Source organism: Tachyglossus aculeatus, chromosome 15 (genome assembly GCF_015852505.1).
Source record: "Tachyglossus aculeatus isolate mTacAcu1 chromosome 15, mTacAcu1.pri, whole genome shotgun sequence".
NCBI lineage: Eukaryota > Metazoa > Chordata > Mammalia > Monotremata > Tachyglossidae > Tachyglossus > Tachyglossus aculeatus.
In genome coordinates, this window is record NC_052080.1 from 19,142,004 (window position 1) to 19,214,092 (window position 72,089).

Genomic DNA, 72,089 nt, shown 5'->3' on the forward strand with positions numbered 1-72,089 from the left:
TATATATATATATATATATATATATATATATATATACATATATGTTGCTGTTTTTTCCTTTTCATGCCAGACACTCCTTGTCCATGCAGGACTACGAGGTAACCGTTTGGTCCTCTGTCATCACTTACAATTCCTCCAAAAATTGCTTGGCAAACTTTAATTAGGTCTCTACCTTTTTCTTTCAGCTTCTGTTATCTTTTGAACTCCTCTGAGAGGGTGGGGGGCGGGCAGTGCTTTTGGGGATGGGCCTCTCTGAAGCTTCAGGTTCTCCAAAGGTTCCTTTGTTCCCTGGCTCAGGTTTGAAGTTGATGGCACAACAATCTCAGGTATATTTGGTTCGCTTTTCTCCCTCTCTTTTCCCCCCTGGTCTGAATGTGGGCCTTGTGCTCTCTCCTGTCCACCAGGCTCAGCCCTGCGCAAGGGAACCAGAAGAGAATGGCCGCAGGAATGTGCCTAGAACAGAGCCAAATTGTTCAAGCTGCCTGAAGAAGGAGGGCGGGGGGAAAAAAGGAAGAAGAAGAAGAAAAACGTTCCTTGTCGGTTCAATTTCTCCAGAGATATTTGGAGGATAGTACAGTTATTTTTTTTTAATTGGGGGGGAGGTGGGTGAAGAGAGAGAGAGAGAGAGAACAGAGTTTTGTCGGCACAGTGGCCCATACAGAAAGGTGACATTTGAGAGAACAATTGCTAGGTTGTTTGACCACGTTTGCAGCTATGAATGAGGCTTAAGAAAAGGTGTCCTTGGACTCCTAATAGTCATCTTCATCATTCTTGCACACTCTCTCTCTCTCTCTCTCTCTCTCTCTCTAAAGTTGCCTTATGAAATAGGGGCACCCAGGTAATAAACAAAGCACTATAAAAGATCAGATTGTGCTACACTCTAGGCTCATTTCATTCCGCTCACCATCACCACTACCGTCGCTGGGAGGACCCTTTCAAGACCCCAAGGCCTTGTGTAAGGGTGACCTCCGCCAGAGGAGCAGGTGGAATCTGGGAACATGGTCTTTCGGAGTTTTGGATTGTTTTGAAGGTTTTGCCATTTCCAGCGACAGGCTGCTCCAGAGAAGGGGACTTGTTCTGGGCACTTCTTCAGGCTGCTGGCCACCTCTGCTGCATCACTAGCCTGCTTTTTATCCGTTCTTGGCCACCCGGGGTTTGAGAAAGATGGCTTCATAAGGAGTGTGGAGTAACAGTCTGCTGAAAAGAAAGAATGCTGGTTTTCAGGGCATTGTGACAGATTCCAAGGCACTGGGCAGTTTCACCTGCCTTCCCTCAGGTCACTGATGAGAAGAGGTGTCCATGACTCTTCCTTCACTCCCCCACAGGGGGTTACCCTGGTGTAAATTACTTCACTTCTGGCCTGTCTCTCCTGCCACCTGCTCTCACCTCGATCCCACCCGCTTCAGGAAAAGTGAAATGAAGAGAGCCTCGGGTCTCTTAGGAGCGCCTGCAGGGAGCTGCTCTGAGGTAAGGAAAATGAATGACAGTCAACACGGAGGCTACAGTTTTGCCTGTCAGATGATGGACTCCCCGTGTCCCTGGCAGGCAATTGTATTTATTGAGCACTTACTGTGTGCAGAGCACTGTAATAAGTGCTTGGGAGGATATGGTACAACAATAAACAGATACATTCCCTGCCCACAACGAGCTTGGAGTCTAGTAGGCTGTGGCACCTTCGGGAAGGCTGAAGGGAGACCCAAGTGTTAGGTGACTCGAGGCTTTCCAACTTTCTGGATGCTTTTGATTCCTCTGCGCTCCCCTGTTGGACTGACATTTACCACCGGGTCACTTCATCTCAGGGAGCTGAAAGAAATTTTATTGGTTTGGTTGGGAGTAGTGCTGAGTGGGTGTGTGGGGACAAATGCCTGTATGGGCAAGCACTGGTGCAGTGTATCATTCGGGGAAACGACGCAGGCCTTAATCAGGCATTATATTTAGTGAGTTCTCATTGTGTCCAGAGCACTGTACTAAGCACATAGGAGAGTATGATAGAACAATATAATAGACACATTTGCTGCCTACAATGAGGTTGCATTCCAGGTTGAGCTCTTCTCCAATACTTTCTCTTCCTGCAGACCCAGGGTTTCTGCGCTTGGTATTTAATGCCCCACTCTATGAATTGAATTGCTATTCAATCCCTGTTTTCCCTCTTATTTAGAGTGTGAACTCCACGCTCTAGAGTATGGGACAGGGACTGTGTCCGACCTGATGAGCTTGTATCTACCCCAGCGTTTAGTACAGTGGTTAGCACACAATGAGTGCTTTACACACACTACTCTTCTTATTATTACTATTATCATTATTATTACTACGCTTGCTGCAGAGCACATGCCTCACTTTCCTGTCATAGGGTCTTTTCGAATAACAATAGAAATGCTCACCCAATCCTCCTAAGATAGAACCTTTTGTATTTTTCTGATACCGTTTTTAATGCTGCTTTCAACTTTGGCTCCATTTATAGAGGAGGAGAAATTGAGGCATAGAGCAGTGATACTTTTTAACAAAAGCCCCGAAGGGAACCTTTTTCAGTGCTCCAAACTGAAATTTCAGCATTCCATGGTAAAAAGTGCATACTGTTTCCCTTCCATTCCAGTGATGAAGTGAATTTATATGTATATATCTGAAATATGCTGCATTAGGGTTACCTGTGTGTGTAAATATATACTCTATGAATGATGTCTGCATATATATACACCCACGGAATACAGTATATACTATGTAATACATAGTAACCGTCTGTAAATTCAATGTGTGAGGTATACAGTATATACCACATACTATATATTACATATTCCACATGAGTATATACATGGCATATTACATAAATAATGAAGGCACTATTCATAAATGTGTATAAAAACACATGAATACATATCTGCATCTAGTGAACTATGGAATTATTGTTTATAAATATTCTCCAAAGAGAATCAAAGATATCTTAGAGCGGTCTCTTCTCCCTCATGTTTTTGTGTTTATTTATTCGGGGTTGGAAGTTTATTCTTCTCCAGTTCCCCACCCCCTGGACCTCTTATTCTGATTCCTACAGAAATAGCAGAAATATCCAGAAGCTTCAGTCAGGGAAGGCTCAGAGGGTTTGTGGCTACCATCATTTAGGATTTGAGTTGTTTTTCATAAGATGTCTATGCAGAGTGGTTTAGTGAATAAGGCAAGATGCTGGGCGTCAGAAGGACCTGGGTTCTAATTCTGGTTCAGCCACATGTCTGCTGTGTGACCTTGGGCAAGTCACTTTCTCTGTGCCTCAGTTACCTCACCTTTCTTTCAATACTTTCTCTTCCTGCAGACCCAGGGTTTCTATGCTTGGTATTTAATGCCCCACTCTGTGAATTGAATTGCTATTCAATCCCTGTTTTCCCTCTTATTTGGAGTGTGAACTCCATGCTCTAGAGTATGGGACAGGGACTGTGTCCGGCCTGATGAGCTTATATCTACCCCAGCATTTACTAAGTGCTTTACACACACTATTCTTCTTATTATTACTATTATCATTATTATTACTACGCTTGCTGTGGAGCACATGCCTGTAAAATGGGGATTAAGACTGTGAGCCCCATGTGGGACAGGGACTGTGTCCAGCCTAATTTGTATGTACCCCAGGGCTTAGAACAAGGCTCGGCACATAGTAAGAGCTTAACAACTACCGTGATTATTATTATCAAATACTGGTCAGAGGCCTTCTGGCATTTGTAACCCTTCTTAACTGTTAGAACTCTTTAAACTCAGTGCTTAGTACAGTGCCTGGCACACAGTCAGTGCGTAACAAATATCAGAATTTAAACTCACTCTTAGTAGATGTACTTGCAGAGAGGTCGCGAGGAGGCGGCATTTTATATGTATTGAAGTGTTCCCCGTCTTACTTAAACTGTGACCCTCGAAGTGGAACAGAGACTCTATCAAACCTGCTGTACCCCATTGTTTAGGATAGTAAGTGCTCACCTATTACTATTATTGCTGCTATTATTCTTAGCATGTGCTCACATGTGATGTCATAGTCCAAGAAGCATTTTATTCCTGGGCAAAATTAATTCCCGTGCCCCGACTTATGGAAACAGTACCATAGTGGATACATACTTGTTACTGAACTAAGACTAAGGAGTTCTAAAATGTACATGATTCTATGTGATTCTCCAATTAGAACCAGCCCGTGGATCAATCCTGAGGGGCAGCTGGGGAAGGGAATCACCCACATTTATTAATCACTGCTGTTTGCTCTACTTACTGTTCTTGAGGGTAATGGGAGCATTAAACCACTAACACGGCAGCTTCACAGGGAGCAGTCTCATCGAATGTCGCAGGACACACTCTGTCTTGTGTGTTCCCCTTTAAGAAACTCCATGGTGACTTGGGCTGCTCAGAAGGATTGGAGAACAGATTGGCTTATAGCCATTTACTGTTGGCTAATAATCGCACTAATCTTTTCTAGTGAGGTTTTTTTTTTTTCCCCTCATCTAAGAACAGTGGGGGGATTGTGTGTCTGGACTATTCTATAAGATAGGTCAGGGAATTGCAACTGAGAGGATAAAGTCTCAATGAAACCCACTGGGCATTAGCTTGAGGCTATCATGATGGAATCCGAGACCAAGAGTGTAAAGGTTTTTGCCAAATTAGAGCGAAACGTTTTACTGTCCGAGAAGGCAGGAGGGCAGTCTGGTTGATCAGAGCGGCATCCTTTGGGGAAGTGTTAGGAAGCACTGAAGCAATGGAGCTGGTGTGTTTTGTTTTTTGTGTGTGTGTTTGTGTGTTTTGTATGTACACATGTGTGTGTTTAGGTGTGCCTATCGTTCCATTCTTGTCAATTCCCAGAACTGTTAGACTCAACAGAGCAAAAAAGACAAGGAAAACGTGTGTTGAGAACGAATAGAGGAGTGTTGAAAATGGTGGTGTTCTTCACACTACCATGGTTAAAGGTTGCCTGAGGCCAGGATCTGGGGGTCCTGCCTAAATAGCTCTTGAAGTTTCTTTCATTGGAAATTAAAATGCATCCTCAGAGTTAGTTTATGCCAGCCAGTATGGCTTGGTCCTTCAAGGGTTGAGATAAGGTATCACAGGTGCAATATTGCAGAGGGGATGAGAGTCACAATTGAATAAGAATGTGGAAAAGGCATGCATGACCATCCCCCTTAACTCTCAGTGCTGGATTCTTTCCTAGAATTCCCCCTCAATCAATCGATCAGTGGTATTTATTGAGCACTGACTATATACTGAGCACTGTAACAAATGCTTGGGTGAGCACGATATAACAGAGTTGGTAGACACGTTCCCTGCCCACACGAGTTTACAGTCTAGAGGGAGAGACGGGCATTAATATAAAGAAATCAGTCATTTATAATATATAATTTAAAGATATGTACATATGTGCTGTTGTACTGGGGATGAGGAGAATATCAAATGACCAAAAACACAGATGCAAGCATCTAGATGACTCAGAAGGGAGAGAGAGCTGGGATAAAGAGGGCTTTGTTGGGGAAGATGTCTTGGAGAAGATGGGACCTTAGTAATGCTTTGAAGGAAGAGAGAGTGGTGATGCGGTGTATATCGAGGGGGAGGATGTTGGAAAGGGGTCGGCGGCAAGGTAGACGAGATGGGGCACAGTCAATAAGCTGGCATTTGAGGAACAGAGTGTGCTGGCTGGGCTGGAGTAGGAGATTGGTAAGGTGAGGCAGGATGGAGTGTTTTAAAGAGCACCGTACTAAGTGCTTGGGAAGGTGCAGTTGGTAGACATGTTCCCCTCCCACAATGGGCTTATAGTTTAGATGAAATCTGGTCCCCTTAAATCCATCTCCATGTCCCATGAGAGAATGACCAGCTGGGACTTCTATTCCTCGATCTAGTTCTATTATGTCTACCCCAGTGCTTAGCACAGTGCTTGGAAAAGAAAAGGGGCTTAATAAACACCACAGTTTCACATTACTTTGAATGCTCGAGAAGCATAGCCCTAGATATGTGGCTGAGTGCAGTAGTTTTTTGTTTTTAATGGTATTTGTTAAGTGCTTACTGTGTGTCATACACTGCTGTAAGTGCTGGGGTAGGTACAAGTTAATTAAATCAGACCCAATTTCTGTCCCACATGGGGCTCACAGCTGAAGTAGGAGGGAGAACAGGTATTTCATCTCCCATTTTACAGTTGAGGATACTGAGGCCCAGAGAAGTGAAATGACTTGCCCAAGGTCGCGCTGCAAGGAATTGGCAGAGCCAGGACAAGAAGCCAGGCCTGTGCTCTCTCTTTTAGGCTATGCTGTTTCTATTCTACCTTTCCAAAGTCCTTCTCCCAAGGACCCTGTCCACCTCCCTCTTCTCCGTAATGTTGTGTGATCTAGGTAAAATGGGAATGAAGACCATGAGCCTCATGATGAACTGTATCCAACCTGATGAGCTTGCATCTATCCCACAGCACTCAATACTGTGCCTGGCACATAATAATAATAATAATTGTGGTATTTGTTAAGCACTTACTAGGTGCCAGGCACTGAACTAAGCGCTGGGTGGATATAAGCAAATCAAGTTGGACCCAGTCCCTGTCCCATGTGGGGTTCACAGTCTCAATCTCCATTTTACAGATAAAGTAACTGAGGCTCAGAGAAGTGAAGTGATTTGCCCAAAATCATGCAGCAGACAAGTGGTAGAGTCAGGATTATAACTCATGACCTTCTAACGCCCAGGCCCATGCTCTATAAACTATACCAACTTGTTGCCAACTTGTACTTCCCGAGTGCTTAGTACAGTGCTCTGCACACAGTAAGAGCTCAATAAATACAATTGAATGATTGAATGAATACCATGCTGCTTCTTGAAGTAAGTGCTTACCAAAGACCATTAAAGCAAAAATTACCAGTAGCCTGGGTAGCTACTGGGTGACACCTAAGGTGGGCAACTTGCCAATGAATGTGGTGTCCCTTGGGTCCACGTTGTCAGAGGCCAGTGGCCTGAAGGTTGTTGCCTCAGCCCAACCCTTCACCAGCCAGCGATCCCTTCAGACCGTTTCTAGGCTGTAAGCTCATTGTGGGTAGAGAGCGTATCTGTTATATTCTTCTATTATACTCTTCCCAGTTCTTAGCTCTGGGCTCTTTATAGAGTCTAGAGGGAGATATGGCCATTATATAAATAGATCAATAATTCGTAATATATATATATATATTAAAGATATGTACATAAATGCTGAGGGTTGCAGCTGGGGAGAATATCAAACGCCCCAAAGTCACAGATCCAGGCATTTAGATAATGCAGAAGTGCAAATAGGGCAGGGAATGTGCTTAGTACAGCGCTCTGTTCCTAATAAGTGCTCAATAAATTTGACTGACTGGACTGAATTCAAAACTGAGGAAAAAGAGGCTGATCCCCTTGTCCCTCCCCAGAGCAGTGCATTCCTGGTTTTCTCGCTTCCCCCGTTAAGATTTCCAAATTAAAAAATTGAAGAAAAAAAATGACGCGTGGAAAAACCAGTAAAAGTGTCGGAGCCTTCACAGTTTCCGACGGGGTCCTGTTTTGACTAACAACCAGCCGACGTGCACCATCGTGTAGCCAGTTTAATTTGTCACCTGGAGTTGTTAACTGTTTCCCTTCCAGGATCGGAGGGTGTCCGTCTCCTTGTGTTGGGTGGCCTGGGGTCACGGGTGGGGAGATTTCCCGTCTCTGCTTGTGGGGTCTGTGAAAGGTACCTCCCGGGAAGACTTCTCACAGTCATGTGGAGAATTTACTGCGTGCGGAGCCCTCTTAAACTGGGGGGCTTTAAGGGATCAGGGGCAGCGTCTGACCTGATTGTGGTGAATCTAACACAGTGCTTAGCATAAAGCAAGCAGTGAGGTCTAATCCTGGATCTGCCACTTGCCTGCTGTATGACCTTAGGCAGATCACTCAACTTCATTCTCTCACCCTAGACTGTAAGCTCATTGTGGGCAGGGAATGTGTCTCTTTACTGTTGTGTTGCACCCTCCCAAACACTTAATACAGTGCCCTGCACACAGTGAGCACTCAATAAATCTGATGGAGTTCCGCCTGACCACTTGTCTGCTGGGTGACCTTCAGGCTGGTCATTTGGCTTCTCTGGGCCTCATATAACCATCATTGTTATTATTTATTACAATACAACAATAAACAGACATGTTCCCTGCCCAAAATGAGCTTTCTCTTCTCAGTGCTTCAGTTTTCTTGTTCTCCCTTCTACTTGGACTGGAGGCCCATGCAGAACAGGGACTGTATCCTACCATGTAAGCGTTTATCTAAAGCAGCACGTAGAGCAGTGTTTGACACATAGGAAACGCTTAACAAATATAAAAAAGGAGTTTACAGTCTACAGGAAAGGCTGCTTAGAAGAACTCTCCTGGTAATACTTTCTCACCCTACCTTGGGCTACTTTGGAGACTAAGGAGATGTCTCTTGTGACAGTCACCAATCATACTAATGATGGTATTTATTGAGCCCTTTTGGTTTTTTTTTGTTATGGAATTTGTTAAGTGCTTACTATGTTATTAGAGAAGCAGCATGGTGCAGTGGATAAAGCCTGGGCCTAGGAATCAGAAGGTCATGAGTTCTGATCCCACTCCCCCACTTGTCTGCTGTGTGATCTTAGTCAAGTCACTCCACTTCTTTGGGCCTCAGTTACTTCATTTGTCAAATGGGGATTGAGACTGTGAGCCCCACATGGGACGGGGACTGTGTCCAACTTGATTTGCTTGTATCCCCTGGAGCACTTAGAACAGAGTCTGGCACACAGAAAGTGCTTAATGAATACCATCATTTATTATGTTTATTCAATTCATTCAGTCATAGTGTGTGCAGAGCACTACATCAATCAATCAATCAATTGTATTTATTGAGCACTTACTGTGTGCAGAGCACTGTACTAAGCGCTTGGGAAATACAAGTTGGCAACATATAGAGATGGTCCCTACCCAACAGTGAGCTCACAGTCTAGAAGGGGGAGACAGAGAACAAAACAAAACATATTAACAAAATAAAATGAATAGATATGTACAAGTAAAATAAATAAATAAATAGAGTAATAAATTAAGCACTTAGCACTTATGTGACAGGCACTGTTCTAAGCCCTGCTAGCTATGCATTTCAAGATTGAATTCTGGATTCAAGGGTTGACAAAAGGGTGGAATCAATCAAGCTAGCAGGTTGGACACAGTCCATATCCCACATGGGAGTCACAGTCTTAATGCCCAGTTTACAGATGAGGTAATTGAGGCACAGAGAAGTGAAGTGACTTGCCCAAGGTCACCCAGCAGACAAGTGGCAGAGCAGGGATTAGAACCCAAGTCCTTCTGACCCCCAGGCCAGTCAGTGCTCTATCCACTAGGAAACACTGCTTCCTTTGTGCCAATTGGCAGGTAGATCTCCAAGACAATTGAGGGCAATGAGGATTAGCTGGGGATGGTGGTTAGGGTTGCTATGCAACTCCACCTTACTGGATAAGTGGCTTTTCTGGTCTGGAGCTCTTCATGTCTCATTTGAATGAGGTACAGGGGCATAAATGAGCTAGGCGTAAAGAGGAATCTGCTTGGCCGCTTTGCTGGTCTGGGACTCAGGCTGATGGATTTATTTAAAAGGAAACTGAACAGCTTAGAATACTATACCTGTTCAACTACCCCGAGTGCCTCACAAGGTCTCTTTGCCCCAAAGTCTGGGCCCCTAAAGCTCAGAGTTTGTGTTCGTTGAGCATTTGTTGGGACAAAGACTGTACTAAACACTGGGGTTGATGCAGTCCCCATCCCATATGGGACTCACGGTTCAAGTAGTAGGAAGAACCAGCATTGAACCCCCATTTTACAGATGAGTAAGCGGAGGCACTGAGGGGTTAGGTGATTTGCCTGAGATCTCACCACAAGCAAGTGGTGAAGCAGGGATTTGAACTCAGGTGCTCTGACTCTCAGGCCCGCACTCTTGACAGGAGGGCATTTTAATCTACTTTAGTGGAGATAATTTCAATCAATCTGTGGAATTTATTGAGCACTTACTGTGTGCAGAGACCTGTACTAAGCACTTGAGAAAGTACAATACAATAATAATATGATAATGATAATGGTGGCATTAAGTGAATACTGTGTGCCTGGTATTGTACTGAGCTCCGGGGTAGATACAAACTAATTGTTTTGTGCATAGTTCTGTCCCACACAGGACTCAGTCTTACTTCCCATTTTGCAGATGAATAATAATAATAATGATGATGGTATTTGTATATTACTATATTCTACTATATTACTTACTATATTCTTACTATATATTCTATATATTCTTCCTATATTCCAAGCACTGTTCTAAGTGCTGGGGTAGATACAAGGTAATCAGGTTGTCCCACGCGAGGCTCACCATCTTAATCCCTAATTTACAGAAGAAGTCAAGTTATTTCATTTTACAGCTGAAGTAACTGAGTCCCAGAGAAGTGAAGTGACTTGCCCAGGGTCACAGATCAGACAAGTGGAGGAACTGGGATTAGACCCCAGGTCCTCTGACTCCCAAGCCCTTGCTCTTTCCACTAGATCACGCTGCTTTTCTCTGAGTCGGTAGACATGTTCCCTGCCCTCAAGGGACCTTCCAGTCTGGAGGACTCATTTAATTCATTTGAAAGCCAACGTATCTATTAAAATGAAAGCATCCAGTCAACTCCCAAAAGCTGAGCGACCCTCCACTTCTGGGACTTTTATGACCTCAGCCCATTGTCCCCTTGCTTCTGTGGCTGGGTTAGGTTTCCTCGGATCCCTGTTGCTGGGAAATAAGTCTGAGGATTCCAGAACTTGTATTTTCCAAGTCCCTTGGTTGGGAAGCAGAGATTAGGAGCAGCTCAGTATTGCAAGTGCTTATTGAGCACCCACTGAGAGCGGTGCACTGTACTAAGCACTTAGTACAAAACTGAGATATGACACTTATTTCATTCAGTTGTATTGATTGAGCACTTAACTGTGTGCAAAGCGGAGAAGCAGCGTTGCTCAGTGGAAAGAGCTTGGGCTTGGGAGTCAGAGGTCATGGGTTCTAATCCCGGTTCTGCCACTAATCGGCTATGTGACTTTGGGCAAGTCACTTAACTTCTCTGTGCCTGTTTCCCTCATCTGTAAAACGGGGATTAAGATTGTGAGCCCCACATGGGACAATCTGATCACCTTGTATCCCCCAGCACTTAGAACAGTGCTTTGCATATAGCAAGTGCTTAACAAATACTAGCATCATCATCACTGTAATAAGCACTTGGGAGACTACAATAGAACAATAAACAGACATATTCCTGGCCCACAATGAGCTTTCTTGCCCACCAGGAGCTTAATAACATTAATATCTAATATACCTAATATCTAATATTAATTATGGTATAAGTGCATACTATGTGCCAGGCAGTTTACTGAATGCTGAACTAAAAGAGGGACAGACTTACATTTACAAAGTAAGTAATTGCATATCAATCAATCAGTGGTATTGATTAAACATGTGTTGTATGCAGAGCATTGTACTAAGCACTCTGGGGATTACAACAGAGTTGTGAGACAAGTTCGTTGCCCACAAGGAGCTTACAGTGTACAGCATAAACACATGTACCAATGGATTGAAGATGGTAATGGAATGTACAATAATGGGCAATGAGGGGGAATGTCTAGGATGTAGCAATTGATTGTTATCGAGTGCTGACTGTGTGAAGAGCATTGTACTGTGAGAAGCCACTTGTCTACTGTGTGACCTTGGGCATGATATTTAAATTCTTGGTGCCTCAGTTCCCTCATCTGTAAACTGAGAATTAAGACCGTGAGCCCCATGTAGGACAGGGACTTTCCAATTTGATTAACACTTATCTTCCCCAGCACTTAGAACAGTGCCTGGCACATACTAAGCCCTTAAGAAATACCATAAAATAATGCAGTGCATGTGGGAGGGGTTGATATTAAGAACCATCCCTGCCCTTGAGGAGCTTGCAACCTTGTGGGAGATGACATTAAAATAAATTGTAGGTAGGAGGAAGCAACTGACTTGAAAGAAATGTTCGTAAGTGGTGTTTGCAGGGGATGGATTTTAGGGCTTGAGTGCCCAAGGACAGGGGTGATGCAGTGGGTCTGGGGTGGAAAATAGCCGCACCTGGGAACCTCACAGCAGCTGTGCTGGATTAAGTTCCACTGGTCCAGGTGCTTTTGATAGTCAGTTGCCTGGTTCCAGCAGGAATGTGGATTCCTTAGCCACAGCCAGGATAAGTTGCTTCCATAGCTGATGTCAAAATGATCCCTAGGTGGCGTGGAGGTTAGTAGTAATAGTATTTAATAGTAGTTTACTTCGTGCAGAGTATTGCACTAAACAGTGGAAAAAATGCACAAAGGGGAAATTAGACACAGTAATAACCTGTGGAGGGGCTTATAATTTCAGTAACACTGATAATTATGGTATTTGTTAAGTGTTACTTTGTGTCGAGCACTGGTATAAACATTGAGGTAGATACAAGTTGTTAATCAGGTCAGACACAATCCGTGTCAAATCCTTGTCACACATGGGGCTCACCAGTTTAAGCAGGAGGGAGAACAGGTTTTGCATCCTCATTTTGCAGATTCATTCAATCGTATTTATTGAGCGCTTACTGTGTGCAGAGCACTGTACTAAGCGCTTAGTGCTAAGCAGATGAGGCACAGGGAAGTGAAGCGACTTGTCCAAGGTCACACAGCAGGGAAGTGGCAGGGCTGGGTTTAGAATTCGGGTCTCTTAACTCTCAGGCCTATGCTCCATCACCGAGGCCACACTGCTCCTCAATGTTAGTTGGAATTGAATGAGTCTCCTATCAATCCTGATGAGCATTACCATTCCTAATTCAGTAGTCCATAAACTCAATATCAGCAGGGAATTTGTCCTCTACTTTTTTTTTATGGTATTTGTTAAGGGCTCTAACAAAACCCTTATCTAAGTCTGTCCCTATTTTAGTTCAGCACTTAGTACACTGCCTGGCACATAGTAATAATAATACTAATTATGCATTTGTTAAGTGCTTACTATGTGCAAAGCACTGTTCTAAGTGCTGGGGAGGATACAAGGTGATCAGATTGCCCCATGTGGGGCTCACATTCTTAATCCCCATTTTACAGATGAGGTCACTGAGGCACAGAGAAGCTAAGTGACTTGCCCAAGGTCACACAGCTGACAATTGGCAGTAGCACTTGTACCATAATTAATATCAGACTGTAAGTTTCTGGTGGGCGGGAAAGCTCACTGTGGGCCAGGAATATGTCTGTTTATTGTTCTATTGTACTCTCCCAAGCGTTTATTACAGTGATGATGATGATAGCATTTGTTAAGCACTTACTATGTGCCAGGCACTGTTCTAAGCATGGGGGAAGATAGAAAGTAATTAGGTTGGATACAGTCCCTGTCGCACTTGGGTTTAACAGTCTTAATCCCCATTTTACAGATGAGGTAACTGAAGCCAAGAGAAGTGAAGTGACTGCCCCAAAGTCACATGGCAGATAACTGGGGGAGCTGGGATTAGTCCCTTTGGACTCCCAAGCCCATGCTGTAACCATTAGGCAACGTTGCATCTCTTATTTTCTAATAATGTTGTATTTTCCCAAATGCTTAGTATAGTGTTCTCCACACAGTAAGGGCTCAGTAAATAGTATAGATTGATTAATAGAGAGTCCAATTTGTTCGATATTCAAGCTTGCTTTGAGTAGAAGATTAGGCATTTTGGGTGGAGCATTAACTCCTTCAGACCATGAGGAGACCATTAAATTTTCTGCAGTCTAAATCTCACTTTGCAAGGGGCCCTTCTAGTAACCGAAAATGGTTAATGTTCTTCCCAAATCTATCAGTGCTTTTTATTAATAATAATAATGGTAGTATTTAAGTGCTTACTATGTGCTAGGCACTATATTAAGTGCTGGGGTGGATATAAGCAAATTAATTTGGATACAATCCCTATCCCATGTGGAACTGAGTCTCAATCTCCATCTTTCTGTCTCCCCCTCTGGACTGTGAGCTCGCTGTGGCCAGGGAGTGTGTCTGTTTGTTATTGTATTGTACTCTCCCAAGCACTTAGTACAGTGCTCTGCACACAGTAAGTGCTCAAAAATGTGATTGAATGAATGAATGAGGTACCTGAGGCTCAGAAAAGTGACTTGCCCACGGTCTCACAGCAGAGAAGTGGCAGAGCTGGGATTAGAGCCCATGGCATTCTGATTTCCAGGCCCATGCTCTTTTCACTAGGCCACAATGTTGTCAGTTAAATCAATCAGTGGTATTTGCTGACTACTTATTTATTATTATTATTGTATTTTTTAAATTAGCATTTGTTAAGCACTTCTCATACACTGTAGTACTGTAGTAAGAGTTAGGGTAAATGCAAGCTAATCAGGCAGGCACAGCCTATGTCCCACGTGCGGCTCACAATCTTAATCCCCATTTTACAGATGAGGTAACTGAGACACAGAGAAGTGAAGTGACTTAATGACTTACCCAAGGTGGCCGAGTCACTTCACTTTTCTGTACTTCAGTTACCTCATCTGAAAAATGGGGATTGAGACTATGAGTTCTATGTGGGATATGGACTGTGTCCAACCTGATTAGCCTGTCTCTACCCCAGCACTTAGAACAGTGCTTGGTACATAGCGTTAAACAGACACCATTAAAAAACAAAAATCAGATATGGTCTCTGGGGTTCACAGTCTGAGGGGGAGAGGACAGATGTTTCACCCCCAATTTACAGATGAGAAAACTGAGGCTCAGAGAAGTTAAGTGATCTGCCCAAGGGCATACTGAAGGCAAGCGGCAGAGCTGAGATTAGAACCCAGGTCCTCCGACTCTCAGGCCCATGGGGCAGGGGAAGAAGTCAGGGTGAATTTTCCTGCTGTTCCTCACTTCTCTGGAAAAGCAGCTCTAGGAAATGTGCAGTGAATCGATGTAGAATAAGTTCCCTGCTGAGTGTCCTAAAGCTTTTGGATTTTCTAGGACCTCCTCTACCTAGGATCCAATGGAAAAAGGGGGACATGATAGGGTATTCTGGAGTATATCTGCAGTGCTCCCAAAACCCACCCTATTCAAGAAAATGCTTAGCCTGCTGAATGGAAATGTAATTTTTCCCCAAGTGAGATTTACTGATTTTTGATGTTGTTGTTGTTTTTGTTATACAGGGTCCTATCCTAACCTCCTCATGCAAATCTACTGGCTATATGATTTTCCAAAAAAAATGTATGGATTCTTATGCTCCAAAGCATTTCCTCTTCTAACCTGATATTTCTGCCTTTCTGGGGTTAAGATCACATTTGAATATTCAATTTTATTTTAAATTCCTTAACTGTGGTTCCTGGCTTGTCTTCATTTGGAGTTTTCAGATAGCATCTCTCCTTCTCAGACACAAGGCCCCAAGCAGTTGGCCCGAATCCATTTTCATTATTAGTAATAATAATATGGGTTATTATTTTTAATTAAAGTTTTGACATCCCAGAAGGATACACCTTCCTCACTAGTGGCCGATCTTCCCACTGCCGAGCCAATCAGATTCGATCCTGGCTGCCTCCCAAATTGCACACGGACAAGGTCCCTTAAAATTAATAATAATGATGATGATAACAATGGTATTTAAGTGCTTACTATGTGTCAAACACTGTTCTAAGCACTGGGGTAGATACAAGCTAAACAGATCGGATACAGTCCCTGTCCCACAGGGGGCTCACAGTCTTAATCCCCATTTTATAAGTGAGGTAAATGAAGCACAGAAAAGTGAAGTGACTTGCCAAGGTCAAACAGCAGACAAGTGACAGAGACGGGATTAGAACCCAGGTTCTTCTGACTCTCAGGCCCGTACGCTGTCAACTAGGCTACGCTGCTTCAATCTGAAAAAGCAGATGGAGATAGAGCACCCTAGGGAGAAGGGCCTATTATCATACTCCCATTTTGCAGGTGGAGATCTTAATGCTCAGGCACTGAATAGCATTGTTTTTTAATTATGATATTTGTTAAGCGCTATGTGCCAGACACTGTTCTAAGCTCTGGGGTAGATACAAGGTAATCGGGTTGGACACAGTCCATGTCCCACATGGGGCTCACAATCTAAATCCACACTGTACACATGAGGGACCTCTCAGGGTCACACCTGGAGAATTTCCAGTACTCTACCAGGCTCGACTGCAGGAGGGAGAGTCAAGCAGAGGCATAGCCATTCCATTCCTAGCATGGCCAGTGGCTAGCGAGTGGAAGGCAAATCTGCTACAAGTCAAAACTCACCTGTCCTGGGCAGCAGTGTCATGGGAGACAGTCGAGGGCAGAGTCTTGTTTACCATGCGGAAGGCGGCAATGGTAAACCACTTCCGTATTTTTACCAAGAAAATCTATGGATACATTATCAGAATGATCACAGATGGAAGTGAGGCGCTCTGGGAGAGACATGTCTATGGCGTCGCTATGGATTGGACATGACTCAACAGCATAAGACAACAGAAGAGGAAACGGAGGCATAGAAAAGTTAGGTGACTTGCCCAAAGTCACACAGCAGGCAAGTGGTGGAGTCAGGATTAGAACTCAGGTCCTGACACCCAGGCCCACCCTGTAGCCACTAAGCCACACTTCTTCTTAGTAGTAGAGACAGAGAGAGGCCCTGCTTCCCTGAACATTTAGCATCTAGTCTGTTGGATTACCGTGCCTCCTACCCTTGTTAGCTGAACTGAGCTTTGCATAAAAGGAAGATGTTGGAACCTAGTGAAAAGAAATTTGACTGGAAGCAGCTCGGCCCATTGGAAAGAGCATGGGCCTGGGTGTCAGAAGGACCTGGATTCTAATCCTGTCTCTTCCTTGTGTCTACTACGTAACCTTGGGCAAGTCACGTCCCTACTCTGTGCCTCAATTACCTCATGGGTGAAATGGAGATTCAATTACACTCCCTCCTACTCAGACTATGAACCCCATGTGGGACAGGAGCTGTATCCAACCTGATTAACTTGTAATTAACTGATTTACACCAGTGCTTAGAACTGTGCTCGGCACATAGGAGGTGCTTCTATTTTGTTTTATTAAAGATGTGTATATATCTAGCATTCTTTTTATTTGTAATGATGCTGCTGATGCCTGTTTGTTTTGATGTCTGTGTCCTCTCTTCTATACTGTGAGCCCCTTGTGGGCAGGGATTGTCTCTGTTGCTGAACTGTACTTCCCAAGCACTTAGTACAGTGCCCTGTACACAGTAAGCACTCAATAAATACGACTGAATGAATGAATGAAATGCCATTATTAATATTATTGTTATTATTAAGTTAGGATATACCAAGCACCTATCATGCACAGAGCACTGTACTGAGTGTCTAGGAAGGAAAACCAGAAGTACTAGAAAGGATCCCAGCCTCCAAGGAGACTTCAGTCTAGGGGGGGAGATGGGCACAAAAGTGAATTAAAAATAGGAGGACATAATCGAGTATATAAAATATGAACACAGGTGCTATGGGGGGGATTATCAGTACTTAAATCAGGAAATAGCATGTCCTAATGGAAAGAGCACAGCACTAGAAAACAGGAGATTTGGGTTTGAATGCCTGCTCTATCCTTTGCTTGCTGTTTGATCTAAGACAAATCATTTAACTTCTCTGGGCCCCTGTTTCCTCATCTGTAAAATGGGGATTAAATACCTGTTCCCTTCCCTCTTAGACAGCAAGGCCCACGTGGGACAGGAACTGTGCCTGATCTGTTAGTATTGTATCTACCAGAGTGCTTGACACATGGGATATAATTAGCACATACCGTGACCATTATTATCTGGATTTTGATCCCAGCTCTGCCTCTGGCCAGTTGGGCTACCTCGGGCAAGTCACGTATCCTCTCTGTGTTTCAGTTTTCTTATCCGTATTATGGGGATAGGGTCCCAGGTCTATCTCTAAGATTGTCTTAGAACAGTGCTTTGCACATAGTAAGCGCTTAATAAATGCCATCATTATTATTATTGTCAGCTCTACTTGTTGTGGACAGGGAATGTGCCTGTTTATTTGTATTGTACTCTCCCAAGTGCTTAGTACAGTGCTCTGCACACAGTAAACACTCAATAAGTAAAATTGACTGAGTGACTATTTATGGAGCACTTACTATGTGCCCAACACTGTATTAAGCTCTTGAGAGTACAATAGAATTGGTAGACATATAAGGGCTAGGGGATTATATTCCAATTAGATTGTCATATCATTGTATAGTACAGTGTTTTTTGCACACAGAACATTCACACTCATTGTGGGCAGGGACTATATCTGCCAACTCTGTTATACGGTTAATATTGTCCTCTCCCTAGCACTTAATATAATGCTTTGGGCATAGTAAGTGCTGAATAAATACAATTGATTGATTAATGAATGCCATATTTACAAAGCTAATGAAAATTTCCCTGCTCAGCATTGATTTTGCCAGTCTCTAGGAAAACCTTCTCCCCCTCTCTCCAAAGAGGGTAAAAATAATACAGTAAAATCAGTGTGTTTTTTTTTACCACAGACCTGCTATGAATTAATACTGGCCCCACGCACCTGGATCGGTGATTTCAAGTGAGGCTGTTTTCAGTGGGGTTTGGAACTCATTATAAGTGATTAGGGCATGCATTGGGATGTCTCCTCCAGAATGCTTAAATATGGATATTTGCCTAATGAATCAATCAATTGATCACATTTATCGAATGCAGAGCACTATAGTAAGTGCTTGGGACAGTATAATATAACAATAAACAGATGCATTCCCTGCCCACAATGATCTTATAGCCTGTAAACCCGCTGTGGGCATGGATTTTCTCTCTCTAGTGCTGTATTGTAATTTCCAAGTGCTTAGTACAGTGCTCTGCACACAGTAAACGCACAATAAATACGACTGAATGAAAGAATTGGACAGTCGATCACTCTCCCTATCTTCAAAGCCTTAATGAAGGCACATCTCCTCCAAGAGGCCTTCCCTGAGTAAGCTCCCATTTCCTTTTCTCCCACTCCCTTCTGCATCATCCTGATTTGCTCCTTTTATTCATCTTCCACTAAACATCCTCCCACTTACGTACACATCTGTAATTTATGTATTTGATGTCTGTCTCACCATAATTATTATTATTATTATTATTAACTCGGGTTAATTAAGGAGCCGAAACTGTGAGTTACCCAAGACAATGACCAACTGGAAACTTCAGTATCTCCTAACTAATATCAGTCTTTGTTGATTCCAAATCCATCGATTTCAGAAACATGGCCCTGTGTTGATCTCGCAACCCATCTATCAATGGTATTGAAAGTGCTTACTGTGTTCAGAGAGCTGTACTAAGCACTTCCTTTCAAGAGACTTCCTTTTAGAGGAAGACTTTTTTCTTTTTTTCAATCAGCGTTCTGGCCATGACCCAGAACACAAGCCTCCCCAACCGAGGAGTCTCGGAGCAACTTGTCAAGGAGGAGAGCGAGCCCAGTTGGGGCCCGGGTTGAACGTGGGGACGGAGAGGCAGGGGGGCGGGATGGAGGAGAGGGGAAGGAAGACGGGGTAATGGTTTCCACCAAGTTCCTTTTCTATTTTATTTAGATTAGGTTCTACTCAGCAGGGTGATTTCTTAATTAGACCAGCTCAGTCAAGCAGGTCTGCAGTTTGAGGCTCCTGCTCAGGCTTCTAAGGTTTCAATGAAGGACGTTGTCCTGCCTTATTTCCTGACTTCTAATATTTGAACAGTGTGCGGTGATTTCAATGGGAGGAAAGGACATGTAATTCAATCATCTTTATTAGATTTTGAAGGGAGGGGGCTGGAAAGGAGAAAGAAGGATGGGTATCCCCTTGTACGTTGACTTTTTTTTATTTTCACCTCAGTCCTTAGTAGTCAAAGATGGAGATCCAGGGATTCTTGGACTAGAAAGCCCAAGTTAAGAAAAAATATGGTCTGGAATGGTTAGATTTATAGCAGGACCCTCAAGAGCCAAAGAAAAAAAAGATTCGACCTTCTTTAGCACTGAATCTTTCAGTGCATCTAAAAAGTATGGAACCACAGCAAGCAGGGACCTAGTGGAAATGCCATGGGCCTGATAGTCACAGGGCCTGGATTTTAATCCCAGATCTTGCATATACCTGCTGTGTGGTCTTGGGCAAGTCACTTCACTTCTCTGTACCTCAGTTCCCTCAGCTGCAAAACGTGGATTCAATACCTGTTCTCCTACCTACTTAGGCCATGAATCCCACGTGGAACCTGATTATCTTGCATTTTCCCCAGCATTGGGTATAGTGCTTGGAATATAATAAACACTTAACAGATACCACAGTTATTATTATCATTGTTAATAATTTATCCCTTTGCTTTTTTATTTTTTCCCTAGCGAAGACACTGCCTCTGCCATCAGAAACCTGCATAAATGCTTTAGGATGAAGGAGGAGGATGTAGCTGTGATGCAGAGGCCCCTTTAACTAATAACAATAATTGTTGGAAAATTTGTTAAGCACTTACTGTGTTCCAAGCACTGTGTTAAGCAGTGGTGTAGATAGAATGCAATCAGATTAGACAGAGTTCTTTGTCCCATATGAGATTCTCACCCTAAGGGGGAGAGAGACCAGGTTTTGACTCTACCTTTTACAGATGAGGAAACTGAAGGAGAGAGAAGTTAAGTGATTGTCCAAGGTCACACAGCAGGTTGTAGAGCGGGGATTGGAACCCAGGACCTCCAATTGCCCAGGCCTTTGCTCTTTCCACTAGGCCACACTGCTCAGTCACAGATTGGGCCCTTGCAAATTATGGCAGCTTGTGAGAAAAGAAAATCAGCACCTACCTTAGAGAGGACGAGGAAGCGACCACCATCCTGGAGATAGATCTGTTCACCTCAGAGTACCTTAGGAAAAGGGAACATAAAGGAATGAGAAATGAAGGCTGTTCAGCTGTTAGAGGAATGAATGTACTGACAGACAGAGACAGAAAAGGAGACAAAATTTCAAAATAGCTCATCAAAAGTTTGAATCACGTACAGATTTGTCTTGATTGTCCTCCAAATATATACACAAACACCCACGCATGCACACATCTACACAAACCTCTACCCCTCCTGTTTGACAAAAATGGGCGCATCTGATGGGGCTTGTTGGTCTCCTAGAGCCCAGACAACACACACACACCAAACACTCCACACACACACACACACACACACACACACACACACACACTCTCTCTCTCTCTCTCTCTCTCTCTCACAGGCAGACAATCCTCTAGCCCCACTCACTCCTATCCTGTTGATCTTTCTTCACTTTAGAATTATCGGCAAAAGAATTTGGGTTATTTGGGAGAATTCCAGATGCTGCATTTATGTTCAATCCACATGAAATCGGATCCAGACTTTTAAAAACTTAACCATTGTACAGATAAAACAAGAAACACGGTCTCAGGATCTGGAAATGCTGCCTTTAAGTGTTTCTTTTCCTTTTTGTCTCTTTTTTTTTCCATCAAGCTTTTTGTTTCTAGTAATTTCAAGCTTATTTGCCCAGGTTCACAATAGGGACCAAATATACTTCACCATAGCTATTTTAGGTGCTTTTCCCATTGAGAACAATAAAATAATTTCTGACCAGATGGCAGCGTTTCTCTCAGCTAGATGGACATTTTGATTTAATATTCTTTACTTCCTGATGTTTTTAATCCTTCTCACATTATTGGAGACATCAAACCTAATTTTTGGTTATGGAAGAAGTGTATGTATTTACTGCACGTTAATTTCTACATAAATATTGCATCATCATGTCTTCTTTTAGCTGAAATCTCACAGTGTGGATTTTTAACTTTTTCCTTCCCACTCATTCACTCTCTACAGATGTCACTTCAAAACCGTGTCCCCTTTCACAGGAGCATGAGTGTCTGGGTATTGGCTGGGGTGAATTTATCAACACATAAAGGGCATTTTTATGGTATTTGTAAAGCTCTTACTAACTGTACTAAGTGCTGGGGTAGACATAAGATAATTAGGTTGGACAAAGCCCATGCACTACATGGGTCTCACAGTCTAAATCCCCATTTTACAGATGAGGTAACTGAGGAGTAGGGAAGTGAGTTACTCAAGGTCAGACATGGCAGACAAGTGGTGGAACTGGGATTATTAATAATAATAATAATCATTGTGGTATTGGTAATAGTAATAATAATGGTATTTGTTAAGCACTTAGGTTTTGCTTGGAACTGAGTGCTGGAAGGAAAATGCAAGCCAGTCAGCTTGGACAAAGTCCCTGTCCCACATGAGGCTCACATTCTTCATTACCATTTTACAGATGAGGTAACTGAGGCACAGTGAAGTGAACTGACGTGCCCAGGGTCACACAGCAGACAGAGCTGGGACTAGAACGCAGGTCCTTCTGATTCCCTGGACTGGGCTCTTTCCACTAGGCCATGCTGCTTCTTGTCATTTGTAGTTTGTGGACTGGTCAGGTTTGAAGCCAACACCCCAGGACTGGCTAAGACTGCACAGAGTAATGAAAATATCACTCATGGAGATGGAATTCAGGATTACCTTGTTTTTGAGAAGCAACATGCCTAGTGGATAGAGCACAGGCCTGGGCATCAGAGGATCTGGCTTCTAATCCCAGCTCTGTCTCTTGTCAGCTGTGTGACTTGGGGAAAGTCACTTCACATCTCTATGCTCCAGTTTCCTCATCTACAAAATGGGTATCCAAAATCTGTTCTCCCTCCTACTTACTATGTGAATTCTGGTTGGGACGAGGACTGCGTCAGATCTGATTACCTTGCATCTACCCCAGTGCTTACTATAGTGGTTGGCACATAGTAAGCACTTAAATGCCACTATTAATTTTTATTTATTCATGTACTTCAAGTAGTCTTTTCTGATAGGAACAGTAGCCGATGGAGGGGTTGTTTTGGCAGTCAATTTAATTTCGGGGATCAGGCCTTCTAAATCTTCGCAGGGTTACAAATCTGACGGTGTTGTGTTTCTCCTGAAAACGAGGACTAATGCTTGCACAACAGTGTTCTGATGCTCTATTTTCCATTTCTCATCTGTCTAATGGCGTAGAGCTTCGTCGTCAATTTTTTCATTGTTGTTACTCTTTATATTTTTGGTTTCTGTTGTTTCTTTGTGCTTTTATCCTGGTTTCTGCAAGAAAGTGGGGAAAGATCCCCCCCTTCTTAATAATAAGCCACTTTAAATATAATATTAATAATAATTCTGGCGTTGTTCATTACCAAGTACCGATGTCTTATCCTGTCAAGTCGTTTCCAACCCATCGCTACTCCATGGACACATCTCTCCCACAGTGCCCTTACCTCTACCTGCAATCTTTCTGGTAGTGAACCATAGAATTTTCTTGGTAAAAATCTGGAAGTAATTTACCGTTTCCTTCTTCTGTGCGGTCAATTGTACTGAACATTTACTGTGTACAGAACACTGTACTAAGCACTTGGGAGAGTACAGTGTAACACACTTGGTCAAAAAATTTCTTGCCCACAAGGAGTTTACAGTCTAGAGGAGGAGACAGACATAAATAAGTTATAAAGAAAAAAATAGGGTCATCTCTGCGATTTAGAGACTATTAAGACCTGTTGCATTAGGTAACAAGATTGTCACCAGGCAACTGGATCCATAGCTGGGATATGTGCACCAGGTGAACAGAGAGAACAATTTATCTTTCAACTCGTCTACTTTTACAAAGGTGGGGGCAGGGATAATAAGCTGAATCATTTAGCGCTGGTGAAATATCTTACTCCATAATTATAAACAGCATCTTTGTGTGTGTGAAGAAACAGCCAAAGTTCCAAGGTGGAGATTTGAATTGCAGTTTGACTCCACTGAGTAAGAAAGAGAATAAAAATTAATAACAGAAAGTCTTGATCCTTTGGGAGATACCAGGTACACACAATAATTATTTATTAACAGCAGAAGGATTAACTACGTTATCTCTGTAATGATTTTCATACCTTTGGCTCCTAAACTGACTCGAAAGGAAACTCATTCCGTGTTTGGGGACGAGGGAGGAGTGGATGAAATTCCCCTGAGTTTAGGGAACGCTACCCCTTTTCCTGAGTTGCTGGGTCACCACAGGAGTGTCAGGGAAAAGGAGGAAGTGAGGGAAGGAAAGATGCTTAGGGGGAGAGTAAGCAATCCCGTCCTGAAACTGTAGGTTGAAGTCACTGGAGGATCAATGGACCGGCCTGTGAAAGGTTAGGGAGGAAAGACGTTTTTGGAATTCTCCCTCTCTTCCGCACCCCTCCTTGCCTTCCCTTCCTTTCCCACTCTGCTTACCCCCTGTAGAAGTTGATTGCAAAGGGCGAAAGGAAGGATGTATCAAACAGAAAGGAAAATGAACCCCTACCATTAGCAGCTCCCCCTCGACCCATCACTATAATTCACAATATGAGGATCTGGCCACGTGCTGTAGATTAGCTTCACTGAGGGTGAGGGGGAAATCAGATTCCACAAGGACTGTTTTCTTAGCTTTGAGAACAGAATTGGGAAGGCAAGTTCCTTTTCAAAGGTAACGGGGTCAGTTCCTCTTGCAGTCTTGGAAAGTGAAAAAATCAAAATCAAACCCCCACAGCAAAAGCATCACAGGCCAGAAAGGTTCTAGACCCCTAGAATGTTGTTTTCTCAAGGATAAGGTATCCTATTGTATTGTACGCTCCCAAATGCTTAATATAGTGTTCTGCAAACAGGTAAGTGCTCAATAAATATCACTGATTGACAAATTGAAATCAAAATTTTTATGGTATTTGTTAAGCCGCTTACTATGTGGAGGTACTGTGCTAAATGCTGGGGTAGATAGAAGATAATCAGGTTTGACACAGTTTCTGTCCCAGATGGGGCTCACTTTCTTAATCCACCATTTTACAGATGAGGTAACTGAGGCTCAGGGAAGTGAATTGACTTGCCCAAAGTCACCCGTGTGACCAGAATCCAGGTCCTCTGACTCCCAGTCCCGTACTCTTTCCACTATGCCCACTGCTTCTCCCTCCCTCAATTTTTTTTTTCCACTTAGGGGAGGGATAACTTCCATCAACTCTATTGTATCCTCCCAAGTACTTGGTACAGTGCTCAGCAGACAGTAAGCCCTCAACAAATACCACTGATTGACTGACTCTGATCCTAATGCTGAGGTAAATCCAAGTTTATCAGTTCAGACCCAATCTCTGGCCCGCACAGGGCTCATAATCTGAGACCTATGTTAATGACTACTGTTTACACAATGCTTTTCTGCAAAGATTGAAATCTATTAGCCAATCATCAATCTGTTTAGCCCCTAGAGTCTGACCTGATTGACTTTCTGGAGGCTTAGTACAGTAATTGGCGAACAGTAAGTACTTAGCAAATACCACTATTTATTATTTTGGTTACAAATAATTTTGGTTACAAAACTTTGTCAGTGGTATCCTCTTAAATATTATTTTTGGTTACAAAATAATATTAAGAGGATACCACTGACAAAATTTTACCCATTGACCAGGCCAATGTGGAACCATCAGATCATACCACACCTGAAATATGCAAAGATTGTTACTTGTTCACCTGCCTTGTTTGCTATTCCCAGTTCCTGGAACCCTTGCTTTTTTTCCTTCTCAATTGAAGCAGCATGGACTAGTGGATACAGCACGGGCCTTGGAGTCAGAAGGACCTTGGTTTTAGTCCCAGCTCCGCCGCTTATCTGCTGTGTGTCCCTGAGCAACTCACTTAACTTCTCTGAGCCTGTTACCTCATCTGTAAAATGGGGATTAAGACTGTGAGCCCAGGGACTGTGCCCGACTTGATTATCTTTTATCTCCCCCAGTGCTTAGTAGAGTGCCTGGCACAAACTGCTTAACAAATATCATTTTTTAAAAAAGGCATTCCATTCTTGTTTGTAGTGTACCAGGCTAGTGTCTACTAATGTTGACTGCCATGGCCTGAGTTTGAATTTTCATGCTAAACTGCGAGTTCCTTTAGTGAGCTGTTTGTGTCTGTTTACTCCCTGAAACATTTAGTTCAGTGCAAGAACTCGATTAATAGTATTGATTGATAGAATTTTTCACTTTTTTTAGGGGCTTTTGTTAAGTGCTTACTATGGGCCAGGCACTGTACTAATCACTAGGGTAGATAATAATAATGTCATTTGCATATCATGTAATTAATAATATATAATAATATAATAAGGAGCATGGCTCGATGGAAAGAGCATGGGCTTGGGAGTCAGAGGTTGTGGGTTCTAATCCCAGCTCCACCACTTATCAGCTGTGTGACTTTGGGCAAGTCACTTAACTTCTCTGTGCCTCAGTTATCTCATCTGGAAAATGGGGATTAGGACTGTGAGCCCCTTGTGGGACAACCTGATTACCTTGTATCTACCCAGTGCTTAGAACAGTGCTTTGCACATAGTGAGCATTGCCAGTTTGTACTTCCCAAGTGCTTAGTACAATGCTCTGCACACAGAAAGTGCTCAATAAATGCAATTTAATGAATGAATAAATAATAAATGCTATCATTGTTATTATTATTACCCAGTGCTTAGAACAGTGCTTGGCACATAGTAAGTGCTTAACAAATACCATCATTATTATTCTTTGCAAGTGCTTACTGTGTGTCAAGCACTGTTCTAAACCCTGGGATAGAATCAAGATAATTAGGTTGGACACGGTCCAAGCTCCTCATAGGGTTTACAGTCATGACCCCCATTTTGCAGATGACACAATTGAGGCACAGAGAAGTGAAATGACTTGCCCAAGGTCACACAGCCGACAAGTGGCCCGGCTGGGACCAGAATCCAGGTCCTCTGAATCCCAGGCCTTGTTCTCTATCGGCTAGGGCACGCTGATCCTGTTGAGTTTTGTTCACGCTGAGGCTCTTCCTCCTCCAGAAGTTCAGAGAGCATCTGACCCTTGTCATCTGGCTGAGTTCCTTCAAGCAGCTCTGCATGTGGGTGTCGAGGACCAGATCCAAGTCTTCAGCCGCTCAACTCAAGATGAAATGGGTGGCTCTGGGTTCATGTCTGTGGAAAACCTAAATCAATTTGTCGATGATTTAAGATCTTCAATGGTGGTTATTTATTTTTTCCTTCTCTCAAAGGTTTTACATTTCACCTTTAAGCATCTCAAATGGGCAGGGCACTTCAGAAAGATTATATGCTACACTTTGGCTGACAGCAAGACCCCAGAGTCAAAGCCAAGTGATGTTTAATAAGCTGAGAGGGGCAAAAACCAGGCTGGAAAAGTCTCTTGACTTTTAACTGTTGTAACTGTGGGAGCTGCTTGGGTGGGGGAGCAGGGATGGTGTGGGGAGGGGAAAGGGGCCCAAGTATTCCTTCGCATATCTCGGGTCTGAGAAAAAACAAAACATATTCAGCCTCAAGCACTCTTTCTGTTAATTTTTTTTTAATAAAAATGATGCGTATTTTAAGGAAAATTTAATCCTTATGTTTCTGATTCATTTACACTTAACTCATCAAAGTATTGTTTCGAAAGAGCTATGGGATGTCCAAGAAATCTTAAGAGCCTTTTTATAAGCTTTTAAACTTCTTTTTTTTAAACATTAAGAAACTAGTTGTGTTTTCTCCAACATTAATAGGATGTAATAGTTTCCTAGGCGCTTAAAACAGTGTTTGGCAAATTCAATTGATTTATTGATTGTCTCCCCAGAGACCTCCAGTTCCAAGTGACCCTGGGATCCTCCAAGAGGTTCACCCTTTATTTTCTAGTTGGAAAAATCCATCTCCTCATCCTCTCTGCTCCCAATCTGTCCCGGCGATGTCTCCCTGCATCGGACGGCCAAGCTGACGTCACCCAGGCCTATGGTTGTCAGAAACGGATCCAGAATGTTTTGCAAGGAAGGAGGAGTGAGAGAACTCCAAAGTTCGACTCCCCAGGCAAGCCTATTCCCCCCTGCCCCAAAAAAGGGCTTATAATGTGTTCTTTCATTTATATTTTATATGGCGGTTTCAATTTGACGGGTAATGAAAGTGGAAAAATTTAACGTTGCCATGGATTTTGGCATCTTTCCCAATATACTAATTTTTTTTTTCCTGAGCAAAATGGGTTTGAGAGAACCTTATGAAAAGGGGAGGGGTTTATAGAAAATCATTTTTAATAGATTCCCTCTTTTTCGGTTGGCAGTATTTGGAGGAGCAGAGATGGGATGTTCAAAAGGCTAAACGTCTAGCAAGTCGAGATAATCAATCGTATTTATTATTTATTGAGTGTTTACTGTGTGCAGAGCACTGTACTAAGCGCTTGGGAAGTACAAGTTGGCAACATGTAGAGACAGTCCCTACCCAACAGTGGGCTCACAGTCTAGAAGGGGGAGACAGAGAACAAAATCAAGCATATTAACAAAATAAAATAAATAGAATAGATATGTACAAGTAAAATAAATAGAGTAATAAATATGTACAAACATATATACATATATACAGATACAGAGATAAGTAATCTAGAGTCTAGAGGAAGGAGATGGAAAGTGGGGTCAGGCTATGTTATCTATCTACTGCTCAACCTTCGGCAAGTCACTTAACCTCACTGGGCTTTAGGTCCCCCCCATCTATAAGAGAGGGAAGAAATCACCCTGCTCTTTTCCAAGGCACAAAGTATTAGCTATCAGTCAGCGAATCATTCTATTTACAAGGAAACATCAGTGAGATCCCTCCTGGCCTTGCCTGAATGTGTGACCTTGAGCAAGTCACTTAACCTCTCAGGGACTCAGTTTCATCATCTGTAAAATGGGAATTGAAATACCCATTCATTCATCCATTCAATCATATTTATTGAGCACTTACGGTGTGCAGAGCACTGTACTAAGCACTTGGGAAGTACAAGTCGGCAACATATAGAGCTGGACCCTACCCAACAATGGGCTCGCAGTCTAGAAACGGACCCATTCTTCCTCTCTCTTTGTGAGCCTCAAAAATTGTGGTACTTTTTAAGCTCTTACTATGTGTTAAGCATTGTAATAAACACTGGGGTAGATACAAGATAATCAGGTCCCACATGGGGCTCAGAGTCTAAGTAGGAGGGAGAACTGGGATTGAATCCACATTTGCGATGGAGGAAATTAAGGCTCAGAAATCTCACCCAGCAGAGAAGTGGTAGAGTGGGGATTAGAAGCCAGGCCCTCTGGCTCCCAGGCTCATCCTTTATCCACTAGGCCATGCTGCTTTCTTTGTCTCATGTGAACAAGGACTGGAAAATGTACAGATTAAAAAGAAAGTCAGAAACCACGATAGGTTAAGTTATATGGGTATTTGAAGTCTGATAGTACATTTTAGCTTCACTTTCCAGGTATTTTTAAGCCCCCGCCCTGCCAAAATAATGGATAAATGGGTCAGCAATACATTTCTGGCCTAAAGACAACCTCTCTCCCCACCTTCAAAGCCCTAGTAAGATTACACCTTCTCCAAGAGACTTTTTCTAAGCCCTCAGCTTTCCAATTTGCCTTCCCTTCTCTATTGCCTAAGCACTTGGATCTGTGCCCCAAAGGACATTGATTTTCACCCCAGCCCCACAATACTTGGGTGTGTATCAGTCAGTCAGTGGTATTTTTTGAGCACTCACTGTGTTCAGAGGATTATACTAAGTGTTTGGGAGTAGAAACAGCGTGGCTCAGTGGAAGGAACCTGGGCTTGAGAGTCAGTGGTTATGGGTTCTAATCCCGACTCTGCCACTAGTTAGCTGTGTGACTTTGGGCAAGTCACTTAACTTCTCTGATCCTCAGTTACCTCATCTGTAAAATGGGGATTAAGACTTTGAGCCCCACAAGGGACAACCTGATCACCTTGTAACTCCCCAGCGCTTAGAACAGTGCTTTGCACATAGTAAGTGCTCAAAGGTCTTACAAATCAATGATCTGATCCTCACAACAGCCCTGTGAGACAAGAAGAGGCAGGGAGAGTTATTTTACAGAGGAGGAAACTAAAGCACAGAGAGGTTAAGTGATTTGTCCGAGTTCACCCACTAGCCCAGTGACAGATCTGGGATTGGAATTCAGGTCTCCTTAATTCCGAACCCCTTGCTGTTTACGCTAGGTTATGCTGCCTGCCACTATAAATTCTGAGTGCCAGGTTATCAGCGTTATGCAAACAAAAGGGCATCTGAAATACGTTGGTGGAAATTGGTGAAGGTGTGTGGAGACGCGGGAATAAAGGTAGAAAAATGGGAAGAGTCATAGGTCCATCACATCTGTGAGGAAATGGGTCCATCACGTCTGTGAATGAGCTCGGGGTCTGTCATCTATGCAAGGGCCTGGGGGGCTGCAACTTTTGTGGACATGCCGGTGTCCGCTATCTTTGTGAGGCCCCATGTGGCCCTCACTTTGTTGAGCTTTGTGGAGGCCCAGGTGGCTGCCATTTTTGTGAGCATGCCCGTGTCTGCCATCTTTGTGAGGGCCCAAGTAGCCACCATTTTTGGTAACCACTATTGCTGTAAGGGCCTGGAGACTACCATTGCTGTGAGAGGTTGCACTTTTGTCTCCACTGCCCAGTACCCTGTCATGATTGTTTACCTGTGTGAAGCCAGCCCTGCTAAAAATGCAGGGATCTGGAGGAGGTTACTAAAATCCTCTTCCTATCCAGCAGACAATCATTCTCTCTATCTTCAAAGCCTTTTTGAAGGCACATCTCCTCCAAGAGGACTTCCCTGACTAAGCCCTCATTTCCTCTTCTCCGACTACCTTCGGCTTCCCCCTCGCACTTGGATTTGCTCCCTTTATTCACCCTTTCTTCAGCCCCACAGCATGACATTTATATTAATGTCTTTCTTTCTCTCTAGACTGTTAGCTTGTTGTGGCCAGGGAATGTGTCTACCAACTGTATTACATTGTGTCAGTTGTATTTATCTAGTGCTTATTATAAACAGAGCACCCTAATAAGTGTGTTGGAGAGTACAATGCAATAGAATTAGCAGAAATGTTTCCTGCCCATAAGGAGTTTACAGTCTAGAGACAAACTTAGTCTCATATACTCTCCCACGTGTTCAATCCAGTGCTCTGCACACATGGAAGCAGCGTGGCTCAGTGGAAAGAGCACGGGCTTTGGAGTCAGAGGTCAGGGGTTCAAATCCCAGCTCCGCCAGTTGTCAGCTGTGTGACATTGGGCAAGTAACTTCTCTGTGCCTGTTACCTCATCTGTAAAATGGGGATTAAGACTGTGAGTCCCCCATGGGACAACATGATCACCTTGTAACCTCCCCAGCACTTAGAACAGTGCTTTGCACATAGTAAGCTCTTAATAAATGCCATCATTATTATTAGTAGTAGTAGTAACTGCTCAGTAAATACCATTGATAGATTTTCATCTAGGAATTGGCATTTTTTTTCATTCTCCTGTCAGTATTTTCAACTGGAATCAGCTGGGATTTGTAACTGCTGCAATGGAACAGACCCTTTGAAATCTCCAGTGCAAAAAAAATACCATTCTGTTTATAATAATGATCACAGCTCTTTCAAAAGTCACTGTCTACCACTTCTTTATAGGCCATGAACATTTGGAAGCTCTGATTAAATGACATCAGTCTGGTGAGAATAAATAATTATTTTTAGTATTTATATGCTGCCATTTATGTTCATAGTGTTTCACCAACATTAGTAGATTAATTAGTTAATGAAGAAAAATACCTCTAACATTACCATCTAATTAGTTAATCTCTGGAGGAAATAAACTAAAGGCCCGAGGGCAAGTTAAACTTTTTCATAGCCTTTGATGTCCCTTTCATTTTCATCTAGGGGCCAAACGGCATAGACACACATCCAAGAGTAACTCTTTAACTTCTGCTTGGAATCAATCATTTTAAATCCTCATTTGGGTAACTGATAAGAGTTCAGCTCAGAAATGAAACCAAGAGCACAAAAAACACTTAATTTCCCTTCACCCCTCCGGCTTTTTGCTCATTCCTTTCACTCCATTCGGGGAGGGGAGAAAATCAGGCTATTTCACTTGGCTTAGTTGGGAGCCTGTCACATTGAGTCGTAAATCCACAGAGACATTTCAGGAAGAAAAAAGCACAAAAAACTGACTTTACTCTGGCTAGGTGTTCCTGTCCTTAAAATATTGTGCAAAATCCTGTTTGGAAATTCAAACGTATTTTTGGGGGATCTCAAATTCTTGATTGTATCTCTTTAAGAATTTTATCTGCCCACGCTTTGGGGAAACTTAAGCCTGCTGGCAAATGTGGTGAAAAAGCCCATTTGGAGACAAACTGCAAGTTTCCTGTGTAAAGAGAAGCAGCAGACAATTACAAAGGCCAGGTATGCAACAGCAAAGTCAAATAAAGGATTGTGGCAATGATCCAGAAAACCTAGTCCAAAAATGTTTTTGCTTGAAACATCCACATAATTGAGGCCAAAAGACATTTTTTTTTCCTTAGGATTATCTGAATAATTACTTCAGTTTTCCATTTCCCTGGAGTAGGCCAGGGCAAATGTGAATATATATCCAACCCAATCATCTCTTTCGTAACAATTCTAAGAACACACCATATTTATAACATCCACTTAGGTACACTATTATTTACACACATAATAATAATAATACTTATTAAGCACTTATTATGAGCCAAACACTGTTCTAAGTTCTGGGGTAGATACAAATTAATCAGTCCCTGTCCCACATGGGACCCACACTCTTAATTTTACAGATGAGGTAACTGCAGTCCAGAGAAGTGAAGTGATTTGCCCAAGGTCACACAGCAGACAAGTGGCAGAGCTGGAATTAGAACCCAGGTCCTTCTGACTCTCAGGTCTGTGATGTGTCCACTAAGTCATGCTGCTTCTCATACTTATACTTTTTCATTTTCTTATCTTCTGCGTCTGTCTGCCCCATTAGATTCCAAACACCTTAAGCACAGGGATTGTGCTTTCTGTCATTTTTGTACTCTCCCAGTTTCTTCGAGCAGTGCTTTCAAGAGGTGCTCAGAAAACACCACTGATTAGAGGAATAGTATGGTCTGGGACACACAGCTCTGTCACTGTTTGCTGGTTCACTTAACTTTTCTGTGCCTGTTTTCCCACTTAGACTCTGTCCCATGAGGGACTGGGATTGTGACAAGATCTAATTATCTTGTACTGTAAGAAGTAGATGAAAACTCCCTCATTCGTTTTGATTCATTTAAGCAGTATCCCAAAGTACAAAGAGCACAAGCCCGGGTGTCAGAGGACCTGGGATCTATTCCCAACTCCACCACCTGTCTGGTGTAGGACAATGGGCAAATTACTTAACTTCTCTGTAACCTCATCTGTAAAGTGGGGATTAAACCCTAAACCCTGCTACTTAGACTGTGAGCCCTGTGTGGGGCCAGGACTTTATCTAACCTGATTATCTCATATCTACCCCCACGCTCAGTACAGTGCTTAGTACACATAGTAAGCACTTAGCAAGTACCATTATTATTATTTCATCCCTTTTGGTGGTGGTATTGGGGCATTTCTTATAGAGAAATTGATCTCAAGAAGGGATTGCCCAAATTCTGGGAATGAAGGTCATTCAGGGCTGTAAGTAGCACAGCCAAATCAGTAGTTTGGGAAATCAGAATTAAATTATTGAACCAGTGGGAGCCTCTCATCATTCATAGAGGCGGATGGTAGATTAAGCCTTGAGGGTTTTCTTTTATGGTGTTAAGCACTCCCTATGCATCAGACACAGTTCTAAGCACTGGGATAGAAACAAGCTAATTAGGTTGGACACAGTACCTATCCTGCACGGGGCTCATAGTCTAAGTAGGAAGGAGAACTGGAAGACTGAGGCATGATGTTAAGTGACTTGCCCAAGGTCACACAGCAAGCCTTTGGCACAGTGGGGATTAGAACCCAGGTCCTCCAACTCCCAGGCCTGTGCTTTATCCACTAGACCATACTGTAGGGTCACCTGCATTTTCTCTTTATACAGCCTGGGAGGATGTGGTCCCTAGTGGGAGGCCTCAGTCCCGAGGGCCAGGAGACCCGGGTTCTAATCCTGATTCTGCTGCTTTCCTTCTGGGTCACTTTGTGTAAATCCCTTAACTTCTCTGTACCTCAGTTTTCTCCTCTGTAAAGTGGGGAATGAGATTCTTATCCTCCCTCCCTCCTAGACTTTGAGCCCTTTGTGGGGCAGTGCTTGCATTTGATATTTCAGTCAATTCGTCAGTGGTATTTATTGAATGCTCTCAGTGTGCAGAGCACTGTACCAAGTTCTTGGAAGAGTACAATATAACAGAGTGGTTAGACACTTTCCTTGCCTGCAGTGAGCTTACAGTGTAATTTATTCGATCGCAGCACTTAATACCGGGCTTCCATACATAGTAATTGCCTATTGAATTTCACCAGTGAACTAAAACCCAGGGCCTAATTTTGAGAATCCTAGGTCCACGTGGATTGAGGCTGTGTTTAACACATACCTTTCTTGGCTTCCCAAACAAGTTGTTAATAATAATAATAATTGTGGTTTTCACTAAGCACTTCCTATGTGCCAAGCACTATACCAAGCGCTGGGGTGGAAACAAACAAATTAGGTTGGACACAGTCCCTGTACCACCTGGGGTTCACAGACTCATTCTCCGTTTTACAGATGAGACAACTGAGGCCCAGAGAAATAAAGTGACTTACCCAAGGTCACACAGCAGACATATGGTGGAGTCAGAATTAGAACCCATGACCTTCTGACTCCCAGGCCCACTATGCCATGGGTTTCATAAAATTATGTAATACAAAATTCTCACCATTTTTTGCCCCTGATCAAAATTTATTTTATGAGAACAGTGACCTCTTCTATGGCAGCCAGCTAAAAAAAAAAAAGCAGGTTTGCATCATAATCACCACTCTTTCCTGAATGTCTGGAAAAAATGAAATTTTGAGCCAGGTTTTCTTTCTGGATTTATTTAATTCTCCCAGAATCAATTTCATCCGTGATCCATCTTGAAATAAAATTCCACAAAAGGTGTAAACTCATAAGAGGTTAATAATAATAATAATAGTAATAATGACAATAATAATAATATTTGTTAAGTGCTTAGGGGCCAGGACTATGTTAGGCATTGGGTTTGATAGAATACGATCAGGTCAGAAATAGTCCTTGACTCACGTTGTGCTCACAGTATATGTAGGAGGGAGAACAAGTATTGAATCCCCATTTTACAGATTAGCAAATTGAGGCACAGAGAAGCTGACGGGCCTGGAAGGCAGAAGATTCTGACTCTGGTTCTAATCCTGGCTCCACCACTATCTGCTGTGTGACCTTGAGCAAGTCATTTCACTTTTCTGGGCTTCAGTTATGTCATCCATAAAAAATGGGGATTAAAAGTGTGAGCCCAATGTGGGCTAGGAACTGTATCCAACTTGATTAACTTATATCTACTCCAGCACTTAGAACAGTGATTAACAAGTACCAAAGTTATCATTATTTATTATTAATAAGGATTGCAAATCCAAGTGCATAGGCAGACCCGAAGGGAGTGGGGGAAGGTGAAAGGAAGGCATAGTCAGGGAAAGCCTCTAGAATTAGAACCCAGTTCGCCTGGCTCCCGAGCCCGAGCTCTTTCCACTGAACCCCACTAAATCCTTAGGCCAAGCTGAATGTCATTTTTTCTCTTCCTCAGGTAAACGTTGGGAATGACAAAATCATGGTTCATGGCATTGGCAAGCACAAATTGTGAGATAAGTTCTTCTGAGCCACCATGTTGGGAATGACAAAATCATGGTTCATGGCGTTGGCAAGCACAAATTGTGAGATAAGTTCTTCTGAGCCACCAAGAAGGGTCTAGACACACAGGCATCATGGTCACAACCCTGTGGACATGGGATATGCAATTAACGACAGGAATGGTGGGTAATTCCGGTTGAAAATTCTAGAAGCAGGATGCCTGACCTATCCAAATGGTGGACAGTGTTTCCCTTTCCTCCCTCCTTTTTATTATGATATTTGTTCATTCATTCAATCATATTTATTGAGTGCTTACTTCGTGCAGAGCATTGTACTAAGCCCTTGGGAAAGTATATATCAACAGTAAACAGATATATTCTTTGCCCACAATGAGTTTACAGTCTTGGGTGGGACGTTAGGGTTAGGGTAAGTGCTTGCTATATGCTAGCTAATGGATAGAGCAGGGGCCTGGGAGCCTGAAGGTCATGGGTTCTAATCCCAGCTCCGCCACTTGTCCACTATGTAACTTTGGGCAAGTCACTTCACATCTCTTTGTCTCCGGTACCTCATCCGTAAAATGAGGATTGAGACTGTGAGGCCCATGTGGGACAGGGACTGTGTCGAACCCAAATTGCTTGTATCCACGCCAGAGCTTAGTACAGTGCCTGGCACACAGGAAGTGCCTAACAAATACCATCATTATTATACAAGCCAATCAGATGAGACACAGTCCCTATCCCACATGGGGCTTACAGCCTTAACCACATTTTACAGATGATGTAACTGAGGTCCGGAAAAGGAAAGTAACTTGCCCAAGGTCACACATGAGACAAGTGATAGAGCCAGGATTAAAACCTAGGTCCTTCTTAATCCTGGGCCCGCGCTTTATCCACTAGGCCAAGCACCTAGTATAGTGCTCTGCATACAGTAAGCGCTCAATAAATAATATTGAATAAATGAATGTTCCTTTTTCCCTCACCATGTGAATCCAGCATCTTTTGAAACTTCCCAGCCTGCAGGATTGAAACCAAACAACCTGGCCTTCAGCCAACACAGTGTCTTATATACACATTTCCGATTTTAAAATGTCCAGTTCTCAAACTTTAATCATGTCACACCTAGGGATTTCTCTCTTTTGCTTTTTTTTTCCTCTTTTCTGGAAACAGTGAGATATGTCCATAGAGCCATGACTCGAAGGAAACAAAATCTTTTTAAATACCCAGCTGGCACTCTTCCGCTAGCAAATCAAGAAAGCTGATGTTGCCTGGAGATTTCATTGTTTCAACCAGTAACTCTTTAGATTTGTCCTGAGTTTATCTGGCTCCTAGGATCGCCCGCTCTTAATGAAATTCCCTTCAAGTTAGTGCTGGAACAGATTATAGTAATTCCACATGGAGGAAAGCATTTGTTGGGATGAAATAACACTTTTCAGTGTCCCATTAAAATAATGAGCTCAGGTCTCCTAATTGCATCAGGGAATGGGGTGGTGGAGACGAAGCAGTGTGGCCTAGTGGAAAGACCACAGGCCTGGGAGGTAGGGGGACCTAGGTTCTAATCCTGACTGCCAATTGTCTGCTGTGACCTTGGGCAAATCAGTTGGCTTCTTAGTTTCCTCACCTGTAAAATGGGGATTAGTTACCTCTGATCCCCTCTTAGATTGGGAGCCCCTTGAGGGGAAGGATAGGTTCTAATTCCCAACTGTGTATGCTTTCCCAGTGCTTAGTACATGCTCTGCACTTAGTAACCACTTATTCATTCATTCAGTTGTATTTATTAAGTGCTTATTGTGTGCAGAGAACAGTACTAAGCACTTGATAGAGTACAATACAACAATAAACAGGCACATTCCCTGCCCACAAAGAGCTCACAGTTTATTTTTAACTAGATACATGAGGGACGGACTCTATCTACCCCAGCGCTTAGTACAGTGTTAGGCACATATTAAGTGCTCATCAAATTTCACACTTATTTCTCTTACCACTCAGTGTCTCAGCCTTTGGTCTAGCTTCCAAAGGCTCCAGAAGTGTAATAATAATAATAATTGTGGTATTTGTTAAGGCGCTTACTAGATGCCAGTTACTGCACTAAGCACTGGATACAAGCAAATCAGGTTGGACACAGTCCCCGTCTGACATGGGACTTACAGCCTTCATCCCCATTTTACAGAAGGGATAACCGAGGCCCAGAGAAGTTTAGTGACTTGCCCAGGGTCACACAGCAGACAAGTGGCAGAGCTGGAATTAGAACCCAGGTCCTTCTGGTTCCCAGGCCCGTGCTCTGTCTGGACATGCTTTGTATCAGTGCTTTAAGACTCTGAAGTCAAGAATTCTTCTATTTTTCCAGCTGATGTCCCCTTCCAGACAAATGCTGCTGAAATGTATTACAATTTGTAGGAGACAACAGGATCACAGTTATCAGCAGTTTTAATAAGGCAGTTGCACCCTGACTGTAAAACGTGTACTCCCAAGCGCTTAGTACAGTGCTCTGCACACAGTAAGCGCTCAATAAATACGATTGATTGTAAAAACTGAATGGAGTTTAAGTTGTGTCATGGTCAGAATAGATTTTGCCCAAAGCACCTTAATCAATCAATAAATCATATCTATTGAGTGCTTACTGTGTGCAGAGGACTCCATTAAAAACTTGGGAGAGTACAATACTTAGTAGATATGTTCCCTGCCCACAGGAGTTTCAAATTAAAGGCCGAGGGAGGGGTGAATAAATGGTGCAAATTCAAATGTGAGAGTGATGCAGAAAAGAATGGAAGAAGAGGAAATGAGGGCTTAGTTAGGGAAGGGTTTGAAGGTGGAAGAACAGTGGGATGGTGGATAGAAAGGGAGAGACAGGTCAGGGGCGGGACAAAGTGAGGCAATTGGCGGCAAGTTAGAGAAGATTGAGGTATAGTGAGTAGGTGGGCATTAGAGGAGCCAAGTGTGAAGGGTGGGTTGGAGTAAGAAATCATACAACTGGTGAACAACCTTGTAGGTTCACAATCACCTTGACAAGTTTCTGTAGTGAGCAGGGAAAGGGAGTCTGCCAGCTCGACTATTTTGTACTCTCCCAAGGGTTTAGTACAGTGCTTTGCATGCAGTAAGTGCTCAATAAGGGATAAGGATTTGGGTTCTAATTTGGTTTCTGCCACACTTCTCATGTCACTTCAGTAAGTCACTTCTCTGGGCCTCGGTTACCTCATCTGTAAAATGGGGATTATGATCGTGAGCCCTATGTGGGACAGAGGTTGTGTCCAAACTGATTAGTTTGTATCTGTCCCAGGTCTTACTACCGTGTCTGGCACATAGTAAATGCTTAGCAGATACCATTCAAATTAAAAAATAAATAAATACAATTAATTGATCTTGGCAGGCAGTTAATGTAGGGGGCAGCACAGATGGATGCTTTCCATATATATGTTGGTAACAAAACAATATGCCGCTGACGAGGAAGATGACCGGTTAGAGAAATGCCAGGAATCGAAGCCACGCGGCCAAGTGGAAAACGTGAGCCCATTATTGAGTAGGGATTGTCTTTATCTGTTGCCAAATTGTACTTTGCAAACGCTTAATACAGTGGTCTGCACACAGTAAGAGCTCAATAAATACGATTGAATGAATGAAAAGGCCTTGGGAGTCAGAGAATCTGGATTCTAATCACAGCTCCATCACTTGTCTGCTGCGTGACCTTGGACAAGTCACTTAACTGCTCTGTGCCTCAGTTCCCTAAACCATAAAATGAGCATTTAATATCTCTTCTCCCTCCTACTTACACTATGGGTTCCACGTGGGACAGATACTGCGTCTGACCTGATTAACTTGTACCAACCCCAGGACAAAGAATAGTGTTTGACACAGAGTAAGTGCTTAGCAAATACCATAAAAAAATTTAAAGAAACTGGAAACTGACTCAGGAACTGCAAGAATTTTGAGCCACAGTGACCAATCTCCTGCATAATCGATCCCTTGATGCTTTGTTTCTAGGCCTCTGGGCAATGAATAAGCTTCTTTCCCAACACCTCTACAGACCTGCCTCACCTCTCCCAAACATTTCTTCTTATCCAGGGGTACCGCAAGAGGACTGCAGCATTTCTGATGTTCAGCAGGAGTTGAGTGGATCGTGCAGCTTGTGGAGATGGGAAACAGATGATCAAGGTTAGCAGAGAGATTATATTACCATTATGCAGCCTTTAAATGCAAACTGATTAGAATTCAGTTCTGTTTCTAGGAAGCCAACCAAACAACAGTGTCTTGGGAGCACAGAATAAAGGAGCGGAACATTTTGGTTTGAATTTGCTGTGGATTAGAAAACACTGCTCAGCTTGTGGGTCCATGGTGTGTATGGTATTAAGTATTCCCACCTGACACTCACTCTGATTAATGGGAGTCATATATGCACCCTGACATCAGCACTGAGTTCCAGGAGCCTTAGCAATTTCACTAGGTGTGGCTGCTTTGGGAGCACCAGTGTGGTGTAGTAGATGGATAAAGCCCCGACTTGGGAAACAGAAGGACCTGGGTTCTAATCCCAGCTCCACCACTTGTCTGCTGGGTGACCTTGGGCAAGTCACTTCACTTTTCTGTACCTCAGTTACCGCATCAACAAAATGGGGATTGAGACTGTGAGCCCCATGTGGGACAGGGACTGTCCAACCAGATATGTTTGTATCCACCCCAGCATTTAGTAAAGTGCCTGGAACAATAATAAGTGCTTAACGAAGAGCACAGTTATTATTATTGTTACCAATTATCATTCAAGGATGGATTGTGTGTATTAAAATTAGAGGGAAATTCTTTTGCTCATCCATATTTCTTCCTGCTAGACTCTTTTTCAGCTCTACTTTGTCATCTCTGGCATGACTAGAGATATTACCATTATGATTATTTTTAAAGTACTTGCTATGTGTCAAGCACTATGCTAAGCACTGGGGCAAATACAAGTTAATCAGGTTGGACATAGTCCCTGTCACATATGGGGCTCACAGACTAAGTAGGAGGGAAATAGGATTTAATCCCCATCTTATAGATGAGGAAATTGAAGCCCAGAGAAGTCAAGTGACTTGCCCGAGGTCACATGGCAGACAAGTGGTGAGAAGCAGCATGGCTTAGTGGATAGAGCAGGGGCCTGAGAGTCAGAAGGACCTGGGTTCTAATCCCAACTCTGGCACCTGTTAGCTGTATAACCTTGTCACTTAACTTCTCTGGGCCTCAGTTCCCTCATCTGTGAAATGGGGATTGAGACTGTGAGCCTCATGTGGGACAGGGACTGTATTCAGCCTGATTACCTTGTATCTACCCCAGTGCTTAGAACAGTGACTGGCACATAGTAAGCGCTTAATAAATGCCATAAGAAAAGGAGGACTTGGGTTCTAGTCCTGTCTCTGCTACTTATCTGTTGTGTGACCTTGGCAAGTCACTTCACTCCTCTAGGGGAATAAGACTGAGCCCCAGGTGGAATAAAGGGCTGTGTCCAACCTGATGATCTTGCATCTACTCCAGTGCTTATTACAGTGCCTGGAACATAGTAAATGCTTAACAAGTACATAAAGTATATATAGTAACAAGTATCCTGACAATGCCAGGATTAGAACCCAGGTCCTCTGACTCTCAGGCCTGAGCTCTTTCCACTAAGCCACACTGCTTCTGAGTTCTACAACCTTTATTGTCCTCTCCCAAATGCTTTAGAACTGTCACTGATCGATCGATTGATTAAGCTGCTCTCCCTGACTTCCCTGCAAAAATCCCCCCCAAAACCTTGGCCTTTCAGAGAAAGAAAGAGGTGGGGTCACCTCTGAAGCCTCAGAATCAGTAACTGATAGTAGCCTTGCAATTACATGATAGTAATGATTTGGCTTGGCTAAAATGCAGATACAGTTGTTACCCTTCCCACAGCGGAATAGATAAAAGCTGTTTCAAGTCTGTCCACTTGTCTGGTCCTTGGGTATTTGTGCTACAGCTTGGGACCTGACTTATTTATGTAGTTAAGTGATTTGATCAATGAATTGTATTTATTGCATAGCTTGTGTATGTGTAGCCCTGTTCTAAGAACTTGGGAGAATACAGTAGAGGTGGAAGATCCAATACCTACCCTCAAGAAGCTTGCAATCTAACAGCAGAGAGGACATAAAATGATTTACAAATATGTGGAAGAGCGTTTCAACAACTCTGTAAATCATTTTGTACAAATTTGTGGCAAGATGTTATCAATCACTGGTATTTATGGAGTGCATGGCCTGTGCAGAGCACTGTTCTAAGCGCTTGGGAGAGGACAATACAACTGAGTTGGTAGACATGTTCCCTGGCTCACAAGGAGCTTACCATCTAGTGTTATGAGTGTTCATAATGCTAAAGGAATGCTAAAGTTTTGAGATGGTAGAAGAGAGGTTGTGAGATGGCTAAGACCAAATGTTATCAGGGAAATCCTCCTGGAGGAGGTGGTATTTCAGAAGGATTTGGAAAGGGGAAGAGCTGAGGTTTGGCAGATTTGAAGGGAAGAGGAATAGAGTGAGTCAGAGGTTGGGAAATAATAATAGCAATAAATGATTATGGTATTTTTTACACACTATGTGCCAAGCACTGTTCTAAGCTCTGGGGTAGATACAAGGTAATCAGGTTCAAAACAGTCCCTGTCCCGTATGAGGCTCCTAGTCTTAATCCCCATTTTAGGAATGAGGTAACTGAGGCCCAGAGAAGTGATGTGACTTGCCCATGGTCACACAGCAGACAAGTAGTAGAGCATGGATTAGAACCCATGTCTTCTGACTCCCAAACCCAAGCTCTTGCCCCCTAAGCCAGACTGCTTCATTAATTGGGAGGAGGAAAAATGAGAGGATTTAGTAACAGATTGGCTGTGAGACTTTTTTTTAATTGTATTTATTGAGCACTTACTGTGTCCAGAGCACTGTACTAACTGCTTGAAAAGTATAAATTGGCAAAATATAAAGACCGTGCCTACCCAACAACAAGCTCACAGTCTAGAATGAGGAGATAGACAACAAAGCAAAACAAGTAGATAGGTATAAATACCATCAGAAAGAAAGGGAGGAATTAAGGATAATGCCAAAGGGGTGGGCTTTGGAAACAAGAAGGATAGTGTTGTTACCAAGGGTAAAGGGAAAGTTAAGTAGTTAAGAAGTGGATAAGGATTTTGGAGGGAAGATCAGCAGTTTGGTTTTGAACATTTTTAGCTGAAGGCAGGTGATAGATTAGTATCTATCTACTCTAGGAATGTCCTGGAGGCGAAATTGAGAAGCAGTGTGGCTCAGTGGAAAGAGCACAGGCTTTGGAGTCAGTGGTCATAGGTTCAAATCCCGGCTCTGCCAATTGTCAGCTGTGTCACTTTGGGCAAGTCACTTAACTTCTCTGTGCCTCAGTTACCTCATCTGTAAAATGGGGATTAAGACTGTGAGCCCCCCATGGGACAACCTGATCACCTTGTAACCTCCCCAGGGCTTAGAACAGTGCTTTGCACATAGTAAGCACTTAATGAATGCCATTATTATTATTAAGGTCAAATAAGAGCATGCAGATGGAGAGAGAGGTAAGGGCTGTCTTGTCTTAGGCCGTGGAGTCTTTTCCGATCCATAGCGACACCACGGACACATCTCTCCCAGAACGCCCGGCTTTCCATCTGTAATCGTTCTGTTAGTGGATCCATAGAGTTTTCCTGGTAAAAATCTGGAAGTGGTTTACCATTGCCACCTACCGCGCAGTAAACCAGAGTCTCAGCTCTCGACTCTCTCCCTTGCTGCTGCTGCCCAGCATTGTTGAGTTTTGACTTGTAGCAGATTGCCTGCCACTCGCTTGCCACTGGCCAAGCTACGAATGCAGTGGGTATGTCTCTGCTTGACTCTTCCTCCCGAGAGGGGGAAGTAAGGGCTTGTAAAATAGAATTGAGAGTCTTCTCCACCAGGTTGGTAGCTCAAGGAGAGGTAGCTGATGAGTTCCCTGAAGGTGTGATAAGCAGTCATTCTTTGGTATTTATTGAATGCCTTTTGTGTGCAGTACACTGTCATTAACACCTGTGAAAGTAGCTGGTAGATTCGATTACAGGAGAAGCAAACAGAGTCCAGAAGAAGCAGTGTAGCCTAGTGGATAGAGCACACTCCTTGGAGTCAGAAGGACCTAAATTATAATCCCAGCTCTGCCACAGGTTTGGCATGTGACTTTGGGCAAATCACTTCTCTTTTCTGTGCCTCAGTTCCCTCTCTGTTAAATGGGGATTAAGACTGTGAGCCCCAGGTGGGACATGAACTGTGTCCAACCTGATTACCTTGTATCTACCCCACCACTTAATACAGTGCCTGGCACATAGTAGCACTTACCAAATACTGTGAAAAAATACTTTGTCTTAATTTAATCCTACTCTTAACCCTAATTGAATTCCCTCTCACAGTAACTTCCCATTTTACCATGAACTCCTTGTGAGCTGGGAAAGCGTCTCATGGTTCTATTGTGTTTTCCCAAGCACTCAGCACAGTGTATTGCCTCCAGTGGGTGATATCTCTCTTACTGCTTGATAATTAATTGCTTTGGTGGAGTTCTATCATCAATCTCTGCTACCCTGCTTTTCCACAGACACCATCTCTTGGTTGGCTGTCTCTTACATGGTGAATTTTTGGCTGCTAGTGGTTTGCAGATTTTAGGGTGGGGGTGAGGGAACTTAACTGATTTTGATTAACTGTCTAGACTGCCCCAAATTCCTTGCTCACAGCTCCAAGGAAGGTACACTGGTGAGGAGGTGGAAAGTAATGGTTCAGGTGAAATGTTTGGGATTGCCTTCGCAGTTCATTGATCTGTCTCCAGCCCTGTGTCCTTTGACCATGGAAAATGGAGGGTTGCCTTTGTCCATAGAGAGGAACGAAAAGCTCTATATTAAAGACCGCTGATGGTGTAATGAAGCTCGGTCCTCTAAAATCGCAGAATTGATAACTTCATTTTACCTTCGCTAAAAAACCGGACTTGGCTTGCACTCTGTCCCTTGGGAAGCAGCCCCTGACATTTCTTTTAAAAATCCACTGCAAACTGAGCTGTTTTCAAAAGTGAGGGCTGATTTTTTTTAACTTCCTTCTTTTTCTTTTGTGGTTCATTAGCATCTTCCCTTGACTCCCCCCACACCCCACACCCCCTACTAGAAACTAGAAGTATTTCACTGTGGCTTGCCAAATGATTTTTATCTCAGTGAAAAAGAACTTGCTATTTCCTGAAAATCTACCACTTTTCTTTTTTTTTTTCAATACATTCTGTGCTGGGAATCAAACCCAGGTAATTTGATAAGGAGTCAGTGAAAACAAATGAATTCTGGCTGCCCCAGAGAGAGGACAGTGTGGAATACACTAGGTCAACACCTTTGCTGACCAGATCTTCTGTCATTTGAATATCAGGGTTGGGGAACTTCACAGACCTAAATTGAACGGACAAGAAAGAGGGGAAAAATTAATTCCGTCAGCGGTTCAAGGTGGTTGGTGTTTCAAGATCTGGACTGTGATTTTTTTAACCTTGTCTGCAGGAGAAATCAAAAATAAAGTGATTATAGTAGAGCCAGCAGGGATATACACAGAAGCAACATTTCCACTCGGAAAGGAGGTGGAATTCTGCATGTATTTAGCCTTGTATACACTAAACCTGCATGTGCATGTCTATTTAGCTGTGTACTGTTTGTCCCATCAGGCGATCAGTTTCTTTAGGGAAGAAATTATTTTCTTCCCCTTCCCTCCTTCCAGCCCTCAGTAAAGTGTATGTCTCTGTATGGGAGTACATTAAACCTAGCATTTATAAATTTATGAACTTATACCCCCCATATGTGCTTATTATATGTATGTACATATCACATATGTGTGCATATATATACACTCATATACATACATATAAATATATAGTGCAATTAATTTTGTGTAGATATGTTTTTATACATACACACTTTTTCAATTATTTATCCTCACGGCTTTATTTGTAAATACTTTTAAATTTACCTCCTGCATTAAACTGTAATTTCCTTCTGGGCAAGGAATTTATCACTTCTTTATTTTGTACTTCCCAAGTGCTTCGTAAGTGCACTACCCCAAGTAGGTGCTCAAAAATAGGAATTATCACTATTTCCATTGTCTTGGATTGCTGGGAATAGGGAGGGAAGGGCAGGTCTACGAATATGGTGTTGTGGGTTCATATCACTTGGTACTAGGATTGTTTTAATGGGATGTGAGGTTTTCTTTACTTGGTGAAATGGGTCTATCTCTGTTATGGGAAGGTAACATCAGGCTGAACTTTAAGGATAAAGAAAGAGAAGAAGTAACTGTAGCATTTGCGTTTGCTATGTACCTAGCGCTGTACTGAGTGTCCGGGGAAGATGCAAGATTATCAGATCAAATGCATTTGGGGCTTGCAGTCTAAATAAAAGGGTTAACAGGTATTAACTCCTATTTTACAGATGAGAAACTGAGGGATAGAGAAATGAAGTGATTTGCCCAAGGTAACAAATCCGACAAGTGGGGGGAGCCAGGATTAGAATCCAGATCATCTGGCTCCCAGTCCAGTACTCTTTCCACTAAGCTATGCTGGGGTTGCTAGCAAGTCATTTTGCTGTAGATGATAAGGTTGGGGAAATCTGCATTTTGTCCTCTCTGACTGACTCTCTTCCTGGGATTCAACTCCTCCTTCTACAGTGAGAACTGTATGTTTCACTAGATTTATCCTGGCTGCTCAAATCTGAAAATACGTCATTAGTGTTCCCTTAGAAGTCCTAATGCTCCTGCTGTTAAAAAAAATTCATTCTAGATACTTTTTCTCAGTTAAGTCCAGTTAGTTGGGGAATCAGATCTCAGGGAGATAGAGGCAAGATAAACCAGGTTGGGTTGGGTTGGGCTTAATTTGAGAAACAGTGGAAAGAAGTTCAAGCACACCTAAGAAAGTTATTTTTTAAGAAGTAAAATGGGTTTAAAAAAACATCCCCTTGATGTTGACCACATGGCCAGGGAGTGAGGTGCATTGTTGCACATTTCAAATCTAAGATTAAAAAACCCAACTTGAAAGATCATATCTGAATCCCTCATTTTCCTGGTTCCTTCTCCCTTCTGCATTGTCTGTTTGCTTGGATCTGTGACTTCTGGGCATTTGATATTCTTCCCACCCTCAACCCCACAACACTTATGGACAGATCCATAAATTTTATATTATAAATTATTTATATTAATGTCTGTCTCCCCCTCTAGACTGTAAGTTTGTTGTGGACAGGGAAAGTGTCTACTCTAACTCTGTTTTTTTGTGCTTTCCCAAGCGCTTAGTACAGTGCCCTGCACACAGTAAGAGCTCAATAAATACCACTGATGATGAGGTGTTGATAGAAGTCAACTAAAAGTGAACTGAATCATTTTCCATTCAACCCACATAGGCAGGAACAATAGCCCATGTAATTAGTCACCAGGAGTGCTTATTTTCTTGGTTGGAGAAACACTCCATTGTTTCTCTTGAATTTGCAGCTGACTGGCAGCAAAACATATCTGGGCCTCTCTAGACCCTAGATTTTTGATCATTCTGAATCTAAAATACTACTGGATTTGAACTGTCTTAATGAATGCACACCTGGGAAGTGGACGAAATACATGAAAAACATGTTTGTAATAACAGGTGGCCACAGAAAACACTTAGGAAGGTAGTACAAGGGGGAGCAATGTGACAGTGAAAAGAGCACGGCCCTGAAACTCAGAAGGCCTGGGTTCTAATCCTGACTCTGCCACTTGCCTGCTGTGTGAGTTTGGGCAAGTCACTTGACTTCTCTGGGCCTCAGTTTCCTCATTGGAAAATGGGGATGAAGACTGTGAGTCCTCTGTGGGCAGGGACTGTATCCAGACTATCTTTGATCTGCCCCAGCATTTACTATAGTGGAAACAGCATGGTGTAGTGGCTAGAGCATTGGCCTGGGACTCAGGTCATGAGTTCTAATTCTGGCTGTGTCACTTGTCTGCTTTGTGACCTTGGGCAAGTCACTTCACTTTCCTGGGCGTCAGTTACCTCATCTTTAAAATGGGGATTGAGACTGTGAGCCCCTTGTGGGACAAAGACTGTACCCAACTGGATTTGCTTGTACCCTCCTCAGCACTTAGTACAGTGCCTGGCACACAGTAAGTGCTTAACTAACACCATAATTGTTATTGTTATTACTACAGTGCTACTTACTACTACTACAGGTAACTGACAGGCAGAGAAAATAAGTAACTTGCTAAGATCACACAGAAGACAAGCAGACATGACTTCTCTCCATTGGCTAGTCAGAGTTTTTCTTGATCTCCTGGAAAAGAAGATAGTTTTATCCTCCTCCTCCTGGATTTACCATTGTAGCATATGTGTAAGACAGTGTGATAGCATTTGACATGGTCCTGATTTCTTGCCGTCAAATCTAAGTAAATTTGACTGCCCCAAGAAGTTAATCAAATTCCTGAATTTACTATACACCTTTTTTTTTCCTCAGAGATGAAGGCATCCTGTCTGATCTAATGCTCATTTCCAGTGAGGAAAAGCAGGGCGGGGTAATAGATCTGGTGTTGTCCAATTTAGTCCATCCAGTCGGAGTGGAAGATGGTGTCAGAAAACTTTTCCAACCTACTAGGAAACTTCTTCAACAGTGAGGGAGAACCTCAATATATCCGAAGATCTCAAACCAAATGTCACAGAAATCTGCAGTCTAGAAAGCATTTTGACCAAGGATGAGGAACTGGACAAAAACACAGCAAACAGAATCAACAAGGTCAGTGTAACATCTGGAAAGTGGCAACAAGATTCTGTAGACTTTCAGTTGGGTCTTACCTCCTTCCCTTCCCCACAGCACTGTATATATGTATATATATATTTGTACATATTTGTTACTCTATTTTACTTGTACATATCTATTCTATTTATTTTATTTTGTTAGTATGTTTGGTTTTGTTCTCTGTCTCCCCCTTTTAGACTGTGAGCCCACTGTTGGGTAGGGACTGTCTCTATATGTTGCCAACTTGTACTTCCCAAGCGCTTAGTACAGTGCTCTGCACACAGTAAGCGCTCAATAAATACGATTGATGATGATGATGAGTTCATGAGGGCTTCTCTTTTCTACCTCCTTTTCGAGAGTTGTGCTGAATTGTGCAGCAAGTTATGAGGTTTTGAGAACTGCCCCCCCCCACCCCCCACAGAAATCACAACCAGCTTTTTGTGTAGTTCTATCATTGTCTCTTAGGTCACTCTCAACAACAAGCGGGATCACGCCACATGAGGTGTTGGAATGAAGCCTTTCCGCTACTAGAAGCGAAACTCTACTCCTATCCGGGCAGCCTGGCTGGAAGAGAAGAATGATTGACAGTAGGATTTCCAAACAGCTGTTCTATTGGTAAGCTAAAATGAGGTTACCGAAAACAGAGGGGGCAGAGGAAACAGCCTGAAATAATGTGGAATTTCAGCTCTTAGAACATAGAACCAGCCTGTGCACTGCAGTCAAGAAAAGAGCGTCTCTTTGTAAGTGGAAAGGTCTAGAAAACTGTGACCCTGAGAGGCAAAAAAAACCCCCAAAAACTTTAAAATGGTGCTAGGCACTGCTGACATCAAATGCACCAGAAGAACAGGCGACAGTTTTTATATGTGCATCAGGGTTACAGACTGTCAGTTTGTAACACCCCCTCACCCATGGGTAAAATTCCCAGTCGGTGATGTTATTTTGGAATATGAACGACATATAAAAGCGGGCATAGCTGTGCATTATTGTCCAAATTATATTTTTGTCTGGTATAATCAGACCATCACCGATTGTATGGGAATTGATTCGTTTTCATACATTTATAGAAATTCTCATGGTCATTCTTCAAGTTTAGTGGAGGCTTCTCTGGGAACCGGGGTCCGAGAGAAAGTCCTATAATTCAGGGTTATTCATAGATAAAGTCACACATTTCCTTTCAGGTAGTTCCAACTCCTTAGTTAAGGGTTGCCTGGTGATTTTCCAACCATATATTAGTGTATTCAGAATCTATTCACTGTCCTGATTGAAAGCGAAAGGGGTGGGGGAGAAAGGAAGTCATATCCTGTCAATAAATGCTAAAAATATTTAGTGTGGCAGACTCTCTATTTTCTTTTTTCAAAAAGCTGATTAATATTCAGTGGCTGAAGGTTAATACCCCATTCATTTTATTCCCTTTACATCCTGCACACAGTAGTGGCTGTTCCAATTTCAACCCCTAAATCACACAAATCTGGTTCTAATCAGGAGACTAGTAACTCACTGCCTAAGCAGAAAAACCCTCCAAAGGAACACAATTGCTAAGCTGCTCTTGTGACACACAACTGCAAGACTCTTATAGATATGCCTGCTCACTGTCATAGATCTATCTAAATGCAGTCCTACCGAAAACGTACCGGCACATGTGACTCAGAATTTGTATGTTCAAATCCACCTGGTAGAGAGAATATAAAATGAAGAAAGTGTGAAGAAAGCGGCATGACCTAGTGGAAAGAATACAGGCCTGGAAATCAGAGAACCTGGGTTCTAATCCAGCCTCCACCACTGGTCTACTGGGGCAAGTTGGTTTTCTCTGTAAAATGAATGTTAAATCCCACTTGCTCTGATTTAGAAATGAGCCCCGTGTGGGACAAGGACTGTATCTAATCTGATTATCTTCTATCTACCCCAGAGCTTACTACAATGCCTGACACATTTTAAGTGCCTTAACAAGTACCACTTTTTCAAACAAGCAAACAAGTTAAAGGAAGAACTTTTAAAAAATTCAGTTCTTAAGTACTAAAAGTTTTTTTTTTTCTCCATCTATGTTGGTAGTCATAAGTAGAATTATTGAGGCTCAAATTTTTTTATAGTACCTGTTAAGCACTTACAATGTGCTAAGTGCTACTCTAAGCATTGGTTTAGAAACAAATTAATCAGATTGGAAACAATCCCTGTGGCATATGAGGCTCACAGTTTAAATAGGAGGGAATAGGATTTAATCTCCATTTTACAGATGAGGTAACTGAGGCACAAAGAAATGAAGCGACTTGCCCAAGATCACTCAGCAAACATGTGGCAGGGCTGAGATTAAAACACAGGTACTCTGACTCCCAAGCCTGTGCTTTTTCTACTAGGCTACAATGATCTCTTGGTGTGACAGACTGCACTTGTTCTTTGGAAAGTACCAAATAATAAAGTGACATGATCATTGTCCACAAGGTGCTTCCACTCTAAATCAGTCTATATTCTTATCTGTTATGGCTTAATTCAGAGCGGTGATTCTTAGAGGCAGAGGGATCTACCTTGGTGACCTTTAAGGTTTTTTCTAGCTCCTGTATTCTGAACCTGAGCTGACCTCATCAGATTGTCTTTGTAGTTGGCTCCTACCCTCTCCTAGATAAGCAGAGTGGGAGGGAGATTAACAGTGATAGGTGAGGCTTCCTGAAGTTATAGAACTTTGAGAAAGCTTTGACTATTGAATTTTGAACAGCCTAAATGGTTTTAAAGCCCTTAATCAGCTCACCCCTCTTTTACCTTACCTCAGTAATTTCCTACTCCAGCCCAGCCCGCACACTCCGCTTCTCCATCTCCAGCATAGTCACTGTGCCCTGATCTTACTTATCTCGCCACAGACCCCTTTCTCATATTGATTCACTCAATCATATTTATTGAGCACTTACTGTGTGCAGAGCACTGTATTAAGCACTTGGAAAGAACAATTCAATAAGAAAGAGACAATCTCTGCCCACACTGAGATTACAGTCTAGAAGGGGGAAGACAGACATCAAAACAAGTTAACAGGCATCACTATAAATAAATGTAATTATTATATATTTATACATACATACATGCTTTGGGGTGGAAAGAAGTTGGGAAGAGCAAAGGGAGCAAGTTGAGGTGATGGGGAAGAGAGGGGAAACTGAGGAATCCTCCCCCTAGCCTAGAATTCCATATAAGCCAGACCACAACTCTCCCCATCTTCAAAGCTTTATTGAGGTCACATCTCCTCCAAAAGGTCTTCCCTGATTAAAATGTCTTTTTCCCAATTGCTTCTCCTTTCTGTGTCATCTATGCAATTGTCATCATTCACCTCACCCTCAGCCTCATAGCAGTTATGTACATATCTGTAATGTATTTATATTCATTTCTTTCTTTAGACTGTCAGCTTGTTGAAGGCAGGGAATGTGTCTACCAAGTCTCTTGTAGTCACCCAAGTGCTCAGTGCAGTGCTTTAGACACATGGTCAATAAATTTTGATTGATTTAGAAGTCTGGAAATGGTTCCTTTAACAGCAATGCTTAGGGACTGCTTTGTTTATTGATACTTTTGGGTCCTTATGTTATTTTGTCTTTACGTATCAAATCCTTCCACATGTGCTGATTCCCAACTTCTGGGCCTTTTAGATATTGAATTATCCAGAGATCTTGAAAGATGTTTATCTTTGCACTATTCCTCAGTGTTCTGTAGCATTTACATAATTATTGCTCTGTAAATGGAATCCATTTTATACCAACATGTCCATTATCCTCCCTTCTGGAGTCAGTGAGAGCCAACTGGGATATTCCAGTAGTCAGGATGTCAAAGAGTTGTCAAACCCTTGACCAGAAAGTATGGAAAATGGGTCTGAGGGCAACTGGAACCTGACTCGGGTATCAAATGTCCAAAGGTCACACATCCAAGTGCAAAGATGACAGACGTGAGAGCGAGCCAGGGAAGAGGGAGCGTCACTGTAGAAGGCTTCTTGGTGAAGATGTAACCTTAATAATGCTTTGAAGGTAGAGTGATGGTCTGTCATATGGAGGGGGTGGGAGTTCCAGGCTTAGGGGGAGGATGTGGGAAAGGGGTCGGTGGTGAGGAAGCTGGCACTTGAAGAGTGGAGTGTGCGCACTGGCCTGGAATAGGAGGTTAGTGAGGTGAGGTAGGAGGGGGCCAGCTGACTGAGTGCTTTAAATCCATAGGTAAGGAGTTTCTGTTTGATGCAGAGCAATAAGATCTGTATGAAGGCTTCTTTCTCCTCTGTACCAGCCAGGAACAATTCTAATTGGTTGTAAGGGAGAAAATAGAGAGATGAAAGTTCATTTGCTCCTGTGCCTTGCAGCTACACCTCTTATTTCTTTGATTGATTAACTGATCTCCCACCTGAAGAATATAAACACTCTTCTATTTACCAACAGATATTCCTGGCTAATTTGGAAGCTTCATGAAGACAGGAATGAGTCCCACCGATATCAAGCCACTGGAGAAATTGTAGGGCATTCTAATCCTCCCTGCCCAGTCTTCTCAAGACTGTAAGCTCGTTATGGGCAGGGAACGTATCTGTTTATTGTTATAGTGTACTCTCCCAAGTGCTTAGTACAATGCTTTGAACTCATTAAGCGCTCAGTAAATATGACTGAATAAATGAATCCCCATATCACTTAAGTACCCTGACTGTAAGGGAACCAGTCTGCTAATGTCATTTTATTGTACTGATTGATACAATGCTCTGCAAAAGCACTCAATAAATACCTCTGATTGATGTTCCTATCCTTGTATTTTCTTGCTTCCCTTGCCTGTAATTATTTGTTTGTCTGTCTTCCCCTTTAGACTGTAAGCTCCTTGAGAGTAGGGACGGTGCCTCCCAACTGCATTGAACTCTGCACTGAGGAAGTGCTCAATAAATACCATTAATTTTTTTGATTGATTCTGTCATTCTTCTTTCTAAGGTGGGAGTGGGTTAGGCTGGAGGTTGCCAGTCTATCCTAGCAGGTGCTTTGGGCCTCACACTGGATGGTTCCATGGAAAGATCACATGGGGTTCTACTTCAGATGTTGTGGGGATCCCAGTAGATTGTTCTTGTCTTAAGCTGTCGAGTCGTCTGATCCATAGCTACGCCGCTGACGCTTCTCCCCCAGAAAGCCCCACCTCCATCTGCAATCGTTCTGGTAGTGTAGCCATAGAGTTTTCTTGGTTAAAAATCTGGAAGTGGTTTACCATCTCTTCCTTCCAAATGGTAAACCTGAGTATCCACCCTCGAGGCTTTCCCATGTTGCCACTGCCCAACACAGGTGAGTTTTGACTTGTAGCAAATTGCCTTCCATTTGATAGCTACTGGCCAAGCTAGAAATGGAAGGGGTATGCCTCTGCTTGACTATTCCTCCCATAGTAGGCAATGGTAGACTACTGAAAACTCTCCAGCTGCAACCCTGAGAGGGGGTGGGATGTTTTAGTAATAATAATATAATAATAATGGCATTTATTAAGTACTTACTATGTGCAAAGCACTGTTCTAAGCACCAGGGAGGTTACAAGGTGATCAGGTTGTCCCATGGGGGGCTCACAGTCTTCATCCCCATTTTTCAGATGAGGTCACTGAGGCACAGAGAAGTGAAGTGACTTGCCCAAAGTCACACAGTTGACAATTGGCAGAGCCGGAATTTGAACCTATGACCACTGACTCCAAAGCCCGTGCTCTTTCCACTGAGCCATCCTGCTTCTCTTCTAATCATTAGTTCACCCCTGAAGCAGTGCTTCGATACTGTTCTACTGCTTTCAATAGTGATGGTAAGAACCTTGCATCGAGCCCCTCCTCAGGCATTTCTTGCTCTCTGTTGCCCCTCACAACTTGCTAATAATTGTGCTATTTATTGTGCTTAAGACATGCCAAGCTCCCTAGTAAGAGCTGGGGTAGATATAAGTTAATCAGATCAGATAAAGTCCCTGTCCCACATGGGGCTTATAGGCTAGGAAGGAAAATGCATTTTAGAGTCCCATTTTACAGATGAGGAGCCTGAGGCCCAGAGACTCAGTCGTATCGACTGAGTGTTTATTGTGTGCAGAACACTGTACTAAGTGCTTGGGAGAGTACACTATAACAATAAACTGACACATTCCCTGTCCACAACAAGCTTACTTGTCCAAGGTAGCCAAGTGGAGGAACTGAGATTAGAACCCAGGACCTCTGACTCCCAGGTTTGGGCTTTCTCCACTAGGCCATGTTCCTACCTCAGAATGTCTTCTTTCCAGGCCCGTTTATCTGTTGTTTTTAGTATTTGTTAAGTGCTTACTATGTGCCAGGCCTTTTACTAAGCACTGGGGAAGATACAAGGAAATCAGGTTGGACACAGTCTTAATCCCCATTTTACAGAAGTCATTAATTTATCCGTACCTCAGTCCCTCATCTACAAAATGGGGATTCAATTCCTGCTTTCCCTCCAATTTAGACTGTGAGCCACATGAGGGACCTGATTATCTTGTACCTCCCCCCAGCTCTTAATACAGCGCTTAGCATCTAGTAAGCGACTAACAGATGCCATAATTATTATTATTATCATGAGGAAACTGGAGCCCAGAGAAGTGAAATGAAATGACTTGTTCAAGGCAGGCAAGTGGCAGAACTGGGATTAATAATAATAATGATTATTATTATTATGAGGGCATTTGTTAAGCACTTAACTATTTGCAAAGTGCTATTCTAAGCCCTAGGGTAGATACAAGCCTTTACTATGTGCAGAACAGCTTACTAAGTGCTTGAGGGACTACGATCAAGTTTGTAGATATTCTTATTATAATATTAAGCTCCTCATGGACAGGAAATGTGTCTACCAAATCTGTTGTACTCTCCCAAGTGCTTAGTACAATGCTTTGCACTTGGTAAGTGCTCAATAAATATGTTTAATCATATTTGTTAAGTGCTTAGTATGGGTTAAGAACTGTGCTAAGCACTGGCATAGACACTAGTAAATCAGGCTGGACACAGAGATGATCCCTGGCTTCGAGAAGCCTACAGTCTAGTAGAGGAGACCATTATTAAAATACCTTACAGATTAGTGGGCAGAGAAAAATATTTTCAAGATAGACATATACATTCAGTGAAAGGAGAATGTTGTGAGTACCTAAGTAGTTAGGGGGTGAGAAGTTCATTAATTTATTCAGTCATTCAATCATATTTATTGAGAGCTTACTGTGTGCAGAGCACTGTATTAAGCGCTTAGGAAGTACAAGTTGGCAATATATAAAGACAGTCCCTACCCAAAAAACGGGCTCACAGTCTAGAAGTGGGAGACAGACAATCAAATGCATAGGCAGGGGAGGAAGGAGGGAAATAAGGTGGAGAGATGAGAGATTAGTTAGAGAAGGCCTCCTGGAGAAGATGGAATTTTAGTTGGGTTTCAGAGACGGAGAGACCAGTGAGCTGCCAGATGTGAGGGGGAAGCAGGAAAGGTGTAAGCAAGAGATCATCTGTCAATCAATCATATTTATTGATTACTTAGTGGGTGCAGAGCACTGTACTAAGTGCTTGGGAGAGGGCATTGTAACAGTAATAATAATGATGGTATTTGTTAAGCGCTTACTATGTGCCAAGCACTGTTCTAAGGACTGGGGGTAGTTACAAGGTAATCATGCTGTCCCATGTGGGGGCTCACAGTCTTAATCCCCATTTTACAGATGAGTGAACTGAGGCACAGAGAAGTTAAGTGATTTGCCCAAGGTCACACAGCCGAGAAGTGGCAGAGCTGGGATTGCAATTGGATTGTAGAACCCAGGTCGTGGGTTCTACCATGACCTCTGATTCCCAAGCCCGTGCTCTTTCCAGTAAGCCACGCTGCTTCCCATTAATATTAGTTACTATTAGTTTTCGTTAGTCTTCATTAGTATTAGTAGACACATTCTCCACCCACAATGAGCTTACAGTCTTGAGGGGGAGATAGACATTTATATCAATAAATTATGGGCATGTGAATAATAATAATGATGGCATTTTTTTTAAGCGCTTACTATGTGCCAAGCACTGTTCTAAGCGCTGGGGAGATTACAAGGTGATCAGGTTGTTCCATGTGGGGCTCAGAGTCTTAATCCCCATTTTACAGATGAGGTAACTAAGGCACAGAGAAGTTAAGTGACTTGCCCAAAATCACACAGCTGACAACTGGCAGAGCAGGGATTTGAACCCATGACCTCTGACTCCAAAGCCCATGCTCTTTCCACTAAGTGCCAAGGACCTGAAGGTGGGGTGAACAAAGGGTGCAAATCCAAGTGTGAGGGTGGCACAGAACTTGTGAAACAAAGGGAATATATTAATGGTATTTATTAATAATAATAATAATGACATTTGTTAAGTGCTTACTATGTACAAGGCACTGTTTTAAGCGCTGGGGAGGATACAAGGTGATCAGGTTGTCCCTCGTGGGGCTCACGGTCTTAAACCCCATTTTACAGATAAGGTAACTGAGCCACAGAGAAGTTAAGTGACTTGCCTAAGGTCATACAGTTGACAATTGACAGAGAGGGGATTTGAACCCATGACCTCTGACTCCCAAGCCCATGCTCTTTCCATTGAGCCACGCTGCTTCTCTATTAAGCACTTTCTATGTGTGCACTGTACTAAATGCTTGAGAGAATACCATACCACAGAATTAGCAGAGATGTGCCCTGCCCTTAATGAGTCTACGGTCTAAGGAAGTGAGGGCTTAGTCAGGGAAGGCCTCTTGGAGTGCTTTTTGCTTATTTACTGTGGAAGTGACTTCAGATCTCCCTTGGTTATTCACAACCATGGTTACTCACAGGTAAAATTCATTGTCAGGGGGCATCTTTTCCAATTAAAAGGACAACTCTATCTGATAAGAATCCCAAAGGTTGAAAAGCCAACAGTAGCCAAAAGCAGAGCCAAGAACTCTTGGTGGTGGATGGAGAACAACGCATGAAAATCACCAATAATAAGCAATGACAAAGTGTCTTCTGCATGAAAATCACCAATAATAAGTGATGACGAGCTGTCCTCTACTCTCTGCTTTGAAAGGATTTGGAGTGAAACTCTTTAAGACGTTTCTCAATTTCCCTCCAAGAGTAAATTATCTCGCATTTCTCAAGGCAGAAATGTTATTGGGGGTTTCGAAAGCAAGCATGCCTGTATATGTGCATGTGGTGTCATCTGTGGCCACATCCAACTAGCTCTTGCTCAGCGGAATCAACCTTCGCCGGCAGCAGGGAATATTGGGCTCGAGGAAACGGCGTTCTTTCGGCTCGGAGCGTTGGTGACTGTTTGATTTTTCAAAAATAAGCAGAGCCTTCAAGCGCAAGCCTGCGTGGGATGTCTAGCCAAAATGCAAAGTTTCACCACAGCACACAAGTGGGCTGTGTTTTTCAGACGAAGGAGCAGAGCGAGAAGCCCTTTCACCACCTTTCCCGGCACTTCTTTAAAAGTGATTTAAATTGGAAGCAATGGTATAGGAGGCTGCACATCTGACACTCAGACAAGGCTTAATGAATCATGTGCTTCGAACTGCATCAATTTTCTATAACCACCTCACTCAGAGGCCTGCTGGGTTCTTTTTTTTTTTTTCCAAAACATTGATTCTGCAGGCAACTTCTTAGTTAATGTGCCTTTCTGCACATTAGTGGTGGAGAGAAGGGGCAAAAATGGGGGGTGCAAATCCCGGAATTCCTTTTCCAGCTCTTGTCTGGGTGACTGGTCCAGGTTTCTGTTACCTTGGCAACTCAGGAGCCTGACGGTGTAACTTGTAATCCCCTAGATCACCCTGTTTCTTGCAAAGCCGAGAGGAGGCAGAAGCAGTAAGATAATAATAATGGCATTTATTAAGCGCTTACTATGTGCCAAGCACTGCGGTAGATACATGGTAATCAGGTTGTCCCACGTGGGGCTCACAGTCTTAATCCCCATTTTACAGATGAAGTAACTGAGGCACAGAGAAGTGAAGTGACTTGCCCAAAGTCACATAGCTGACAAGTGGGCGGGGTAGGGATTTGAACCCATGACCTTTGACTCCAAAGCCTGTGTTCTTTCCATTGAGCCACATTGCTTCTCTCTGCAGCGTGTCCTAGTGGATAGAGATCAGGCGTTGGAGTCAGAAGGACCTGGGTTCTAATCCTGCTTCTGCCACTTGTCTGCTGTGTGATGTTGAGCACGTCACTTCAGTTTGCTGAACCTCAGTTACTTCATCTGTAACATGGGGATTAAGACTGTGAGTCTTGGGTGGGACATGGGCTGTATTCAAGCTTGTATTTACCCTAATGCTTAGTACAGTGCCTGGCACATAGTGAGTGCTTTATACATACCACAGTTAAAAAAACGGTGATCAAAAAGCAATTAATTAATAGATGGCATTTACTGAGTGCTTACTGGGCACAGACCACAGTGCTAGGCATTTACAAAGGACACTATAATGGAGTTACTAGATGCTATCACTGTCATGAAGATACTTGAAGGCATCAAGATGCTTACAGTCTATGGGGGAGACAGACATTAAAATAAATTACAGAGAGGGGAAATAGTGGGGTTTAAGGATATTTATTATTTTTTAACAGTATTTAAGCACTTATTATGTGCCAGGCACCGTTCTGGGGGCTGGGTTAGATATAAGGTAAAGAGGTTGGACATTGTAAGCCCCATGAGAGACATGGACCATCTAATCCCTATTTTACAGATGAGGTAATTGAAGCATGGGGAAGTAAAGTGACTTGCCCAAGGTCACTCAACAGACACTTGGTGGAGTTGGGATTAGAACCCAGATCATTCTGGCTACCAGGCCTTTGTAACCACCATGCCAAGCTGCTTACATAATTGATTTCAGGCTAGGGTGAATATCAGAATGTTAAAGAGGAGTGTTTAAAGAAAATTCTTAAAGCAAGAAAAACCATTTCTCTTGGAGGACAAACAACAATTCAGTCCTCTAGACCGTAAGCTTGTTGTGTGTAGAATTTGTCTATTATATAGCTGTGTTGTATTCTCCCAAGCACTTAGTACAGTGCTTTGTAAACTGTAAGCATTCAATAAAGGATTGTCATCGTCATGATTATAATAATAGCATTCATTCAGCACTTGTTTTGTCATTCACCGTCGAGTTGTTTCCGAACCATAGAGGTACCACAGACACATCTCTACAAGAACACACTGCTCTCCATCTGTATTCGTTCTGGTGGTGGATCCAGAGAGTTTTCTTGGTAAAAATCTGGGAGTGGTTTACCATCGCCTCTTTCCACGCAGTAAACTCGAGTCTCTGCCCTCAACTCTCTCCCATGTTGCTGCTGCCCAGCACAGATGAGATTTGACAGTTTGCCTTCCCTTCCCTTGCCACTGGCCAAGCTACAGATGAAATGGAATGGAAGCACTCAATAAATGCCATCTATTGATTAATTGCTTTTTGATCAGCTTTTTTGCCTCTGCTTGCCTCTCCCTCCCCTAGCTGAGACTGGTAGATTACTGAAGCTCTCCAGATGCAACTCTGAGCAGTTACTGTTTGCTCAACACTACACTAAGTGATAAGGTAGAAACAAGATAATCAGAATGAGTGAGGTCTGTGGCAAAAACAGTATTCCCGATTTAAGTAGGAGGGAGACCAGATACTGAATCCCCATCTTACGGCTGAGGAACCCGAGGCACAGAGAAGCCAAGCCACTTACCCAAGGTCACACAGCCGACAAGCAGCAAAACTAGGATTAGAACCCAGCGCTGTCCACTGGGTAACCCTGCCTAAAGCAGAACTCAATCCATGCATGACCTATGGGGAACTTCTCATGAAATGGATGTAGGGCTGGAGAAATTTCCATTTCATCGGCACAAGTCAATTTAATCGGTGTCATCAATTACATAACATACCCAAGAGCCTGCCTAGCATCTGTTTTGTGTAGCTTAGGCACACAGCTGCAGCAAAGTGTGTAAATTAGTGACTTATGCTGGCTCCCACACTGCTGATTTGTGTCTAATTTATTAATCTCTTAATACTCTATGTGGTTGTCAGAGTACAGACTGGAGATCTCCACTCTGCTACATTAGTGCATCTAAAGGTTAAATCTTTCAGTGCTCTCCTTAATGTAATATAAACCTGATGTAAACATGGCTATATATAAATTTACTAATGAGGAGGGCTGAAACTCTGCCCATCAGGTTTTTTTTTTTGAAACTGGGGTTTAGAAACCTGAAAATCTGGAATCGGTTTGCTTGCCAAAATCTCCTGAACGGTCCTTAATTTCCAAGGTTGGAAGACTTCCGTTCACTCGGGACCTCTTCTCTAGACTGAAAACTTCTTGTGGGCAGCCAATGTGTCTATTTATTGTTATATTGTATTCTCCCAAACGCTTTGTACAGTGCCCACATTAAGTGCTCAGTAAATGTGACTGACTGACTCTGCAGGGTATGGGGAAGATGGAAACATAAGCCACCCCAGGGATTAGAGAGCTAGAAAGGATAGAGAATCAGAGATGGAGTCATCCCCGCCTTCCCCAAACAACCTATGAAGATTCTTGGGGTTCTCCCAAATTTAGGCTCATCATTGTGTCACTCCCTACCTCACTCCCCACTTCACTCTGCTGTCTGAAACTCTTTTTTTTCCCCAATGGAATTTGTTAAGTGCTTACTAAGTGCCAGTCACTGTACTGAGCAGTGGGGTAAATACAAGCTAATGAGGTTGAGCACAGTCAATATCCCATGCTGGGTTCACAGTCTTAATCCCCATTTAACAGATGAGGTAACTGAAGGCAAAAAGAAGTTAAACCACTTGCCCAAGGTCACACAGTACACAAGTGGAGGATCAGGCTTTGAACCTATGTCTTCTATGAAATCATTCGGTCCATGTTTCCCCAGTCCTAAAGAGCCTTCGTTTATTGGCCATCCACCTCCGCATCAAACTGAAATTGCTTGCCGTAGACTTTAAAGTACTCAACCACCTTGCCCCCTCCTATCATACTTCCCCAATTTCCTTCTACAACCAAGCCTGCATACTTTTTGCTCCACCTTCAAACCCTTATTAAAAGCACATCGCCTCCAAGAGTCCTTCCCTCATTAAGCCCCTTTTTTCCCTTCTCCCACTCCCTTCTGCATCGCCCTTGTGTGTTATTTATTCAGCCCCTGCTCAGCCCCAAATCACTTATGTATATATCCATAATTTATTTAGATTAATCAACCCCCTCTTCACTATAAACTCGATGCAGGAGGGGAACATATATACACACTCTGCTCAGCATTCAGTATAATGGTCTGCACACAGTAAGTGCTCAAATACAATTGATTGTTTGCTAGTACTTATTGAGGACACAGTACAGTGTGCTGCATTTAATCTTACAGCACTTATGTACATGACAGTCATTTATTTATGTATATTAATGTCTGTCTCCCCCTCTAGACTGTGAGCTTCTTGTGGGCAAAGTGCTTATCAGTTTTGTTGTACTTCACTCTCACAAGCGCTTAGTACTTAGTACTGTGCACACAGGAAGTGCTCAATAAATATGTTTGATTGGTGGATTGATTGATTAAATGCTTAGGGATGTATTTCAGAAGTTCAAGATGCGTCCCCCGTCTGACAGGCAACAGTCTTGCCTAAGGGGATAGACCACAGGCCTGGGAGTCAGAGGATGTGGATTCTAATTCCGTCTCTATCACGTCTGCTGTGTGACCTTGGGGAAGTCACATAACTTCTCTGTGCCTCAGTTAGCTCACCTCTAAAAGGGGGATGAAGACTGTCAGCCCCATGTGGGACAGGGACTGTGTCGTACCTGATTACCTTGTATCTTCCCCAGAGGTTAGGACAGTGCTTGGCACATAGTAAGTGCTTAACAAATAGTACAATTACTATTATTGGGAGTTTACGCTCTAAAACGGTGGGGCTGATATAAAACTATGTAGAAATCATTGTCATCATCAACATACAATGTAATCAGAATAAACCATACATTGTAATTGTAGTCTCCCCAGCCAGACTGAAAATTCCTGACACTAGATTATAAACTCCTTCAGGCCAGGGATCATGTCTATTTGCCTACCCCAATTTGCTTATATTTGCCTCAGCGCTTAGTACCTTGCCTGGCACATAGTATGCATTTAACAAATACCACAGTTATTATTATTCTATTGTTCTCTCCCTAGAACTTTGCAGAGTGCTCTGCACACAGTAAACACCCAGTAAATACTATGGATGGGTTGAATCTTCAAGTGAATACACATATATACAAAAGTGCTCAGGTAACTTTAGGTTCATGGAGCTCAGCAATCTGGGAATGAATCAAAGCCAAGCTTCTGCCCGTAATTACCTACATCAGGAAATCAGAGAAGATCAGAGAGAGAGTAAGCAAGGTAACAGCTGCAAAAAATTGTAGGTGCTTCTGATGAGAGGCATTTGGAAGAACCAAGTGGTTAAATCACGGACTGGGGATGCAGAAGGACTTTCGTTCTAGTCCTTGCTCTGCCACTTGTCAGCTGTGTGACCTTGGGCAAGTCACTTCACTTCTCTGTGCCAGTTACCTCATCTATAAAATGGGGTTTAAGACTATGAACCCCCCCTCCCCCCCCCCCCCCCTTTGTGGGACAGGGACTGCATCCAACCGGGTTACCTTGTATCTGCCCCAGTACATGCCTGGCACATAGTAAGTGCTTAACAAATACCATGAAAAAAAATTGGGACAGAAATCTTGATCCAGTGATTTCCATTGCATCCCAGAAAAAGAGAGAGAATGATGAGTGGGGCTGATGACTCCAAGATATCAACTTATAGATGTCTGCCTACCTACAAGCCAATGTCAGTCAAGTGCTTTGAGTTTCTTGGTAATGATAATAACAACTGCGGTATTTAAGTGCTTACTGTGTGCCAGGCATGGTATTAAGCACTAGGGTGGATACAAGCAAATTGGGTTGGACACAGTCCCTGTCCCTTGTGGGTTTCACAGTCTCAAGCTCCATTTTACAGATGAGGTAACTGAGGCACGGAGAAGTGAAGTGACTGGCCCAAGGTCATACAGCCGACAAATGGCAGAGCGGCATTAGAACCCATGACCTTTTGACTCCCAGGCCGCACTTTATCCACTACACCATGGTGCTTCTCACTACGGCATGCTGCTGATACAAATTTGTTTGTATACACCCCAGCGCTTAGTACAGTGTCTGGGACATAATAAGCACTTAACAAATACCAGAGTTATTATTTGTCTGCTGGGTGACCTTGGGCAAATCACTTAACTTCTCTGGGCTTCAGTTTCTTCACCTGCATAATAGATATTAAGTTCCTATTCTCCCTTCCTCTTTGATCAAGAGCCTCGAGTGGGATGGGGATTCTGTCTGATGTGCTTATCAACCTACTTTTAGAAATAACAAGCTCAAAAGTGTGGGAAAATACAGATTTGAGAACCCCTGCTCTATACCTTATGGAGAAACAGCTGTAAAAACTGGCTGTTAGTATCCCACAATGCCTTGCTGAAACCCAGGCCTGAAACTCCTTTCAATCTCTTGTATTTAGGTATCAGTGATCTGGAATTGTACTGAAGATTCTTTGATGCTATTTATTCTTTAAGGATAATTCATATTTCAATTCTGTCTGAAAGTTTGGACAACCATTACCTAAATGAATGTCTCAACTGGGCAAGTTGGGAGAGACAAAAAATACTTTCCTTTTAGTATCTTTGGTGGTGGAGCTGGCCTGACCTTTGGAACAAGAGAGAGATATTGCTCAGGACAGAAGGAAAGGGATTTGAAGCTAAGGATGACATGCACCTTCCAGTGAGTAGTCTTTATTTGGTTTTCTTACTTCCTGTTAAGAAGGGAACTTAATTTGTTCTTACTGTTAATGTTGTGTCTGTGCTTCCGATGTTAGTTTGAAGGAGAAGGTAGAGAATTCTGACCATTACTTCATCTTATTCCACTCCATCTTCCCTTGTTCCAAGAGACCGGAACCTCATGGAACCGTTTGCCGGGTCTCTTGGGAACATGATAAAGTAGGTTTAAGCCTGTTTCAGCAGAAGTAAAGCTGGAAAAGTGTGCAATGTAGAGGTGCTTGTTGTATCTTAATTTCTAAGAAACTGGAGGATCAAAGGCTGGATTTATTTGATTCAGTTGGTTGCGGGCAGGGCTCCACTATTTAGGTTTGGCTAGGGAAAATCCTAGTTTTGGAAAGGACTAGCTGACTGATTTCAAAGAGGTCATTTCCCTTCACTGATAACAATGGCTTTCAGCTGTAAACCACCTGGGGCTTCAAGCACGTGGGTCCACTTTAAAGATAGAACTAGCTTGATTTTAGAGTCACAGTATGAAGCTAGAAGCGGCTTAGGAGGGTCCTACTACTGTGCCAGCCTCATCTAAGGTAATTTTGCCGATATTTGTCCTCTTAAAAAGCCAGAAAAACGTTTTTATGCTTAGCCAAACTCTGTGTAACAATCCTATTCTCTTTAGTTTAGTGTCCTCAGAATTGACTTTCCTTATTGTTCTTTCTCTTAAACTCGGGGAGTGAGAATATCTGTAAAGCACTTTGAGTTCTGGAGAAAGAAGGGCCTGGTCAGACTTTCACAGTTCTCCCTCTTTCAGTGTTAAAAGCAGGAGCCATTTTGTCCCAGAGCAGCAACCTGGGTCATTTGGGGTCAAACCAAGTGTCTGTAACAGCTGTGGGAAAATCCTGACACTGGTTTGGGAGCTATCTAATATTGGCAGCTGGTCTCTGTCATGCTGCTAGGGGGATGGCCTGACATAATTTTATTCATAAAAATCCAAGGTCCCTCAGTAAAAATGACTAAAACAAGGACGATTGCTTCCTAATTCCTGCCCCCCACCCCCCCAATATGATTCTCTGGCTACTCTACAGCCCCTAACTTTCTCCCTCTCTTAGATGAAATTGACAGGGGCCTGAAGGACTTAATTAAGAAATGTCATTATTGGACTTAAAGACCAGTGATGTAATTGGTTCTCAAATAGCAGGCATATGCTCTAGCTGGGGTTTGACGCCACTAAGCTCAAAGAGATGAAAGTGGAATTCTGTTTCCAGCCCAAGGGGTTTTTCACCAGCAGTGGTGCCCGCTGATTACCCACCAGATGGAGTTGCCCTAGACTTCTTCTTTGGGCTGTTGGCGATCTGGGGAGCAGAGATGGAAAGCAGAGATGCCATCTTAATAGATTTGACTGCCATTATCCAAAGCTCTGGTCTCCCTTGCTGGGTGGCGGGGGGAGTAATCTGAAGCAAACTTCTCTCCCTCCTGCCTTCTCTACCTCTCCTTTTTCCTCTTTCCAGTCCTGACCCACAAATATCGATTTAGATCATCATCATCAATGTGTTTATTGAGCACTTCCTGTGTGCAGAGCACTGTAGTAAGTGTTTAGGAGAGTATGATACTGAATGTGGGCTAAATGAGGTGGTAGAATCCCTTCTCTGGCAGGGGGACTTAGTGGAAAGAACATGAGCCTGGGAGTTGGGAGACTTGAGTTCCAGTTGCAGCTCTGCCAGTTGCGTGACCTTGGGCAAGTCAGTTGACTGCTCTGGGTCTGTTTCCTCATTGGTAGAAAGGAGATAAAATACGTTTTCTCCCTTCCTCTTAGGCTGTGATTCCTTTGTGGGTCAGGGGCTATATCTGATCTGCACATCTTGTACTTTCTTCAGTGCTTAGTATAGTGCCTGGCACAATGGGAAGCAGCATGGCCTAGTGGAAAGAGCACTGGTTTGGGAGTTAAAGGACCTGGGTTCTAACCCTGGCTTTCCCCCGTACTTGCCTTGGAAGGTCATTGAACTCCCCTGTGCCTGTTTCCTCATCTGCAAAATGTGGATTTAATACCTGTTCAACCTATTTATACTGTGAGCCCCAGGTGGGACCTGATTATCTTCTATCTACCCCAGAGCTCAGTAGAGTAAATGGCATATAGTAAGCACTTAAATGTTACAATTATATGGCAAAAGCCTAGCAAATTCTACAGTTATTATGAAGGCAGAGGCATATTCTTCCATTCTAAAGGATGTTTGTGATTTTGCTCCAGTTAGCTACTTCCCTGCATTTCCTAGGTTTCCCCTTAACTTTTTTTTTTTTGCTTCCTGCATTTCCCAGATGCAAGGAATAAGGAATCAAAGTCTGATTAGTATGCAACCCCAGTGTTCAGTATGTCTGGTGCGTAGCAAGCAGTTATCAAATAGCATTTAAAAAACCCCCAAAACTGTGTTTGGCTATTTTTGGGTTTTATTTTGCTGCCCTACAGCAATGTAACATGGTCCCAAAGGGAAAACCACTATAATAATAATAATTTTATGTGTAAAATGGGGATTAAGGCTGTTATCTCCTTGTGGGACGTGGACTATCTCCAACTTAATGAGTTTTTTCTACCCCAGTTCTTAGTACAGTGTCTGGCACATCAGTGCTTAACAAATAACATTACAAAAAAAAAAGTTGGTAGGCATGTTCCCTTCCCTCAAGGAGCCTTTAGTCTACAGTGCAACTGTGTGTGTGTGTGTGTGTGTGTGTGTGTGTGTGTGGTATTAAGCACTTATTATGTGCCAGTCATTGTAAGTGCTAGCGTAGATAAAAGATAACTGGGTTGGACACAGACCCTGTCCGGCTTAGGGGTCACAGTCTTAATCCCTATTTTTAAAATGAAGTAACTGAGTCACAGAGAAGTGAAGAGACTTTCCCAAGGTCACACAGCAGACAAGTGGCGGAGCCAGCATTAGAACCCAGCACTTGCTACTTCCAGGTCCTTGCTCTTTGCATTGGGCCATGCTGCTTCTTGAGTTGGTAGTCACGATCCCCTCTTGAAATTCCAACAGCAGGGCAACTACAAGTTAAACAAATACACACTCTCCTCCCACCTCTGAAATGAGGCTCCTGTGTCAAGAGTATTCTGGTTAGAAACGTGTTCTTCCTGTCTTAGAAAACCCTGCTCGAGATTCATCTCCCCAGATGAGCCTTGTCTAACCTCCAGCTCCTCTAGTTAATCACCTTTCACCTCTCCAAATTCCCCCCTTCCCACCAAAATTTAACCCCGAGGAATATATCTTGGTACAGATTTGGTTGTCGGGCCCGTGTCTTTAATTTTTTTCCTTCCAGTTCCTTACTTCACTCTGATGCCGGGGTTCACTTTTCTAAAATATGATTCCACCCCCATCTCCCCACCCCAATGGGCAAGGACTGAGGCTAAGATGTCACAAATCCAAGCTGCTGTGCAGGTTTCTGGGATTGCATCTGGTGGAGCTGTGGTGGGACCTCATGTTCTGTGAGATTGTGGCAAGGCTCTACGGACTGGTTGGCGGGGTGAACTTGTGGTTTATTCAGCCCTCAGCGATGCCTCCTGAATTGTGTGGGCTCCCAGGTTTTCTGGCCTCTGGCCACGGCGTCTGGACCTAGGTTCTTGTCAGATCTCACTCGAGAAGCATGCTTGGGCCTGGGGAGGATTTGGATGGGAGACGTTCAAGCAACTCCCACAGAGAGGTGGGAGAGGAAGGAGCTTTTAATCTCGGGTGGGCGGAGGAAAACAAACTCCATCAGCAGACGTCGCGGGGGTTGTGTAGTGGCTATGTAAATAACCCAATATTATCTTTTTGTTATGGTTTTGGTCGTCAGAGTCTAGAGAAAACAGTGTGGTAGCCAGGGGATGATGATGATGGTATTTATTAAGCACTTACTATGTGTAAAGCATTGTTCAAAGCACTGGGGAGGTTACAAGGTTATCAGGTTGTCTCATGGGGGGCTCACAGTCTTAATCCCCATTTTAATAATAATAATGATAATGATGGCATTTATTAAGCGCTTACGATGTGCAAAGCAGTGTTCTAAGTGCTGGGGAGGTTACAGGGTGATCAGGTTGTCCCATGGGGGCCTCACAGTCTTAATCCCCATTTGACAGGTGAGGTAACTGAGGCACAGAGAAGTTAAGTGACTTGCCCAAAGTCACACAGCTGATGATTGGCAGAGTCAGGATTTGAACCCATGACCTCTGACTCCAAAGCCCATGTGCTCTTTCTACTGAGCCACGCTGCTTCTCTGCAGTGTTTTGCCCAGAGTAAGAGCTCACTATGGATCTGGTTCTAACCCTGGCTCTGCCCCTTACTAGCTCTGTGACTTTGGGGAAGCCGCTTAATGTCTCTGGGCCTCAGTTTTCTCATCTTTAAAATAGGGATTCAATACCTCTAGTCCCCAGTTTTGTACTCTGGGCACCTTGGCGGACAGAAACTGTATCTCACCTGATTAGCCTGTATCTACCCCATTGCTTAGAACAGGACTCAGCATATAATGAGTGCCTAGCAAATAGAGAAGCAGCATGGACTAGTGGAAAGAACACAGGCCTGCGAGTCAGAGGATGAGTTTTCTAATCCTGTCTCTGCCGCAGGTCTGCTTTGTGACCTTGGTCAAGTCATTTAACTTCTCTGTGCCTCAGTTAGCTCATCTGTAAAATGGAGATTAAACCTGTGAACCCCATGTGGGACAGGGACTGTGGCCAACTTGTTTAGCTTTATCTAGCCAAGTGCCTGGCATGTAGTAAACGTTTAACAGATACCAATCAATCAATCAATCGTATTTATTGAGCGCTTACTGTATGCAGAGCACTGTACTAAGCGCTTGGGAAGTACAAGTTGGCAACATATACCATTAAATAAGCCCCCTCTCTCCCCCCAGTAATTCTTATTAGGATCCCATAGGATAGGGAGATACTTACTGCCTAGTCCCACCTTGTTTTTGCTGTGAAGCACCTGGAGAAATTCTTCTTGGGAAAGGTAGAGATAGACCAAATTGAATAGAGTGTACCAGGCAGATTCCTGAAATTCTGTGTTTCTGGAGAGAAGAAAGGAAGAGGCAGCCTGAAATCTAGCTGCTTTTCCCTCAGCTTTTACTCTTTCCGCAACCCACCCTCCCTTTAAGAACGTGCCTTAGCTTTGCTCAGATGTCAAGGCACCTTGGAGGAGATGCTACTCATGATGGGTGTGGATTAGCCAGAGAAAAGGTGGGTGCCTAGGCAATCTATTTTACTCAGTGCTTAGCACAATGTTTTGCCCAGAGTAAGAGCTCAATTCACACTGTGGATCGATTCTTTTGATGGAGAGGCCAGGCACGGTGTAGTGGTTAAAGCATGGGCTTGGGAGTCAGAAAGTCATGAGTTCTCTCTCACTTGTCTGCTGTGTGACCTTGAGCAAGTCACTTTAATTCTCTGTGCCTCAGTTACCTCATCTATAAAATGGGGATTAAGACTGTGAGCCCCATGAACCACAGGGACTGTGTCCAACACAATTTGCTTGTATCCATCCCAGAGCTTAGTGCGGTATTTGGCATTTTCATTCATTCAATCGTATTTATTAAGCGCTTACTGTGTGCAGAGCACTGTATTAAGTGCTTGGGGAGTACAAGTCGGCATATAGTGAGTGCTTAACAAATACCATAATTATTATTATTATTTGCCCATTGTAGGAGTTCAGTAACTCCTGTCAGTTGACAACAGTGGTGATGGTGAGACTGAGTAGGGCACGGGTTAACCAACTCTGTTGTATTCATCATTCCTATTTATTGAGCGCTTACTGTGTGCACAGCACTGTACTAAGCGCTTGGAAGAGTACAATCCAACAACAGACACATTTCCTGCCCACAACGAGCTATTGGACTCTACCAGTTGCTTAGACTAGTTTACTGAACACACACAATAAGCGTTCAATAAATACTATTGATTGAGCTGTGGGTAGGGAAAGTCTTTTGAGATTTGACCAGATTTCCTAAAAGAGGAAATGATTGTGCTGTATGACCAAAGGGATAATAATAATAATAATAATAATGGTATTTGTTAAGTGCTTACTATGTGCCAAGCACTGTTCTAAGCCCTGGGGAATACAAGGTAATCAGGTTGTCCCACGTGGGGCTCACAGTCTTAATTCCCATTTTAAAGATGAGGTAACTGAGGCACAGAGAAGTTGTGACTTGCCCAAAGTCACACAGCTGACAAATGGTGGAGACAGGATTAGAACCCATGACCTCTGACTCCCAAGCTTATGCTCTTTCCACTGAGCCATGCTGCTTCTCAATCTAGATCTAGATTGTCTTCCTAGGCCTTGCAGTATTACTACTGCAGGTCAATCCATGGTATTTATTAAGCGCTTACTATAAGTAGAGCACTTTTCTAAGCGCTTGAGAGGCAAACACACCCGAGTTGGTGGATGTGATCCCTGCCCACAAGAGTGAAAATCAGTGTGGCCTAGTGGAAAGATGATGGGCCCGGGAGTCAGAGGACCTGGGTTCTAATCCCAGCTCCATCACTTATCTGCTGCATGACCTTGGGCAAGTCATTTTACTTCTCTATACCTCAGTTACCTCATCTGTAAAATGGGAATTAAGACTGTGAGCCCCATATAGGACATGGACTGTCCAATCTGATTACGTCACATCTACCCCAGCATTTAGTACATTACCTGGCACACAGTAATTAACAAATGCCATTAAAAAAAAAATCTTAGATTAGCAGGTAAACCAGTGGACCTGGGCTAGTGGAAAATCAATGGCAACTTCATACCCCTAGAGCCTCTTGAAAGTGTTACTTGTTGCTTAGAGAAAAGAATCAACATAAGTGCATCTTCTTGCTTCTTCTTACCATTGAGATTAAAGCAGGCCAGCTGCAATGGCAGCATGATGTTTTTTGCCTGTGAGGATTTGACAGAAATTGTAGATCCACTCCCAGGTCCCGTGCTGAGGCGGCTGCCAGGAATGCTATAAACATCTTCTTCCACCCAGCAAATTGAGCTCATCGACTCCGACCTCTTTGGACGAGAACCCCAGGGTCTCCCTAATGTCAATTACTCTGGGTCTCTTCCTTCAGCGTCACTAGACTAGATTGCCCGTGTGCCAACAGAAATCAAGTTTCAGCTTACGTCTCCCCAGCTAGTGCAGCAGATAAACTCGGAGTCTCTAAGTGCTTGAATCATCATTATCCTATTTTTGAATCTCCTCGCTCTTCGGCCAAAAGTTAAACTATCTGGCTGCGGCTTCAGATCTGCGGCGTAAGACAAGCTTCTCCTCCAGTGCCATGGAGAGGGAATGCCGCCTGGCTCGTAAAACCTTACCCCAGTCTGTAAAACAGCGAAAGAGACACTTAGCCTGGGGTGTAGCAGCCTTGATTCACTTTATTTTTATGAGGTCTCAATAAGTTTCCCGGGGTTGCCGTAATAAATGTTGCTCTTTTGTGGTTTGCACTTGGAGCTCAAGGTTGGGTTCCCCCATCATCACCAACACCCCCACATTCGGTTCGCCACAGTTTTTCCACACCCTCCTAGTTCCCAGAGACCGTCCGGTTCTTTCTCTCCTCTGTCTCGGAATATTCTCAGGCTGATCATCTTGGTTCTGAGAATCAAGTAATCCTTTCTTAGCTCTCCATCAAAACACTGCTCCTAAATTAGGGGACTGCGATCTGCATTTTTTAGATGGGGAAACTGCGACATCATTTTTTTTGTTTGTACCTCGTTAATTGGAGAGATTCTGACAGAACTCAGCTCAGACCTTAACAGATTCTTTAAAAACTAGCCTTCTAGACTGTAAGTTCATTATGGGCAGGGAAGTGTCATCAACTGTGTCACATTGTACTCTCCAGTGCTTAGGACAGTGTCCTGCATACAGTAACCCCCAAAAACACAACTGATCTAATAATCATAATTGTTTGGCACTGAGAATGTACTGACGGATTTGACACAGTCCTTGTTTCACATGGGACTCATGGACTAAAGACAAAGAACAGGGAGCTAAACCTTATCATCATCATCATCATCATCATCAATCATATTTATTGAGCGCTTACTATGTGCAGAGCACTGTACTAAGCACTTGGGAAGTACAAATTGGCAACATATAGAGACAGTCCCTACCCAACAGTGGGCTCACAGTCTAAAAGGACCTCATATGACAGAGGAGGAGACTGAGGTCCAGAGAAGGTGACTAACCCAAAG

At 43.1% G+C, this 72,089-nt stretch overlaps 1 long non-coding RNA gene and 1 other non-coding gene across 2 annotated transcripts; both read left to right on the forward strand.

The window, feature by feature from the left end:
• The first annotated feature begins 16,051 nt into the window (after window positions 1–16,051).
• On the forward strand, window positions 16,052–16,190 carry LOC119937896. The gene has a single exon (XR_005454267.1). It is a non-coding gene; the product is annotated as a small nucleolar RNA SNORA7 (small nucleolar RNA).
• A 19,337-nt stretch (window positions 16,191–35,527) lies between these two features.
• Window positions 35,528–52,752, forward strand: LOC119937860. Its single transcript, XR_005454238.1, has 5 exons — window positions 35,528–35,681; window positions 39,555–39,644; window positions 47,953–48,228; window positions 48,697–48,846; window positions 52,623–52,752. It is a non-coding gene; the product is annotated as an uncharacterized LOC119937860 (long non-coding RNA).
• Window positions 52,753–72,089: the final 19,337 nt, after the last annotated feature.